Source organism: Dromiciops gliroides, chromosome 2 (assembly GCF_019393635.1).
Source record: "Dromiciops gliroides isolate mDroGli1 chromosome 2, mDroGli1.pri, whole genome shotgun sequence".
NCBI lineage: Eukaryota > Metazoa > Chordata > Mammalia > Microbiotheria > Microbiotheriidae > Dromiciops > Dromiciops gliroides.
Window position 1 is genome coordinate 95,115,764 of NC_057862.1, and position 72,089 is coordinate 95,187,852.

The 72,089-nt window shown below is 36.7% G+C and overlaps 1 protein-coding gene across 1 annotated transcript; it reads right to left on the minus strand.

The window, feature by feature from the left end:
- Positions 1 to 11,394: 11,394 nt before the first annotated feature.
- On the minus strand, positions 11,395 to 37,734 carry LOC122741993 (inactive pancreatic lipase-related protein 1-like). The gene is made up of 13 exons (XM_043985933.1): positions 37,715 to 37,734; positions 37,494 to 37,542; positions 36,884 to 37,038; positions 32,639 to 32,764; positions 30,092 to 30,226; positions 29,007 to 29,115; positions 22,939 to 23,058; positions 22,694 to 22,813; positions 21,217 to 21,335; positions 18,162 to 18,291; positions 16,435 to 16,543; positions 14,084 to 14,248; positions 11,395 to 11,515 (listed from the first exon to the last, which is right to left on the minus strand). Exons 1-13 carry the CDS (start codon positions 37,715 to 37,717, stop codon positions 11,452 to 11,454), a joined length of 1,404 nt encoding a protein of 467 aa, XP_043841868.1. The 5' UTR covers positions 37,718 to 37,734; the 3' UTR covers positions 11,395 to 11,451.
- Positions 37,735 to 72,089: the final 34,355 nt, after the last annotated feature.

Genomic DNA, 72,089 nt, shown 5'->3' on the forward strand with positions numbered 1-72,089 from the left:
TTATAATGTGGACAGTCCATATGGGTGTTCTAGGCCAATTGGAGACTTAGCATTGCTAGGAACCACCCCTCCCCTTCCTGTGGGGAAGTCTGTTAGAGATACAGTTGAGATTCAGTTAGGGGGGTTAGGGATTCAGTGAAAAGGCAGTTAGTGTTCTGAGGGAAATGGGGAAGGAAGGCAGACATTTTAGGGGAGCTTCTGGTGTTTGACCTTCAGACAGAAAGAGAAGAGACTGCACAGCTGATTCTCCTTAAAGTCGAAGATTTTGAGTATGGTGAGGTTTTGTTTTGTTTTGTTTTGTTTTGTTTTTAGGCAAAGCTCTTTAGAGCTAGTTGGGCTGGAGGCAGGTTCGGGTGTCTGGGTCCTTTTTAGCCCAGAGATTTATACATTGTTTCTAGTTCTATTAATCTCACTTGTATGATTCAGATAGTGTTTTAAACTTGTTCTCATTAATAAACCTATTTTGTTTTTGAAAGAGGCTGTTTCTTTTAATACCTCAATATTAAGGCGAGCCACCCAATTAACTCTTCAACTACTAAATTTGGCCCTTACACTATGGGACACTCAGCTAAGGCTGAGCATTAGCCAGCTCTGTCCCCACAGAAGTCATTTGAGGCAGAGACCCAAGCTGGTAAACTATAAATTAATTGCCCAGACTTAGAAAGAGACTGAGATGCTTTGAAATTCAGTCATGTGGGCAACTGCCATCAAAGCTGTGAGTCAGGTGACTAATAGTGGGAACATAAAGGGGGAAAAGACTAAAATTACATAAGACCTCAGTAGGAAGACAACTCTAAGACCTTGAGCATAAGCAGATAAACCAACAAGGAAGATATGAACAGCAGAAGGAATTTTGTCCTCCATATGTGGTAAAAGAATTAAAATACCTATGAATAAACACTACAAGACAAAGGAAAATTATTAAATCCCAGAGAAAGCAGAGGACCCTGTGGATTTTGAAGAGTATATGGAACCACAGAATACTGTTCCTGATTAAAAGATTAAAAAATGATTAAAGTTATTAAAAGAGAAAAAATAATTGTGAGGGAAGAATGTATGGCCTTCAGAAGATACAGTTGATAGAATAGAAAACTGTTAACCTCCTGGTGGCTGGTCTCACTAAAGAAACAAGAGATAATAACTAATTGAGAATGCAAATGCATGGAAATGGAGATAATCTAGAAGGGAAGTAGTGATAACATACAGAAAGGAAAGGAAGTTCTGCCCTTATTCCACAGGGATGTTGGTTTTACAGGTAGAATACAATCATTACCATAAACACTCCAATCTGCAATGTATCTAATCCAGTGCTAGCCTTGTATCTCTAGGCACTGACCAGCATTTTTTTGTGGCTAGATTTATCTAATTCTGAGAGGAGAAGATTCAGATCCCCCACTAGTATAGTATTACTGTCTATTTTCTCTTGTAACTCTTTTAACTTCTAAGAATTTGGATGCTATACCACTTGGCACATACATATTTAATATTGATATTACTTCATTATCTATAGTACCTTTTAGCGAGATGTAGTTTACTTCCTTATCTCCTTTTTTTTTTTTTTTTTTTGCGGGGCAATAGGGGTTAAGTGACTTGTCCAGGGTCACAAAGCTTGTAATTGTCAAGTGTCTGAGGCCAGATTTGAATGCAGGTCCTCCTGAATCCAGGGCCAGTGCATTATCCACTGTGCCACCTAACTTCCCCCTGAGGTCTTTGTTTTTAGGCTAAATGAAATCTTCCCAGGGAAGGTCAAAGGGTTAAAGCTGTCAGTCATTTTTCCTTTAAAGTATGACTGAATCTTGGCTTTTTTTGTGGGGCAATGAGGGTTAAGTGACTTTCCCAGGATCCTGCAGCTAGTAAGTGTCAAGTGTCTGAGGTCAGATTTGAACTCAGGTCTTTCTGAATCCAGGGCCGGGGCTTTATCCACTGTGTCACCTAGCTAACCTTGACTTCTTTCTTAACAGTAAGTTTTGAAAGATGGAAGATAGAAGTTTAAGAATGAATGACTATGTGCAGATCCATTCTACATGCTGGGAATACAAATATAAACACAAGGCAGTCCTAGATCTAAGGAGCTCACATTCTAATTAAGGAAAGTTGCAAGTCTGATGAAAAGACCCCCTGGATGCTGCAGCCGAGCAGATAATAAGGCATTTTCTTTAATGTGATTTCCATGAATAAAAACCTATCTGTTTCTGATTTTGGATGATTTGACAGTGCCAAGAACTTTAGCATCAAGGACCTTATGGATTTTTAATAGCAGTGGCTGGTGAGGAAGAGAGAGCTATAGTACCAGCAGAGGAAGTTGTCAGGTTACATCTTCACAATGTCCTCCTTGGACAATGGATTTAGAGGACAGGCTGATAGCAGGGCTGGTAGTCTGGGAGGTGCTGCTCATCTCAGGGTTTTTGGACTTTTATCTGCCTGTCAGTGGTACCTGATCAATAGGTTATGTTGTTTCTGGTGGGGATGCAGGGCATATTATATGCAAAGGTTGTTTTCCTTGAGAATGGTGGCAAGGGCTAAGCTAAAAGAAGAACTGGTAGTCTGGGGCAATGTGTTATTTCTTTGGCTCTTTGGGTCAGGATCTTGGACCATTTCCATGAGGGTCTGAGGGAAGTGGGTAGAGGTTGTTCAGAAAGGCATTGGGAGACTAAGGGTATTAGGAGTACCAGAAAGAAAGGACAAAAAGTCAAAGAACTAGAATGGTGGTGGTGATCTCAAATAATATGGAGGTACCACCTTATTCACAGTTAAAAGATATTCTTGTACTGGTTAGGAGATCTTCATTTCTTTAATGTTTTAGTTTTCCTTGAATGATTGCAAAAATGCAATAGTAATTCTTTGACATAGAAATGAACAGAATTATCATCACTTGCCAATGCCACACCTTAACTTAGGTAGTTTTTGTTTTCCTGTTTCCAGTTATGTCTGTCATCTCCTCCCATGGTGACCAGTTGAAAGGGCATACATGAGGTTGAATGGGGAAGCTGTGCCTCTCCCTTCACCTGGCTCCCCTATCCAGCTCTCTATGGTTGCTAGTGACACTGTAGTTCTCCTAATTCTAAAGCCTCAGGACCTCAAAGTCCATGCTGGCTCCTTCTTCCCCTTCTTCCCCCTACACTATTAGTCATCATGCTCTATTCATTCTTCTTATGTAACTGTTCTTAGATTCACCTTCTTCCTCTCTCTTTGTACTCCCATTGTCCTCCTTCAGGTCTGGATCATTACTACAGCTTCCTATTTAATCTTTTTGCTTCTTCTCATCTCTTCTTTGTCCTGTTCCTTCTCCCCACCAAGACCAGGTCAACACAGCTTTCATGATTTCCGTCCTGTCCTTAACAACCTGCAGTGTTTCCCTATTGACTGTCAGATCAAGCCTGAACTCCTGTAGGGAGTCTGAGTGATGTAATGAGAAGCAGGGTTGGTTTAGCATCAGAGGACCCGGGCTTAAATCTCTGATTGAAGTTTACTACTTATTTTACCTGGGGGAAGTCACTTAACAAAAATAATAACAATAATTTTGTTGTTATTGTTGAGTTGTTTCAGTCATATCTGACTCTTTATGACCTTATTTGGTGTTTTCTTGGCAAAGATACTGAAAAGGTTGACCATTTCCTCCTCCAGCTCACTTTACAGATGAGGAAACTGAAGCAAACAGGGGTAAGTGATTTGTCCAGGGTCACACAGCTGAACTGAGGAGCAGGACTCTTTCTGACTCTAGGTCCAGCTCTCTAGGCACTGTGCCACCTAATAACATTAATAATAGCTAACATCTAATATCTCTATAGATTTCAAAAGTACTTTACACATGTTAACTCATTTGATCCTCACAACCCTGGGAGCTACATGTCATTATGCTCCCCATTTTACAATTGAGGAACTGAGATACAGGAAGGTTATGTGGCTTGCCCCAAATCATATAGCTTAAGTGTCAGAGGCAAAATTTGAACTCAAGTCTTCCTGACTTCACATCCTGTGTTATCTCCACAAAACCTCCCTGGCCCTCAGTTGTCTCATCAGAATAAGATGGCTGGGGTATATGATATCTTAGGGACCTTCTAGCTCTGAATCTATGATACTATTATTCTCAGTCTCACATAACCTCAATTTCCTGGCCTCTCTTTATCTCCCTAACTCTATTTCCCACCACTCAACATATTGTGGCAGCTAGGTAGCACAGTAGATAGAACACTGGGACTAAAATAAGGGAAAACTCATCTTCCTGAGTTCAAACCCAACATCAGACACTTATTGGCTGTAATTTTGGGCAAATCACTTAACCCTTTTTTGCTTCAGTTTCCTCACCTGTCAAGTGAGCTGGAAAAGGAAATGGCAAACCACTTCAATATCTTGGTCAAGAAAATCCCAAAGAGTTGGACATGACTGAAGAACAACAAAACCAACTTAACAAAGACCCTCTGTTCAATTTTGTTGACCTTCTTTCTATTCCTGCTGTGTACAATACTCATTGTGCTCTTAATTCCTTTTCATAACTTCTAAATCAATGTATTCCCTTCACATCCTTCAAAGCAGGACACATTGCCCCTCTTCTATGAAGCCTTCCCTGATTACTCTGGTTTGTTATAATTTCCCTAACGTTCAGTAATGCAAAGTGTAGTACAAAATTGCATACTGTGTTGTATTCTCTGAGTATGTCATGGATTCTTAATTAGACTTGAAATGTCTTCAGGGTAGGGACACTGCCAGCACCTAGCATGTGGTAGAGCTCTCAATTGAACAGATGCATGTTTTAATTTTACTTTATGCAAAATGCTGAATATCACCCCAAGTTTTCTTGATGCTGATGTACCATTATTATCACATCCTTTGAGTCACTATTAAGTCTTTTGTATTTGTTTTATAGGTATATTGCTTTGATGATCATCTCATGTACATTGTGTAAAAATCACTTAAAAATTCACCCTTACTAATAATCAGAGATGTGCAAATTGAAACAACTTCGATGTACCCTACTTCATAGCTGTAAAATTGTCCAAAAATATCAGACAAAAATAAATTCTGTTGGTATTATTCACAATTTCAAATTGGGAGGATTGCTTTGGAGAATTGTCTGTCAGTCTATATCAAGCACGATAAAAGTAATCATGCTTTTTGACCCAATTAACTACATTATTGGTAATAAAACCTAAAAGTGCCACAGAGACAAAAAAGGAGACATCAATGTGAAGAATGTATAAACATATTATTTGTGATTGCAAGGAACTGAAACCTACCTAAATAAACAACAATTGGCAAATAGCTAAATGAACTATGATATAGTAAAATAATAAATAACATAAGGGCATTGAAAAAATAAATATGAGGAATATAAAGAAATTTGAGATTTACATGAAATAAAATGAAGTGAAGAAAGAACTGAAAAACAAGTTGTTTGCCCTTTCTTTGCCTCAGTTTCCTCATGTGTAAAATGGGATAATAATAGCACCTACCTCCCAGGGTGGTTGTGAGGCTCAAATGAGAGAATATTTGTAAAATCTTTAGGATAGTGCCTGGCACAAAGGAAGAGCTCTATAAATGTTAACTATTATTGCTACTACTACTATCACCCCTACTACTACTACTAGTCACACTGTGGCTAAAGGAAAGAAAAAGTATATATATAAATGCAGAGATGAAGATGATAGAAGGGAATACAAAGCAAGGAAATAATGTGATAATAGATATTGCCTTTTTGTGCACTAGACTTCTGATTTCATTAAAATGGGGAACTGTTAAAGGGGAATTTTTTTCTGCTAATATAACTTTGTGCCTCAGTTGAAACTTACAGTCTTAAAGCCATATTGTCTATAGGAAATACTTGAGTGTAAATTATTTAAAAGTATATTTATTTGAAATAGTTGTTTAAAGTTAAATATGTACAAAATTATACTTACATTTTATATAATGCTATACATTCTATATACATATAAATAAAATATAATAAATTATATTTATATTCTATGTTTCTTGAGTGTATGTTATATAAGTGATATGTATATTATTATATGTATTATATAAGTTATTTGTATCTTATATAAGTGATATGATATATTACATATGTAGTATATGTGTGATATGTATTAATATGTTTGTATGCACACATATACATATAATTTTTGGTATGGACTTGTTATTTCATTGGTATATGTAACTCCTTGTGAAGGGATGCCCTCTGACATTCGGTCAATAGGCATTTATTTATTTCTAGGGACACAAATGTAAAAAATAAACTGATTATTGCTTTTAAGAAGCTTATACACAATGCACATCTACAATTGCACTATAGCTTATAGTCTTAGCTAGTTGCCCCAGTCAAAAAGACTGGGTCACAGAGGCACCATATATTATAGACAGGACATAAGTCCAGTTCTTCCTTCTTTAGAGGCCATCTCTCTATCTTCTCTGCTCCCTGCTTTTACTAACATAAGTGGTATATAGTTATATACCACTTAAAATTAAAAATGGGGGCAGCAAGGTGGCACACTGGATAGAGCACTGACCCTGAATTCAGGAGGATCTGAGTTCAAATCTGGCCTCAGACACTTGACACTTACTAGCTGTGTGACCCTGGGCAAGTCACTTAACCCTCACTGCCCTGCCCCCAAAAATGTTATATACCACTTAGTCTTTCCCCTTCATTATATCATTTGAGGTGTTTTTTCAGTATTTTATTTCTGACAGGCATTTACAACATTCCATTCATAGACCTAAAAACATAAAAATAGACCTTCTTTCAGCTTATAAAAGAAATATATAAGAACCTTTGACATGGACACATTGTGGCAGTAGGTACAGAGACAACAACCCCCTCTCTAAGCACCAGATTTTGCAGAATTTTAAAACAGTCCATGTTTCACCAAGTACAGTATATAAGGGCTATTGATAGATCTCTATCTCTCTCATCAATTTAAACAACTGAACCAGAGATAATATGGAACAATGAAGTGATACAAAGGGTATAGAAACCATTCTAAATCTTTTTAAGAAAATAAGAGAGTATAGCAAAAGTTTAATAGAATATGACTTTCAAAATAAGCTCAAGCCCCCTGGAAACCCAAAAGGGAAAGGGGGGGGTGAGATATCATTTGAGTTTGACAATAGTCTGGTGAAGTTGCTAGGGCCAAGTCTACTATTTCCATTTGGAAGATGAAGAAACAGGTTCAGAATGATTAAGCCTAAGATAGCACGGCTGGAAGGGGGTTACTAAGTACTCAAACCAGGTTGTTCATTCACCTGCCTGTCTCGCTGTGACTACAGACATTCCAGTGTATTCCAGCACATGTTTCAGACATATTCTTATGCAACAGAAAATAATAACAGGTACCATTTACACAGCACTTTAAGATTTGCAAGGCACTTTATAAATAATATCTCATTTTATCTACATAACAACCCTGGGAAGTGGGTGCTGGATGTGCTCATTTTTTAATAACTGTAACTGTGTAAGATTATTGTACACAATAATAGCAATATTGTTTTAAGAACAACATTGAGCAAGTAATTTATTGTATCTATTGTAAATACCCAAATTAACTCTAAGGGAATATGAAGAAATATGCTATCTGCATCCAGAGAAAGAACTGATAAATATAAGTATGTGTATAGAACACATTTATATACATACATACACACATATGTATATATGTGTTCGTATATACACACACACCTATTTGTGTGTAATTGTAGTGATCTCTAGAGGGAGGGGTGGGGGAGAGAGAGGGAAGAAAAAAATAAATTTACATGATAATTCTGTTGTATATATGAAAGGAATATCAAGTTGTGCATAGCAGATTTTCAGCTTCATGTACAATCATCTTTTTATTATACCGTGTTATGGAAATGCTTGTTTTATTCCATAAATTGAAAATAAATTTTTTAAAAAGACCATCTGTGTAAATCCTCAAGAACCAGTGAATTTGGAAATGGGTACAGGGCACAAAGAATGTGCATATAAAATCAAGCTGACAGGTAGGGATTCTAAATTTGCTTCTTTGATGAAATGAAGTATATCAGTTCATCGAGGGACATAGAGACACTGCCTTAAAAATCTACACAAGCTTTCATAAGGCAGTCACAAAATTTCCTATCAAGAACACAAAAAGGCCCTGTTAAATGTTCGGTCCTCCTTCTGAAGGCAAGTAAGAAATCTGGTTATCTGAGGTCAAGGCTGAGAACTTTGTTTTATAACAAAGCATATGAGCATGAAAGTACAAAGTGGACATTTAAAAACATGGTAATCTTTTACCATCCAAGCTGACCTCTCTCTTTTTTTTCAGAGCAGTACTTCTGATAAATGAAATATGTATACACAAAGGGATGCAAGGACTTGGATTCTGACATCCTGGCCCAATTCCAACTCAGGTAATTGCAATCTGTCTCCATTCCTGCTCTTCAATTTCGGTAACATATGGCCACTCCATCATACTTCAAAACTCTGAAGATAATGGGTCTGTTCTATAATGCCTCATTTGAATGTTTATGGTGCTTGCTAATAGACTCTAGGTTTTTATGACTGACTTCCTTCCTTCCTTGCTACTAGCTCCTCTCTCCCCCTCTCTCCCCAACCTGGACCCCTACCTACTTTAAAGTATCTTTTAATTTCTTGTCATCCCAGATTTCTATTGGCCTTGGACATAAATGGCTTTGAACACCAGATGCATAAGTTAGAGTGCTGGCCCTGGGCACAGTTGGAATGCATGCAAATTTTCTGCCTTTATACATCCTTTCCCTTGTTCCTGCTACTCCTCTTCCTCAAGTATTCAATGTTCCCATACTCCCTTCCTAACAAAACCTGCTCTCAAGAAAGGAGATATGAATCTCATCTCTGATGCTTAGTATTCTTATAAGGTGAAATAAGGTGGTTGGACTATGTGACTTATAAATCTCCTTCCAGTTTAAAGTTTATAATCAGAAGCTCATTCATGATAAAGTGTAAATGACTACCAATGATGTATTATTGCTTGGGGGAGCTATTATATCTTTTTTTTTTTTTTTTTAGTGAGGCAATTGGGGTTAATTGACTTGCCCAGGGTCACACAGCTAGTAAGTGTTAAGTGTCTGAGGCCGGATTTGATCTCAGGTACTCCTGACTCCAGGGCCGGTGCTCTATCCACTGCGCCATCTAGCTGCCCCTGAGCTATTATATCTTAACAGACATTTAAGTCAAAAGTTAGAGTATCAAAACTTCAATGGTACAATTCCAGGTGTTAGCAAATGCTTGGGAGAGACATTTTCTTCTCTGGAGGATTCTTTCAATGAGAAATCATGCCACGCTGACCCATTCCAATAATCAGACATGACACATATGGGTTACTAGCATGACTCTGGGTTTTTGCTCTTGTGCTGTAGTGAATTCACTCTTCCTTCCACAATTTCCCATATACGATTTGCTCCTTTGGTCTGTATTTGGTTCAGGTTTGATTTGATGAGGTTTATAGACTGGTCCAGTTGAGTGATTGAGAGAAAAATTTTGATTAAGGCAGATTCTTAGCTAGGAATATTTTTTCTCTCCCATGAGCCCTTTCTATGGTATTCATGGGATTTTACAACAGGAAAGGAACTTAAATATCTAGTCTAGTATTCACATTTTAAAAGAAAGGAATTGATTCTGTACCAATAGATAAATCATATATCTTCTCTATGACATTGTGTCCTCATCTGTAAAAGGAGAGAGTTGGACCACCAGGCATTTGAGGTCCCTTTTGTATTTAAATCATCACTATGATCTCAGAGCATACAGGAATATAGTGGCAGGGCCAGGACAAGGTCCTATTGATTACTAGACCAATACCAATGAGTTTTCCTCTTTTTCCTAGTCTTTGCCTCACTCCTTATTCTCTGGAATATTTCCTGGAGATAGCAGCTAGGACATTTCCGTCCCATGCCCAATCAATCAGTGTAGTTACGGAGGTTAGAATAGGGAGTCATAGTACTCCATCTATGGCCACTGTTAGGGTGTAATGGGGCTTGGGGATGTGGAAGATGACTAAAGTGATGGGACCTGCTCAGAGACTTAGAGGACTGAGACTGAAAGAGACAGAGAAGAGGGGACCTCTGAAGACCTGAAGAGAAATATATGCATAAGAGTTAGGATGCCCAGAGAAAGGGAGGAGTAATAAGGAAAACCTTTTTTTAACTTATACATCTGTCTGGAACTTGCCCTATATGCTGTTCTAGAGGGACCACTGAGACCACCCCATTACCCCATGGCTATTGAAATACAATAGAACTACTGTATGGCACTAGAAGAGAATCAGACCTTTTATAGTATTCTATGCAGTACAGAAAAAGATGTACCAAACATCACTCTCTACATGGGAGGCACAGTTGGATTGTCAATACAATCAAGTCTATGGTAGACAGAAGTAATTGTATGGTGGGTTTTATTGTATTTATAATATTATTAGGAGCTGGGCTAGTCATGTAATGGGATTGATATCTATAAAATATTAAGAGAAAAACAGAGAGGCTTCTACTATACTGAACAGGTAGATTCTCTAGAGTAGATTTAAGGGAAGACACAGATAAGAATTGTCCAGGATGAGAGGATATGGAAGGATTGTAATCTGCATCAGTGAAGGGAGGATTCATACTGATGAGATTGTGGAGGCATTGAAATATTAAAATAAAACATTATTATTATGTGGTAGAAAGAACAGTGGCCTGGAGGTCAATAGAACTCATTTATGTTCCAGCTCTGCCATCAGCCAGTCAGTGTGTGTGGTCTTGGTAAAGTTAGTTGACCTTTCTGGGTCTCAGTTCTTCCATATGTAAAATGGTAGGATTGTACTAGATGATCTCTAAAGACCTTTACAATAATGATATCAAAGTACACTGAGAAATAGTATTTGATTTTAAAAGATCACTGATGAGAAACTTTACCACACATATAATAGTGGTGCTTGAAACCAGTTTGTGAGAGTTGACTGTTAAATTTTAAGTAAGAGGATTTATACCTCAGATATAAACTAATGCTACAAATCACGGCTTGGTGTATTGTTTTGATTGTCTAGATTTAATACAGTGATGAAGAAAATGGTAACACTGTAGATTAAATTAAAAATGTATTGTGTATATATTTTCCCCCAGAGAGCTGGTTGTTAAACAACTTACTGCCTGTACAAATAATTCACTTCAAGAAGACATCACTTCATTCATGTGAGTCTTCTCTATCATTGTAAATCAAAACTCCTCTATGTCTTTGTAGACTGATTTCATGCTTAGCTATGGCTTAAACAATCCTCACCATAGTTTCTATGAACTTAATTAGGCTGTTCCTTGGACCACACAATTTCATGAAATTCAAAAAAGCTCAGGTGTTGCTTATCCATATTTCAAGGTCTTAAGTATCCCCACGGGAAGGCCTTGACAGCAGTAACACATCCAGGAAATAAATTGATGCACTGTAAAATTTTATTAAGGTGAACATAGTGACAACATTTGGTTACATATTTAACAGGGAGTAAGTGTGAGGTAAGTATCTTCTTTCACAGTCTCCTCACTACAGAAATTAGACCTGTGAAGAAAAACATGGATGTTTGAGTGTATGCATGTCTACCTTAACAATAGCTTGTTAGGATTAAATAGAATTTCTGTTGTTCCTTTGTATTAGTGGAGGAAACAAAGGGAATGAATTGGAGATAACCTTTCTTAACCTCAGAACATTCCACTTAATAAATGGCCTTACATTGTACTTGCTTTTAGATGTATACATCTTCTTTTGCCCATAGGAATAAAAAGGCCCTTGGAGATAAGACCATAATTTATGCATCTCCTCTATCTTCTTTGGCACCTAGAGCAATGGTGACCATGTAGTAGGCTTAAACAAATGGAGGTGGTCCATTTTACTGAATGATATTATGCATAAAACTTCTCATTCCTGTTCTTTCTTCTCACCCCGTTGTAATCTTTCTCTTTCATTCCTCCTTTTCAATACACATTTTTTGCTTCTACTTCCATATTACTTATGTTCTCACCAACAGTTTGGCCAAGTCTGACAACCTTTTCTCACTCTTCACTTTCTTTAAAACATCTCTGTAGTTTTCCCTCCTACTTCTTAGAGGCCTCTTTTCCCTTTGCCTCCACCATTAAGCTATCCCAATTAAAATACCCTAATTGTGATATCCTAATTAGATCTTCTTCCCTTTCTGGCTATTTCTCTGTCTCTTTTACTCACTCCTCTCCTTCTTTTGTTTCTTGATGATAGAAAAATCCCAAGGTTCAGTCCTCACTTCTTCTGTTACCTTTTCTTTAGACTTTGCTCATTGAGGTCCCTATCTGGTATAGTGGATTAGAGTGATAGCCTTGGAGGCAGGACTGCAAGTATATGTACTGTTTAGCTTTGCAACTCTGGGCAAGTTCCTTAACATATCCTAGCTTTAGTTTTCTCATTTCTAAAATGATAGTAATGATATCACAGGGTTGTTTTGTAGCTCAAACATAAAGGGCTTTGCAAATGTAAAATGATTAATATTAGCTGCTATTATTATTATTATTATACACTCCAAAGTTTGCAAAATGCTTTAATTCTCATTTAAGACTCACAACAACCCCAGTAGGTAATTAATACTGTCCCTAATTTAGAAATAAGAAAACTGAGGGTTGGAGAGGTTAAATGACTTGATGATTATTACACAGCTAATTAGTAACAGTCTCTTTCTCCATTGCTCCATACTACTTGTCTATCATGTCTGTGTCAATAGCTCCTCTTTGATGGTTTTGTATTTCTTATATTTTAATATATCTTCCCCTTTCTTTGTTCTATATCACTCACTTCTCTTGTTCAATAATTCTATCATGTGAAGAAACCAAAGCTATCTATTCCCATATGAAAAAATGCTCTAAATCACTATTGCTTAGAGGGATGCAAACTAAAACAACTCTGAGGTACCACCTGACACCTATCAGATTGGCTAAAATGACAAAAAAGGTAAATAATAAATGTTGGAGAAGCTGTGGGAAAATTGGAACACTAATGCATTGTTGGTGGAGCTGTGAATTGATCCAACCATTCTGGAGATCAATTTGGAATTATGCCCAAAGGGCGATAAAGCTGTGCATACCCTTTGACCCAGCAATACCACTTTTGGGTCTTTTTCCCAAAGAAATCATGGAAAGGGGAAAGGGACCCACATGTACAAAAATATTTATAGCTGCTCTTTATGTGGTGGCAAGGAATTGGAAGTTGAGGGGATGCCCATCAATTGGGGAATGGCTGGACAAATTGTGGTATATGAATACAATGGAATACTATTGTGCTGTAAGAAATGATGAGCAGGAGGAGTTCAGAGAAACCTGGAGGGTCTTGCATGGGCTGATGATGAATGAGATGAGCAGAACCAGAAGAACATTGTACACAGTATCATCAACATTGAGTGTTGACCTACTGTGATGGACTATATTCTTCTCACCAATGCAATGGTACAGAAGAGTTCCAGGGAACTCATGATAGAAGAGGATCTCCAAATCCAAGGGGAAAAAAAAGAACTGTGGAGTATAGATGCTGAATGAACCATACTATTTCTTTTGGTTTTGGTGTTGTTGTTTTTTCTATTTTGAGGTTTTTCATCTTTGCTCTGATTTTTCTCTTATAACATGACTAATGCAGAGATAGGATTGATGTTATTATGTGTATATATATAACCCATATCAGATTACCTGCTGTCTGGGGAAGGGGGGAGGGAGGGGAGGGAGGGAGAAAAATCTGAAATTAGAAAGCTTGTATAAACAAAAGTTGAGAACTATCTTTACATGTAACGGGAAAATAAATTAATTAATTAAAAAAAAGAGTTCTATCATGGATATATGCCTCAACTTCCTAACTTGACCTTGAGGTCAAGAATCAGAATCCTCCCACCCCCCAAAAGAAAAAGAATCATAATTCCCTACAGAACCTAACACATTGTTGCTCCACATAGAGTGGGTACTCATTTTAAGGTTTCTATAAGCCACTCTTTGTTTGGGGACAGGATACAATAAGGACAAATATTGTCATAAGTTAGAATAGATTTTCTGTGGGCAAATTTTCATTGCAAATATTTCTCTTTCCCAATATTCTTAGGTTTATATTAATAAGCATACATACTCTGTGCCATCCTCTGTTTGCACAGTGATCTTTGAGGCTCCCACTTTGGGGAAGGTTGGATTGATTGCATTGTTATTCCACAGAAACTTAACTTTCTCCAGGGTTCCTACATTGACTGCTACATCGATTTCATTGGAATGAGTAGATTTTGTTTTGAGCACTCCCCTGGAAAAAGAAGAAGAAAGATATTCGTAGTCATATACAATTATTCCAAAGACCTTACAATGAAATTTTATTCTTTGCTACTTTGGGTAATTAGTCCATTTTTTTCAACTGAATTACCAAGCAAATATGGAAAATAAAAAGCCAGTTGTATTTTGATGATGTTAAGATATTTTAAAGACATTTGACTTCTTAAAATCTAAATTATGTCTAATCAGAAGCAGTCTGGTGAGAATAATAATAATAGCTAGTAATTATATAGCACCTACTATGTGCCAGGCACTGTGCTAAACATTTTATAAATATCATCTCATTAGATCCCGAAAACAACCCTGGGTAGTAGGTGGTATTATCCTAATTTTACAGGTGAGGAAATTGAGGCAAACAGAGGTTAAACAACTTGCTCAGGGTTGGTCACACAGCTAGTGTCTGAGGTTGGATTTGGACTCAGGGGTTCCTGCCTATGGGCACAATTCTATTCACTGTGCTACCTAGCTGCTTCTAAGCTAAAACTTTAAAATGTGCTTTAAAACTCATTTAAAACTTTAAAACTCAAATGTGCTTTAAAAATCAGTAGATATGATCTCCATTTTACATATGAAGAAACTGAGGCTCAGAGAGTTATGACTAACTCAAGGTCATACATTTCTTAAATAGGAGAGATGAGATCTGAACCTAAGTCTCCTGAGTATCTATGTTCAAAGTATTTGCCCCTAAACCACTCTGCCTTTCATTTATTATTTTAAATTCACATAAAAAATTCATACGTAATGACTTCATTAAAATTACCTCCTTTATGTCTGTCCTTTTTACTGGAAGAATAACTCCACATTTAACAATTTGGCCACCTCATTAGAAAAGAAAATCTGTTCTACTAAAACACATAACAGAAGCATTGGAAAGAGAAAATAATGAAAAATATCATATGGCCACAATTAATTTTAGTATATCATTCATTTTATAGAGGAATTTTAAAATCTATTTAAATATTAATAGTTCAAATTTCCACAGTTCATGTTTTGTGAAGGGCCTCCCTTAAAACAACTCTGTGATGATTATAGTATTTTTATTTTCTCCATTTAATAGAAAACAAAACTGAGTTTCAAAGTATGAATGACTTGTTTATGGTCACACAGCAAATGCTAGAACTGAGTCTCAAAACAAAATCTTCTACTTTGAAATCCAATGCTTTTTGTACTACCCCATCTTTGTCACCCTATTCTATTCACCTGGTAATAAAGAAATGCTCTAGAACTTTCAAGGAATGTTTTCCTTTGTGATGCAACTTATATAGATGATGGGCACAGAATTTCAGAGTTGGCTTTAGGGACCACCTTGTTCAGCCCTTCCACAACATACCTGACATGTAGTCAACCAGTTTTTCCTTGAATATGCAATTAGTTAAGCCAATTAATCCAAACCATACCTGATACTTCCTCTACATTCCCAACATCCTCCCCTCCAAGACCTCAACACAGTGCCCAACCTAGAATAGGTATTCATTAAATGCAAGTCTTGGTTGTTAGGTAATTTTCCCATATAGCACATGTTTATTTATTTATTTATTTATTTTTGTGGGGCAATGGGGGTTAAGTGACTTGCCCAGGGTCACACAGCTAGTAAGTGTCAAGTGTCTGAGACCGGATTTGAACTCAGGTACTCCTGAATCCAGGGCCTCTGCTTTATCCACTGTGCCACCTAGCCGCCCCCATATAGCACTTTTAAAGTTGTTTCATTGTATTGTGAGTAGTAATTGTTTTAATTTGTGTACTTATTTATATCTCCTGAACCTAGCACCTGGTGGTTGGCACACAGTGGTTATTTAAAAATACTTGTTGATTGATTCTACCCATTGCTTCTAGTTCTCACCATTGAGCTGGAGCATAATAAGTGTAATTCCTCTTCCATGTGGTAGCCTTTCAAATGCTTGAACAAAGCTGTATCCCCTCTACCTTTCTCACCCTAAATCTTCCCTTGGCCTTTCACCATCCTCATCTTCCTCCTGTGGATACTCTTTATGTAATCGATATCCTTATAATGTGATACCCAGAATTGAACTCCAGATATTCCTGATATTTTTTGTCTAGGGCAGAGTATCGCAGGACTATTACCTTATTCCTGGAATATTTAAGAATGTTTGTATTATTATGGTATTGAATAACAATATGTCGCCAATATGTGAAACTTACTTAAAGATGTCATGTTGCTTGGTGTTTCCATTACTTCCATACAAAGCAACTTTTACCTGACCAGTTACTGTTTTTCCAGACAGAGTGACAGACACCTTGTATCTCCATCCTAACGAGAAACAAAAAAACATCTGATAGAAACGGACACTAAATAGACTAAAGCTTTGTTTCTATGGCTTATATATACTCAGACTAAAATGCATAAGAATATAATAAAGAATACTTTTACTGAAATGAGATTGTTAAAAAAGACAAATGTATTGACTTCTATAAATAAATGAATTTTTAAAAATCAAGGAATTTCTAACACGGAAAAGGAATTAATTTTCTCATCTTGGGATAACTTTAGGTAAATAAACTTCATTTAAAATGGTCAAGGCTTTCATGTATCAATGCATAAATAAACCCTCAGAAAAGCTGAATAACCAGTGTCCTCTTGAAAAATAAATGAATTACAGGGAGTTCCCATATGTACAATGCAATGAATTGTGGAGATTCCACTGTTGGACTGTCCACTATGCCACCTAGCTGCCCCTGAACATGTGTTCTTATTCCTCTTTTTAAACCTACTCAATGTAAATGCATGCAGTAACCTTGGTTTTCCATTAGTTTACTCTCCTGCCTCCATAAAAGGAAATATCTACTAGATTATAGGAAATATATGTTTTGGAACCTTAACAAAAGTTCATTTGTTATGCATAAGAAATAATGAATGGGTGAAGTAGTCAAGAAATGAATAAGCCATTTAAAGGCAAGTACTGTGTCTCAATCATTTTTTTGTTTTGTTTTGTTTTTTTGTTTTGTGGGGCAATGAGGGTTAAGTGACTTGCCCAGGGTCACACAGCTAGTGTCAAGTGTCTGAGGCTAGATTTGAACTCAGGTCCTCCTGACTCCAAGACCAGTGCTTTATCCACTGTGCCACCTAGCTGCCCCCTCAATCATTTTTATACACCCCACATCTTAGCCTTCTACAACTACCATAGGCCCTTTTACATAAGTTATATTTATAAGCAGTTTTTTGAATAAATGAATGAATGAATAGATAGCCTGAAATAACTGCCAATAAAGGAAATCTCTGTGATTTCTGCTATGTAGAGAACTCCCAGTGTAGAAATTTTTTCTGCCAATGCAGATGGCAATTAGCCTATAACTTGGAGGAGGATAAGTCCTAGAGTGCTGCAAGAGTCACAATGAAGTTAGGTGACTTGTTCAGGATTGCATAGCCAGTTAAGTGTCCCAAGTTAGGATTTGAACCCAGGTCTTTCTGACTCCAAATCCAGCTGCCTACTGAACAGGGTATGCTACCTATGAAATAAGCTGGATGGTGAAATAAATTGTGGAAAATTAGGTCTGCCTATATGAGGTACCTGAATTCACATAGCTAGTGTTGCTATAATCTCAGAGGCAGGCAAGCTACCAGCGCTATTACCCATTGTTTAATACAAAACTAATAAACTAGAAGAAAGATTATCTTTCTGGAGTTCTTCAGCTATAAAGAATCAGTTAGTCAAATGGGGTCACATCATTCAATGACTTTAGTGGATTGGCTTTTCTCTAGAGGCATGTATCCAGGTGATAAAAATATATTATCTGAGGTGCAAACCAGGGTCACCCAAATGCTCACAAGCAGCTTTGACATCTCAGGGGATAGGTGAACTGTTTATATGCAATAGAATTTAGACTTCAGGTAGCTTTTAAAGATTGGGGGAAGCCAGATATCAACTTACGAGCAAAGTTACTTGAATCTCCAGTGTTCAAAAAGAATTTTTGTTCTCCTTGACTTGTTTTCCCAGCATATTTATCAGCATAGTGACCCATCTGTGGACAGCCTTCATCTGGACAGGGGAAGCATTTTTGCTAAAGAGAAGAAATGTTTGGTTTATCAGAAATGTTTGTCTCTTTGTGGTTCACACTTATGGCTGGGCATTCATAACTCTTAAACATCTCATTTTGATGAGGAAAATTCCTCTTTCAAATACAGCCTGACATGAAAATCTAACATATCAAAAACATTAAAATCTTTGAACTAAAAGTGAATATGTAAAATCAGCCAAGTTCCTCATACATATTTAACAATTATAGGACTGTATAACAATAATCCTCATGAGTTTTAATGGTCAATATCAAGTTTTTTAGTCATTTTAGAATATATTAGGGAAAGTTTCAGGCATCATTGTTTTTAGTACAAGAAAATAAAATAAAAGTAATAGGTAAGGCATTAAAATTAGCCTCAGGCTCCCTAAACTGAACTGCCCCTCTGCCTCCCATTCAGCCGCTGGCGCCTCTGAGCCCGGCTAAGCAGCAACAGACAAAAAGCCCCTTGCAAGGCACAGCACAGCCCACAGCCTGTGCGCACTGGGGAGAGGCACACGAGAAACTGGAGAGATACCGGGGTTTGCTTTGCCTGGGCCAGAGGAGCCCCGTGCTCCCTGTGCCAAGCTGGGGGCAGTGAACCCAGGTTTCACCTGAGAGAGAAAGTTAATAAAAAGGGACACCAGAGATGCTGAGGGAAGAGGACAGACAGAGAAAGAAAGGTATGGAGAAAGGGCTTTTTTCCCCCAGTGAGTTAGAAGGGAGGATGCCGGGGGAGGCCAGAGGACTAAGAGAATGCAAGGAGGTCTGTGAGAGAGAGAGACACAGGGGTTCCTCACAACAGTACAGAAAGGGGGTTCGCAAGAAAACGGAGTAAGGGGTTTTTCAGTTAGAAGGTAGAGAGAAGTTAAAGAGTGAAAGGGAGAAGACTGAGGAAGAGCTAGCAAGAAGGTAGAAACGCTGAGGGGGGAGGACTGACAGAGCAAGTAGAGAAGACGCAGGGGGTCGGAAAAGTGAAGGGGGCTTGGAGTTAGAAGAGAGGAGGGGAGCAGTGAAAGGGCAGGGGAGCTGGAGTAGAGGAGAAAAAGAGTGAAAGTTGGAGAGGACTGGAGGCGAACTGGTCCAAGCAGCATACCCTCAGGCAAGAAGCAGCAATGGCCCTTATTATATGACGAGCAGACAGGTCATATAATTTGCATTTCCTTACCCTTATCTTTTACATTGATTTTTATAAATAAACTCTGCTTTGATTATTTAATTAAGAGGCTTCTTAATCTTTTGCTTATCAATTTTGGAGGAGCAAGTGTGGGGGAAAATTTTAAAAGGCCCTAACAAATTGGTTTAGGAAATTAATAGCAGTCAGATAAACAGCCACTCAAAAGCCCCCAGATTATGCCCCCCCCCCAGTTAGATTAGCCCCAAATCAGTTAGTTTAAAATATTTTCACATTTGAATGGTGACCGTGGCAGGACTTACAGCCTAATTATAATTTTTCTAAACTTATAATTTCTCACAAAGTTTTAATTTTTCATATAGCCACGGTTATAAAATTTACATATTAGGATAAGTTAATTTTTTTTTTTTACAACATGATATAATGGATATAACTCATGAGACTTGACTCTAGTTCTGTCTCTTGTTACTAACTACTTGTGAAACCTTGGGGTAACCATGCCCACGCTCTGAACCATAGTTTGTTCATTTTTAAAATGAAGAACTTGGTATAGAGGTCCTTTTCCTAAAAGATCCATTCCACGGAATACTATTAAGTAGAATGTTAGGTGCTTGAGACCAGGGACTATTTCATTTTTGTCTTTGCATTTATAATACCTTGTGCATAGGAGATCCTTAGTTGATTATTGTTGAATTGAATTAAATTAAGAATGTCAAATATTTGACTCAGAACCAATCTTACTGTTGATTGACGCAGACACTTTGTTTTATTTTGTTCTTCCTTAGATAACCTGCCTCTTCACCATATGTTCAGTACCATTCCCACTTCCCCTGACTCCTACAGGTTCTCAATATTGGTGCTGGACTTTATCCCAAAATCTCTTTGGCTAAATCCACTGCAACTCAGAACTCCTGAGTTCAATTGATCCGTCAGCTTCAGCCTGCTTAATAGTAGATATTACAGATATATTGCCACTATGCTTGGCAATTTGGTTTAGACCCTTTAAACCGGTAATAATTTTACAATTCTCATATTTGCAAAAGCAATGCTTAGAATATTTTAGGCTAGATCAATAAAAACAAAATAAAGAGTGGAGCAATATCATGATTGAACCATTGAGACGATTCAAGGTCCCTTATTAACAGGCACTATGAATTTTCCTACCATATATGATTGCTAGAAATATATTTTTTATCATTAGTTTATGCTATCAAACATGAACTTTATTTCCATCATATCCCTCTCTGGCTCAAAAATTTCAAATGACCCCCTGTTGGAAGAAAGTTAAGGTACACAATTCTCTGCTGGGCATTCATGTTGCTATTTATTTACTCAACCTTTTCTACTTTTTTCTTGGCCTGGGCCATCTACTCCAGTTGGTTGAGTTCCTCATCATTTTCAAAATGTACCTTAGCATTTCAATTGAGAAACTTTTTTTTAATGTGATCCCCTACTTGGTGTATCTTGTCCTCTTCTTTCCTCTAATATACATCCTAACCATTCTTGAATTAATTATCCATTTTTCAAGTCCTACTTCCCCTATGAAGTTTCCTTTAGCTAGTATGGCCCCCATAAATTCCACCCCCTCCAAAATCCTATCAGCTGCACCATCAACTTTCATAATTTTATTACTGTTCCACATATGTATGTCTCTCTATCAAGGCTGTAAGCTTTCTGGGAGCCTTCTAAGCAGTTAGTAGATAATCTATTCGTGTATTTTGAAGAGAATCAAAATTAATAGATAATGATTATGTAATTCCATGACATCCATTGCTCTAGACAGAAGAATAACTTACAGCTGTAAAAGCCTTATAGGAAGTACAGGGGAATGCAGCAAAACCATCAGGGTTCAGGATACTATCAGAGTAGTATTTGTAGCTTCTCAAGTGATTACAAGCCACAAAATCCCGAGTTCCTAGGGAGAAAAATTCTGGTTATATTTACTAGAATCACATAGAAGTGATCACATTTGGACATTCTTCATGGAGGATAAAGCTAACAAAGACTATAAAATCATTCCCAGATGTTACAATCATCAATCTTGGACATCTTAAAACTATAAATTGCATTTTATGATCAAATATGTGCTTTGTGTTTAATATAACAAGTTCTACAGAGGACTGAAACTCAAGCATACAAGTAGTTAGGGGATTTGCTTTGACAATATCTATACTTGCAAATAATGTTAATTTTTGTGATTTAAAAAATTGTGTTAAAAACAATATAAAAATGAATAAAACCAACTGAACTTGTTTAACATCTAATTGAATTAATGTTAATACATAAAGTATCATAACAACTTCTCAGTCACTTCTTTTGAATCCCTCTCAGGATTCTGTTTATTCTTATTCACTTTTTCTTATATATAACCTTGGTAGTTCACTTGCCATTTTTTTGATCCTGCTTTTCTTTTTGAATAATTTAATAAAGATCTTTCCAGATTTCTTTGTATTATTCCTACCTATGTGTTAGTCATAATGGCATCACAGAATTCTATTCTGTACCTGAATGAACAATTCAGTTAACCATTCCCTTATTACTGAACATTTATATTGTTCCCAAATGTGAGTGTGTTGTTTTTTTTTTCAATTATATATCATGCTACTATAAAAATCTTTTGAAGATATAGTTTGGCACAGTGGGTAGAGAACAGGCTTTGAAGCCAGGAAGACAGGATCAAGTTCTATGTTTGATACATATTGGTTGTGTTACCCTGAGCAAGTCACTGTAATTCTCCACAACTATATATTGCAGAGGTGTACCTGCATCTGGTAGAGGAAGTTTGCTTACCCTGGAATTCTCTATACAAGTGAAATCAATATCCCTATCCCCTGTAGGGTATATTTGTAATAATTGATTGAGATTTTGCAAGCCATTTTCATTCAGGTTAGTAAAATTTTTAATTATTTATAATTTAGTCAAATGACTAGTTTTGTTTTGTTTTTATAGAACCATGAAATCTTAATTATGGCCACAATTTTTTTACATATGTTTCCTCATTAAGAAAATTACCAAATAATATTTCAAACCACAGAGAAGCAAATATAGTCATGCTTTTTTCCTCTGCCATTCTACACTAAACTGTAAGGGGAAAAAATGAGAGACTCTATTTTGGTAGAACGAAGAAACAACAAATGATGTTCTGTTGTGCAAATAGCAATAAAGAACCTAATGGGAAGTTCTGTATTCATAGATTTTAAAAGTATGTAAAGATATGGCCAAAGATATTGGATGTCTTTTATTCAGGTATTATCATTTCCCAGATGGTCTTACCAGACCAAATGCCATCTATGTCTATAATCTGTGAGAGGACATTCTTCTTACAGCCAGGCATTTCCTTTCCTCCATTGGGAAAGAAATCGAGATGACCAACTAGTTGAGTTGTTCCAAAACCTGAAACATTTCAGAGACGGACAAGCATGTCAGAACTTAATTGCTCTGGAGTTAACAATCACCCTAATGATATAATGTGCTGATACTGACTATATGGAAAGTACTGGAATACAGTGAAGTCTCACCCATATTAGGGATCAAAGGAGCTGAATCAGTATGAATCACATCAACAAACAGAGCATCACTGGGATCCAGTCTTACTTCCTCTGAGGCACCTTCAAAAGAAGACTCTGTAGGATCCAACCCTAAGAGAAATATTTATATGTGCAGGTTAATAGTTCATCCAACCCAACTCAACCAAACAAAGACTTTTGGTGCTACTGCATGTCAGATTCAAAGATTAAAACAAACATCTCTCTGCTTTCAAAGAGTTTTTTATTCTAGTTGCATAAATTTGTGCATTTGTGAGTCAGGGAGGTATAAGAAAGGGTCAATACCAATAATCACATTGCCACACTTGATGGAGGGGTGCAGTGCTATGGATGACCCCAAGGAAAATAAAATACATCTATTTTTGACTTGGTAATTCATTGCTAGATTTTGTCTTTTCATCAAATTTACCCTCAGGGATACATTTTGTGAATGTCTCAAGTAAAATATTTGAATGACTTTTATATATTTCATGTTATTGTCATCTCCCTGGTTTGGAAGAAAAGAGGGATGCTTTTTTGTCTTTCAGATTCATTTTGTCCTAACAAGTTGCAATCTGAAAGTTTTCTCAAGGTAGCTGAGGAGTCACAAATGATTCCTTTTAATGAAGATCCAATTCTTACTCAATGAAGATGTAATATGTAATGGGCCTTTATAGCAGAGAATATCATAATGTCAAGATGTTTCTTTAAGCTGCAGTTGATATGATTATTCTTCACATCTTAGAATGCTTGTTTCATAGGAGTTTATTAGCTGTCTTCACTTTAGATTTCATGTGTGACACAAATAATCTCCAATTTAATAAGCACATATTTAGCATCTACTGTGCTTAAAACACTTTTCTATGCACTATGGCTACAAAGATAAAATGAAAACTCATGAAAGGAAGTAAAAAGTGGATAGACCATACATTTCACCAAGCCTTCATAGCCTAGACTGAAACCCAGAGAATCAGAGTATTTCTAAACTAGAAATTCACCTGTCATTCACCTCTCTCCCTCATTTGACACCTTAAGAAACTGAGAACCAGAGATGTCAAGATTTGTGTGGTGTTATAGGAAGTGTGCTGGCCTGGAGCCAGAAAAATTAGGTTTGGACCTCTGGCATTGACTAGTTGTGTGACTATAGTCAAGAACTAATTAAGTTCGCCTAAGCCTCAGGTACCTCATTTACATAATATAGGTAATAATAATTATACTACCAACTTCATACAATTGTTGTGAGTAATGTGCTTTATAAACCTTAAAGTATCATAGAAGTTTGAGTTACTGTTATTGCCCACTAGTAACAAGCAAAGTTGAGATTTGGATCCAGGTCTTTTGACTCCTTGTCTCTTTTATGGTCACAATATCTTGGTTTTTGAGTTCATTCTGTTAGCAGTGCTAGCAGGACGTAAATTGTCTTGCTTTTTACCATTCTCCAGAGGTTACTAGCAATTTTGACACCTTGGACAAGAAGGCTGAAATCAACTTTTTAAGGCTAATTCAGTTAAGGGAGAGACAATGGGACAGTTTTCATTGCAGAAAAAGTCAATGACACTTTGATCATTGAAAAGACATTGTTCTTACTGCCCTGGGTGCAGGCAGAAGATCAGCTTGGGACAATTACTCAGATGGGAAAAGAGGGAGAGAAGTATTATTTGATAAAACTCCATGCCTGGGATGAGGAACTTTTGCTCTGCTCTTTTCCTATCCCACTTAAAAATTGTTTATTTTAAATATTTTTTTCTTAAGTTTTGAGTTCCAAATTCTCTCCCCCTTCTTCCCTTCTTCCCTACCCAATGAGAAGGCAAGAAATATGATATCAATGATACATGCAATAATAATGCAAAATAATTTTCCATATTAGCCATATTTTTTTAAAAAACAGGAAAAACAAGAGAAGCGAGAACATTATACTTCAATTTGGTCTCAGAGTTCATTTCTCTCTGCAGGTGGATAGTATTTTTTCATCATGAGCCCTTCCTTAATCTGCCCTTCTTTTTATCATCTCCAACCCCACTTTCTCTCATGTCCATCCCCTCCTATTCCCCTATTGTGTAACTATATTTCTATACACAATTGCATATGTATATAAATTCTTCTATCTTTGAACCAATTCTGATGAGATTGAGGTTCAAACATTACCTGCCACCACCCCACTCCATTTTCCCTCTACTGTAGAAGCTCTTCCTTATGTGCCTTTTTATGTGAGAAAAAATGTCCCCATGTTATCTCTCTCTTCCCTTTTTTTCTAAATGCTTCCTTCTTTCTCACTCCCCTGATTTTTTTGGAGATCATTCCACATAATCAACTCACATCTATGCCCTTTGTCCATGTAAACTCCTTTTAACTGCTTTAATAATGATAAAATTCTTAGGAGTATCATCTTCCCCTATAGGAATGTAAAAAGCTTAACTTTTTTGAGACCCTTATGATTACTCTTTTATGTTTACATTTTTATACTTCTCTTGAGTCTTGTATTTGAATGTCAAATTTTCTATTCAGTTCTGGCCTTTTCATCAGGACTGCTTGAAGGTCCTCCATTTTATTAAATATACATTTTTTCCCTTGAAGAATTACACTCAGTTTTGCTGGGTAGGTTATTCTTGATTCTAATCCTAGTTCCTTTGCCTTCAGGAATATCATATCCCAAGCCCTCTGATCCTTTAAAGTGGAAGCCACTAACTCTCATGTGATCCTGACTATAGCCTCACAATATCTGAATTATTTCTTTCTATCTGCTTGAAGTATTTTCTTTTTTACTTACGAGCTCTGAAATTGGTTATAATATTCCTGGGAGTTTTCATTTTAGGATCTCTATCAGGAGGTGATTGGTGTTTTTTTTTCAATTTCTATTTTACCCTTTGGTTCTAAGATATCAGGGTAGTTTTACTTGATAATTTCTTAAAATATGATATGTAGGTTTTTTTTTTACTGAGACATTTAATAAGTTCAGTAATTCTTAAATTATCTCTCCTCTGACCAAACAAGAGATAGAGAATATTATGAAATGCAAAATGGATGATTTAAATTACATTAAATTAAAAAGGTTTTTATACAAACAGAAGCAATGCATCCAACATTAGAAGGGAGTCAGAAAGCTGGGAAACAATTTTTATAGCCAGTATTTCTAATAAAGGCCTCATTTCTAAAATATATCAGGAACTAAATCAAATTTATAAGAATCCAAGTCATTCCTCAATTGAGAAATGGTCAAAGGATATGAACAGGTAGTTTTCTGATGAAGAAATCAAAGCTATCTATTGTCCTGTGAAAAAAATGCCCTAAATCACTATTGATTAAAGAAATGCAAATTAAAACAACTCTGAGGTACCACCTCATACCTATCAGATTGGCTAATATGACAAAAAAAATTAAAACAATAAATGTTGGAGAAGCTGTGGGAAAATCAGAACACTAATGCATTCTTGGTGGAGCTGTGAACTGATCCAACCATTCTGGAAAGCAATTTGGAACTATGCCCAAAGGGCTATAAAGCTGTGCATACCCTTTGACCCAGCAATACCACTATTAGGTCTTTTCCCCCAAAGAGATCATAAAAAAGGGAAAAGACCCACATGTACAAAAGTGTTTATAGCTACTCTTTTTGTGGTGGCAAGGAATTGGAAATTGAGGGGATGCCCATCAATTGGGGAATGGCTGAACAAGTTGTGGTGTATGAATGTAATGGAATACTATTGTGCTATAAGAAATGATGAGCAGGCAGATTTCAGAGAAACCTGGAAGGACTTACATGAACTGATGCTGAATGAGATGAGCAGAACCAGGAGAACATTGTACACAGTATCAACAACACTGTGTGATTATCAACTGTGATAGACTTGACTCTTCTCAGCAATATAATGTTCCAAGATAGTTCCAAAGGACTCCAAATCCAGAAAAAAAGAACTGTGGAATCTAGATGCAGATTGAACCATACTATTTCTATTTCTTTTGTTTTTCTTTTTTGAGGTTTTCCCTTTTTGCTTTGATTCTTCTTTCATAGCATGACTAATGCAGAAATATGTTTAATGTGATTGTACATATATAATATATATCACATTGCTTGCTGTCTTGGGGAAGAGGGAGAAAAATTTGAAACTACAAATCTTATAAAAACAAATGCTGAAAACTATCTCTACATGTAACTAGAAAATAATAAAATACTTTTATAATAAAAATCATCTCTCCTCAATCTATTTTTCCAGGTCAATTGTTTAATCAATGAAATATTTCACATTTTCTTTTCTTTTTTTTTGTTCTTTTGACTTTGTTTTATTATTTCTCAGTGTCTCATGGAATCATTAGCTTCCACTTACCCAATTCTAATTTTTAAAGAATTAATTTCATCAGTTAGCTTTTGTACCTCTTTTCCCATTTGTCTTATTCTACTTTTTCAGGAGTTCATTTCTTCAATTAATTTTTGTGTTCCTTTTACCATTAGGCCAATTTTATTCTTTAAGATATTTTTTCTCCTGTATTTTTTGTCTCTTTTACCAAGCTTTTAATTCTCTTTTCATAATTTTCTTTCATCATTCTCATTTCTTTTCCCAATTTTCCCTGTACCACTCTTTTCTCTTTCTTTAACTCTTCCAAGAATTCTTGTTGGACTCATTTCTTTTCTTTTTTTTTTTTTGTTTGTTTTAGTGAGGCAATTGGGGTTAAATGACTTGCCCAGGATCACACAGCTAGTAAGTGTGAAGTGTCTGAGACTGGATTTGAACTCAGGTACTCCTGACTCCAGGGCCAGTGCTCTATCCACTGCGCCACCTAGCTGCCCCGGACTCATTTCTAATAAGCATTTTTTTTCCTTTGAGGTTTTTGTTGTAGGAATTTGCACATTATTGTCTTATGTATTTATGCCTTGGTCTTCCCTGCCACGATAGTAGTTTTTTATGGTTAAATTCTTTTTTGTTGTTGCTGTTTGCTCATTTTTCCAGCCTATTTCTACACTTTTAATTTGATGTTCAAGTTGGGCTCTGCTTATTTGGGGATGGGGAGGCACTGCTTTTTTTTGTGCTTCTGTTTACAGAGTTAGTTCTTGGGCTCTGCAAGTTTTGGGTGCTTCCAATGTGGTGTTAGCCTGAAAGCGGTATGGTCAATGCTCTCTTGGTCTGCACTCTGGTCTTTACCAAGGAAGGGCACCTGGTGTCCTGCAGCCACAAGTACTGGCATTCTCTTTGCCTTGGAACTGTGACCAGGGCCTCTGTTCCCTTGTGACTGATCCCCAGTGCTCCTCTCTGTCCAGGGACTGAAATTCAGAAATTCATATGCACAGTAGTATTTCCAATCAGTGCCAAAACAGGGTCCCTTTCAACCACTATCTGACCCCCTTACTGTTTCTGGGCTAAGATTTCCCAAAGCTGCTGCTGTGGCTACAGTAGCTTTTGCCACTGCCTTGTGGATCTATATTCACCCTTATGTCACAAATGTCATTTGCCAACATTTTAAGTTTTCTCAGACTGGAAAAATGTCTCCCCTTGACCTTTTGTTGTCTCTGTTGCTCCAAAATTTGATTTGAGGTCCAATTTGACAGTTGTTTGAAGGGGAATGTTGAAACAGTTCAGCAGGGTTACCTCTAATTTTACATCTTTGCTCTATCTCCCTTTCCCATCTTGTTTTTCTAAAACATCTCCTAAAAGGATGAGAACTTTATCCATCTCAATAAAATGGTATCAACTTAAGAACATTTTGCTTATTCTTTTAGAAAAAATCAGTTCCTAAAAGCATAACAACACATTGTGGGGAAAGGACATGTAGCAATATAATAAGAAACCTAAGACTTTTATGGGCTCAGAGGGGACAATACAAAACTTACGTGGAGATGAGAAAAGAGACAGAGAGTAAAGAAGAATGGTTAACAAACGATATGAATGCCACACATATTTATCAGTATCCAATAATTACAAATTTATAGTTCCCTAAAATATTTATTCTTGACATCATCTACTTTGCCACAAGTAAATGTGAATCTCCTTGAAAAATAGAGTGGTGTTTAAATTGTCCAGTGACCTTTGGAATGCTTTGTGATGAACCCAGGCAATATTATGACTTCCACCTACCTGTAATTCTGCTTAGTCCAGGTGTCCTTCGCCCAGCCTCTCCAGCTGCATGAGCTCCTATGCTGTGACCAATGATGTGGATTTTAGAAGGTGGATAGTTATAGTTGGTCTAATGGAAAGAGGTTTTCAAAAAATGAACTCATTAGGTTCTTTCCCATGTTGATTACAGAAATATTCCCCACCCTTGGCAATGGGAACTATTTGCCAGGCATGCAATGACTTCATGGCTGTATGCCCTTGGACTTCTGCAAGGTCCCCCTGACAGAAACGAGAAAAATTTGACTTGCTCTGGGGCTGTTTGGCGATTGGCCAGAGCTAGTTAGAACCAGTGATTCCTCCTTATGGCCTCATTTCTCTTGATGAAGCCTGTTCATTTTTGTAATAAAACATAATGAATCTTGAGCCTTTGTGTGCCCTTTTGCTATGAAAGAGAACATTTGGTATCTATAGAAATTGTGGGAGATTGTGGTCAATTAAACCACATAAATAAAAGCCTGGGGTAGAAAGAAGTCACTGAAGTGCTTCTGAACTGATGTGGTAGGGGAAAAAGAAATTCTCAACCCCACTAAGTAAAGGGCACAACACAATTCTACTCTATTTGGTTTATTCCTTTATAGAATTCCTTGGCATGATCTGTTTGGAGTGGTAACAATACAGTTTTTATTGTTTAGTTGTTTTCAGTTGTGTCCAACTCTTCATGATCCCTTTTGGGGTTTTCTTGGCAGAGATACTGGAGTTTTCTCCAGCTCATTTTACAAATGAGGAAACAGGTTAAGTGACTTGCCCAGAATCACACAAATAGAAAGTGTCTGAGGCCATATTTGAACTCGTCTTCCTGACTCCAGGCTCTCCAGTCTCAGCACTCTTTCCATTGGTCCCTTTAGGTGCCCCAATACAGTACAACAGTAAATGTTCATTAAAAACCTCCTATCTGCAAGGCATGGTTCTGGCAACCAGGAATACAAAAAATATTAACAAAACAAGCCCTGCTCTCAAGGAGCTTATATTCACAACAATGAAGACCTGGATTACACAAAACGCCCCAGAAATATGAGTATGGCACACTGGGTACCTTTTCTACTTACAGAAAGAACTTTAATCAAATTAGCAACTTCAGCCCCGACAACACGGACGTTGTTTGCAGCCTGGCTATAAGTAGTTTGTGAGCCCCCTTTCCAGTCTACACAGATGCAGTTCACCTGCTCCACTTGAAACATATTCTAAGGTTGAGATATAAAGTGAAAAGTCCTTAAGGAGAAGCATTAGTACAAAGGTCCCTCAGTTTCCTTACTGAAAACCCAAACCCAGATCAGAGCCACCAAATGCTTGATTGACAGCATCCCAGTGCAACTTCTCATGTACAGGAGGCAGGAATTTTCCACCTAGCTTGAAGTGCATTTTCTTTGTAAATTTATAAAAGAACAGGCTTTTATCATTATAGTTATAGTAACTAGTAACTGGCAGTACTTCACGTGGAAACATTTGTAGACATATTTTGTGAAAGACTTTCTATCCAGTAGAACTGAATAGATCTGGTAGAAAATAAATTATTTCACAAGAAGTCCTGCTCCAGATATGGTCAAGGAATTAATGGGTCCTCAGTAGCGCTATCTGATGGCATATCTAACCTCCTGAGTTTAAACTGGCATTACATATTTTTTCCAAAATCAATTTAGCATCATTATTTGCAAATATATGTGATGCTTATATATGCTATTATATCATACCAGGGGAAATGTGTTAGCCGGAGCTGGAGAATTTAATCTATAATACCATATAAACAGGACACTTGTTTCTCTAGGGTGAAAGCATGCATGAAAAGATGAATCACTTGAAAAACTATGTCCTGAGGTTTAAGAGCTTTGATTTTCTACATGTCCGACTTTCTTGCTTCCACTAACCATTTCAGGGATAGATTGAGTTATTAATGGATTTGAGGGAGGTAGCATTATTGAATTGGCAGAAAAATGTTCCAAATCAAGGTATTTCATTTTAAAGAAAGAAAGTTGTATACATCTTAGGGATACTATCTCCTCTTGCAACAAACATATATTATGCTTGTACCATTGGGTGTCACATATAGTTTCACCCAACTGTATAGTATAGTCTTCCTTTTACCTTTCATCCTCCATAAAATCAATATATCTCTTGTTTTTTTCCTCATTCAGATAGCAATTTAAAATACTCCCCTTATTGTGGAAAGAACTGAACCAAATGGGGAAAAATAGTAATTATGAATTCTTATAAATAGAGCTCATAAGACAAAATGAAAATTGTTTATAAAGAAAATGACTTCCTTGAATAAATATCATCACTGAAGATGAAAACAGAAAACAGAGAGATTATGCTACTTTGCATTTCAAACTTCTGAGGGAAGATCAATAAAATGAGAAAATAATCACCATAATAATTATTCATATTTATGTAACACTTTAGGGTAGGAAAGCTTTCATGGGCAAAAAAGCTACTTCTTGATTGCTTTTTTTTTTTTAAATAAAGATATAGTGCTAAAAATCTGTGAGCAAATTTATTCTGGGTAAAGGAAATAATTTTAATTGAAAGTAAGAAACTTAATATTTAAAGAAGTCTTGGGTTACATTGTCTTGCTAAGTGAATAATCACACACCCTCTTCCAAAGCATTTTTTTTGTTATAATTTTCTATTTGCCTACATTTACATGGTCAACATGTGTCAGAGGCATCATTTGAACCTGTAAGAAATAATGGGTTTTTTACCAACACCCAAAGGCCCCAAACAGAGGAGATTGATTTGGATTGATTGAATTAAGTGAGACTGACTGACTCTGCTCATTAACTCACTTAAAGTTGACTTGATTAAAACCACACCTACCTGACTCCCAAGAGGGAGTGTTCTCAGAGGCTGTGGACTATGACATCAACACAGAACTACCCTCAAGTCCAGTGAACCACTGGATTTGGATGACACTAGCCAATCAGCTTGAAGCAGTGTGTACGGCCTGCCTCTCCTCCAGAAGCGGAGGGAGTTTGGACAGACAGTTTGGCTCCTGGACAGGCTCATAGTGGAGGACTTGGAGGAAGAACCAGGCAAGGCTAGAACTCTAGGCTAGATAGGCCTTTTCTTAACTCTCTGAGCCAAGTGTTCTCTTTTTACTAATGCTTGGTATGCTTTAATAAATGCTTAATGCCCCCAAACTAGTGCTAAAGCTTCTAATTTATAAGTATATACTAGAAACCCTAGCTAATTTTTCCTGCACTTGGAACAGTAAATAGGTGACCACTCATTTAATTTTACTTGTCACAAACCCAAGTCTTTCTGACTCTGAGGGCAGCCCTCTGTTTATTCCTTGAGGTGCCTCTAATATTTCTTTTTACAAATATTGTACACAATATAGTAAGTACTTTTGAATATTTATTCATTTTGGTATGCATGCAATACAAATCCTTAACATTTAAAAATTCCCAACCTCCTCCCCCCTCTAAAATTTTTTTACTCTGTGGTAAATTTGAATTGTCATTTAATCGAGTCATTTAAAAGGAAGATTGCCTACTTGAAGATGAGCTTTTTTAAAAATATTACTAATTTGGAAACCAACAGCTATACTGACCATAAGATGTAGGATAAGGGAGTGAAGAAAAGAATCTATATTATACCTTGCACATGTCTGACAGCCAACTGTCTTCTCCTTTGTCTATGTAGCCATGGATAATGAAACGAGTCTTCCTGTCTGTTTTGAAATTTGTATACTCAATGGTGGATGGTTCTGATGGTTTGAGTATCTGTGATAAAAAGAAAAGCACCAGATGATATTTTTGGTCTTAAACAATTTATAGTCACTTACCTCATTCCCCTTTAATATGGATGACTATTTTTTAAAAATCTTAATAGTATTTTATTTTTTTCCAGTTACATGTAAAGATAGTTTTTCAACATTTGTTTTTATAAGATTTTGAGTTCCAAATTTTTCTTGTTCCCTCCTTTCCCTTCCCCCTTCCTAAGACAGAAAGCAATCTGATATAGGTTATATATGTACAATCACATTTAATATATTTCTGCATTAGTCATGTGAAAAAACATAACAAAAGGGAAAAAACATAAAAAACAACAAAAAAAGTAGAAATGGTAAGGTTTAATTTGCAATCAAATCCCACAATTCTTTTTTTCTGGATGTGGAAAGCATTTTCCATCATGAGTCCTTTGGAATTGGTTTTGGTCATTGTATTACTGAGAGGAGCTAAGTCTATCAACATTGCACAATGTTGCTGTTACTGTGTACAATGTTGTCCTGATTCTGCTCAGTACACTCAGCATCATTTCACTTAAATCTTTTCAGGTTTTTCTGAAGTCTGTCTGGTCATCATTTCTTATAGTACAATAGCATTCCATTCCATTCTATTCTATATGCCACAACTTGTTCAGACATTCCCCAATTGATGGGCATCCCCTTGATTTCCAATTCTTTGCCACCAAAAAGAGAGCTGATATAAATATTTTTCTACATGTGGGTCTTTCCCCTTTTTTGTGATCTCTTTGGGATACAGACCTAGTAGTGGTATTACTGGGTCAAAGGGTATGCACAACCCCATATCCCTTTGGGCATAGTTCTGAATTGCTCTCCAGAATGGCTGGATCAGTTCACAATTCCATTAACAATACATTGGTGTTACAATTTTTCCACAGCTTCTCCAACATTTACTATTTTCCTTTTTTTTGTCATGTTAGCAATCTAATAGGTGTGAGATGGTACCTCAGAGTTGTTTTAATTTGCTTTTCTCTAATCAATAGTGATTTAGAGCATTTTTTTTCATATGGCAGTATATAGTTTTGATTTCTTCATCTGAAAACTGCCTATTCATATCTTTTGACCATTTCTCAATTGGGGAATGACTTGTATTCTTACAAATTTGATTCAGAGAACTATTTCATAGGTAGAAAGAAACATTGACTATTAGAAGTTGAAAGGACCTTGTAAATAATTTGATCCTCAATGCAAGTCAATTTAGTTCAATTCAACAAGTACTTATGAGGAAGAAAATAAACATTTATGAAATACCTACTATGTTCCAGACACTGTGATAAGTTCTTTTTTACACATGTTATTCCATTTGATCCTCACAACAATATGTTTGACAGTTAAGGTGCTATTATCCCCATTTTAGAGTTGAAGAAACTGAGGCAAAAAGAGGTTAAGTGACTTGCCCAGGTTCCCATAGCTAGTAAGTGTCTGAGGCTGGATTTGAATTCAGGTCTCTCAGACCTTAGACCCATCACTCTATCCACTGTGCCATCTATCTGCCTATATTATACAAAACACTATGCTATACTGTAGATGGGGGAATATAAAATAGAATTCCTTTTATCAAAGAGCTAATTGTCTGGAGGATGACATGCATATAGAAAACTATGATACACAATGATAGTGCTTAATAATTTTTTTATTGATTGATTCACAATTGATGCTTGGGCAAATGTTAAGACAGAGAAATTGATGGTAGGGGGATAAATCCTAATGTCATCACTACCTCTCAGTATTACTTTGAATAACATTGTATACTTTGTATCACTTTCTATTTACTTGTGTAAATGTTGCATCTTCCTATAGACCATAGGCTCCTCGTGGGCAGGGACTATTTCATTTTTGGTTTTATATCCACAGTGTCCAGCACAATACTTTGCATATTGCACATGCTTGATAAATGTTAGTTGAATTATGTTGATTCCTTGTCTACCCTGTGCTCCCCTCCTCTGTCCCTCATAGTCTGATGAGAAGAATATAGATGCTAAGGGATAAACATGCTGATAAAGATGCTGCATAAAATTAGTGGTTTGTCAATGAGTTCATATCTGAGCCTGAAGTCAGGAAAACCTGAGTTCAAATCTGCTGTCACATACTTACCAGCTGTGTGACCCTGGAGAAGTTTCTTAACCTCTATTTGCCTCAGTTTCCTCATTTGTAAAATGGGGGGTAATAATAGCAGATACCTTCTAAGGTTGTTATAAGGAACAAGAGAGGTAATATTTGTGAAATGCCTGGCACAAAGTAGGTGCTATATAAATGTTAGCTATTGTTTAGTTTCTCAGTTTAGTTGTTTTTCGGTCATGTCTGACTCTTCATGACCCCATTTGGGGTTTTCTTGGCAGAGATACTGAAGTGGTTTGCCATTTCCTTCTCCATCTCATTTTATAGATGAGGAAACCGAGGCAAACAGGGTTAAGTGACTTGTCCAGGGTCAAACAGCTAATAAGATTTGAACTCAGAAAAATGAGTCTTCCTGATTCCAGGCCTATCACTTTATGCACTATGGCACCACCTAGCGGCCCTAGCTATTATACTCCAACTTGGGAAAGTAAAAATCACATAGAAGAAACCCTACTAGCCTGTATTTGTTCTACAGCAAAAGAACTCAGTATTTGCCTCCTTTTTCTTCATGGTCCCTTCTAGTTCTAAATCCTTTGATGCTATATATCCTTCGACTTCGACATATTATAGGCAGAATGAAATAGTTGTTTGAATGCTGGGCTTGGTGTCAGCAAGATCCAAGTTTGACTTGTGACCTCAGAAACTTACTAGGTAGCTGATTGAGAAAGTTAATTATCCTTGCTGGGCCTCAGTTTTTGTTGCTGTTGTTTTTAATTTGCAAAATGAGGAGATTGGCCTTACAAGCTTTTCCATTCCTAAATCTATGATTTTGATCATATATAGGACTCAAAAATATTCTTATATAGGAGTCATATGTAGGACTCAAAAATATTCTAAAATACCTACAATGGAAAGAGCAGCATTCTACATAGGGGGAACAGGAGGGGGAGGGAAGAAGGTATCAAGATGAACTAGAGCTGGTGCCTGCCTTCACTCAACTCAGTGTGGTTGAGGCACACATGTTTATCTAGTTCATATCAGAAACTCATTGAAGATTGTGACCATGAGCATTGCATGATAAATATTAACTCAGGATAATAAGATACCTAGTCCTACTGGGAGCTTTTGTGGCACACCAAGGTACTATTGAGAGCAAGCTAGGTAGTAGTTTGTACTTATTATACTGCAAGATCCTTAAAGGCAGGGACCATGTCTTCATATTTTTCTTCAGAGCCTAACCCCATACTTCGTAATAATAGGCATTGAATCAACATTTGTCAACTTTATTGACCAACTGAATTCGGTTGAATTTTAAAACCTGCACAACCTTAGAGACTGTCAGACTAGTTCTCCCAGGTCAGCTCACTAGAAAACTTCTTGAAACAGCTTGAAAGAGAGAATCTGCTATTATCAGTGCTTTGCCTAAAGAGCAGGCATCTCCTATAACTGGGAAAATGAGAGACTCTAGCTCAAACATTCAGACTTCTTATCTGTGGGTCAGAGAATCTACTTTGATATTATTCATGATAAGAATGAAATTGTTATAATATTTCATCATTTTGAGGATCAATGATTTCATCAGGGTGGGTATTCCTACCACTGACATAGATCGGAGAATCTCTTCAACCCATACATTTAATCATAGTGCTTAAGAGTGAATGAGGCTGAAATTTTAGTCGCCTTGTAGTCAACATGGCAATGAGATTTTTCAGACTCAGATTTTAAGCGATTTATCAGACAAACAGTTCATCTCTGACTCTCTATTCAAAGCCTTTATGCCTTTGGAGGATCTGCCAGAGTTTGTGGTGTGCTGACATACCCTGTGAAGACCCAATTTATTCTATACCACCTGGGGGCACGAAAGAAGCCCTTTGATCATTTAAGAACAGTGATAATCACAATGTGAAAATTTTGCTTATTTTTCAGAAGTATCCTATCTTCATGATTGACCCAAAGGACAGCTCCTATGAAATTCAAACCAAATTATTAGTTCTATTGAATGAAGTATATTTTAAATTAAAATAACCCTTGCTCTTACTTGAAAGTTGTTTGGATTTTCATTTGTATAGAGCAGAAAGCGGGTGTTGATCTTTTCTGGATTCCAAGGTAAAAGCTTAAGAGGCCTTATTAATGTTCCACCCCAAGGCTCATCATCCAGAAAGCATCCGAGATCACCATAACAGACTTCCTTTCCTATATAATAAATGAATTCAAAATTCTATTTTAGTAATTTAAAGAGAGAACTTGTTTTGTGTGTGTGTGACTGATGGATTGTATTACACCATACAATGGCCAAGGTCGTTTCCTGGCAAAATGATGAAAAAGGCTCCTCTCTTTCCTTTTGTCTTCAAAACAGCAGCCCAAGAGATTGTCTAATTATGGAAATATGAAGCATTGAGGAAGGTAGGGGAAGGAGGTGATTAAGAACAAAATAGTCTCTCAGCTCTCCTCAAATCAGATCTTACAGAGCTATCGACCCTACAGAGCATAGGGCCAGTCATTATACTAGTTCTCTGGAAGTAGATATCCTCCACTCTGATGTCAGTAAAACATACGGTGTTGAAGCTGAGGCTGTTCTGGTCAAAACATGCTTGGGTAAAAGGGGGGTAGTGCTGAATAACTTCTAAAAATCATCAATTGTTTCTTACCTCTGACTGTGCCCAGCAGGAGAAGAGTGATGGTCCAAAATCCCAGCATCTAAACCGATCAAGAAATACTCAACTGAGCCTCACTAGAGAGGTTACCATAAAATATACAGGAATTCAGAACAATTTCAACTTCTCTTTAATAACAACAATAATAATCTGCACATGACAGAGCAAAGAGCCTCAGAATTTTTTTTCAACAGCTATATTAAAAAAACACTTACCATGATTGATTATTCAAGGTCTCTCTACCAATGGAATCAAACGCCAAAGCCCTTTTATACTTGTATTTTATCATTTGGACGCAGTTTCAAGGAAAATACCTTGGGAAAATAGATCATACTGTTTAATCTCCACAAATACACAAAACAAGGTTAATAATAGTTCAACTGTGGGAAAGCAAAGGATGTTTTATTAAGATGGGAAAAATGGAACTTTCAATAAATGTGTTGTTGATCAAATGTGCCTTGCTAAGTCTGAGCATGACAGTAATCTTAATTGTTCAGTGCTTGTTGTGTGTGTGTGTGTCATTTGTGCAAATTCCCTTAAAACTCTGATAGTAAAGAACAATTGTCAGTGAAATAGCCCATTTGAATAGCTGTGCTAAGTGGGAATTCTAAATTTCAGGTGACTAAATAACATTTCCCTTTTGTAGGCTATGCTCTGGTGCTTTCCAATTCATAGTCATGTTATGAAAAACTAATAATCCTTGCATTTCAGAATTGAACAGAATCTTGATGGTATCTTGTCCAAATTATACCTGAAACTGAACTCCTTTTATAACATCCTTGACAAGTGGTTGTTCAGCCTTGGTTTGAAAACCTGCAACAAGGAGTAGCTTATGCCCTCTTGAGGCAGCCCATTCTGTTCTTGGGTGATTCTAATTTCTACACTAGTTCCCCCCCCCCCCCCAATTAAGTCTCTACATCAGTCTCTATACAATTTATTCCCATTGATTTTAGTTTTGTCTTCTGGGGCCGTGTAGAAGTACTCCAATTCTTCTTTTACTCAGATACTTGAAAACAAGTATCACAACCCCCCTTGGTCTTCTCCAAGTTAAACATCCCCAGTTCCATCAACCATTTAGTCAGTCAATAAACATGTATTAAGTATCTTCTGTGTCCCAGGCACTACGCTAAGTATCGGGATACAATGAAAAGCAAAATTGATTTCAATTCGATAAACATTTATGAAGTACCTACTATGTGTCCAGCACTGTATTGAGTGCCAGGGATACAAAGAAAGAAAAAAGACAGTACCTTAGAGGTCCTGTCTCTCCTAAGGTCCTCTCAAGTTTGCAGGTTCATTTGCAATCATCTTTTTTGTTAAAAAAATTATATTTTATTATGGAAATGCTTGTTTTATTCCATAAATTAAAAACTTTTAAAAGACAGTCCATGATATCAGAAAGCTCATAATTTAGTGGGTAAGACAACATGTAAACAACTATGCATGAAAAAGATATTTACAGGACAAATTAGAAATAATCAGGAGAGAAACCATGACTAGATGTGCCAAATTCACATAATTCAAATTTGCTTTCAATTTTTGAAAAAAATTTTTATACATCGACAGCAATTGGTGTTTTATAGCTTCAAACTCTTTCCAATAATCAAAACGCTCCAGTAACTTCCTGAAGCATATTTAAGTTTCAAGAAAAATGAAGGGGTTGTCAGAAGTCTATTTTTAAGTCCAGACATGGTAATTAGTGATGCTAAACAATCAATGTTCATTTAGCATGGAAACCTTCACCAAAGGGGAGAAAGACTGGCCTGGACCCACATTAACCACTAGGATTTGGAATTTTTCATTCATCTATTGATGCAAGGAAATATTGTTTGGTTTGGTACTGGGGTAGGTGTACTAAAAAGGGAAATCATAAGAAAGGAGAGAGAACTTACCTAGGAGATAGAAGGGACCAGCATATACCTCAGTGGCCCAGGAAAGAGAAGAGGCTTGTAAGGGTTATGGAATGTGGCCTACAGGAGCAGGAACTGGTGCAGTAGGTTTAACAGGAACTAAAGATGTAGGGTTTTTTCCCCCTTCCTAGGAAAGAAAGAAAGATGAGTGGGTATGGCTAAATAGGTATAGATTGCTCAGGTGGAGGGAGGCTAATCGACAACAGAATTGCTTCTAATTACCCGCTCTTCAGGTGTTTACAAGAAGAGAATGGTCCTAAGAATATTCCATTATTCTATTATGAACTGTGTAAAATGTCTGTGGTTCACCCAGGCATGGGCGTGTTTCCTTATGTCCCTTGGTTCCCAATACATAGTCCAATTCTAGGGACCACACAGGATATAATGACCTTTCCTAGCTTAGAACTGGGATCCCAACTCTAGCCTATTGTTAAAATTTCTCCCTCTCTAAATTAGGGCATAGTGATGAGTCATTCATATGCTGCATATCTCCACTCATGGGTTTTGATTCACTAAGAGCAGTGGGGCTTTCATATTCAACAATGACACCTAGTGTTACATGTGCCAAGTTAACATATACATCAAACTATATAATGATGTCTACCCAGACACACTTTGATGTCTGAATGCTCACATTTGTCTATTGACAGTTGTAGGTACATTATATTAAAACACTGGCCTGAAAAATTCCCTATTTGCTCTCCACAATATCTGGGATGCCCAATAAATGGTTTGTATACATTTCCACCAAACTATTGTGGCTTTGTTTATCTCATGTGGATTAGAAGGTGAAATCACCAAAACTATACTTCATGCCATAGAGAAGCAGTACAAGAATCCTTCAGAAAGTTGACAGTTCCACCCTCTCTGCCCAGTTTTAAAATTTTTCTTTTAGTGTCTTTAGTATAGTTACATAAGACTGTCACTGGAATCTGGATATTTTTTTAAATGGTGGTATTTGATGGTATTTTTGCATAATGATAATCTAGAAGGTAGAACTAAGATCCCCTATTTTTGTAATATAATCAACAACTTCATTAGTATATTGGATTATAGACACTAATCTTGAGTATATCAAATGGTATGGTGAGATGTGTCCTAGTTTAGAAGTAAGAATAGACCTAGGTTTATATCTCAGCTCTAAATAAGAGTGACCTTGTAAAAGTCACTTTATTTGTGAGTCTGAGTTTACTGATAAACAAAATGGGTATAAACATATTTTCATTACCTACCTCATAGAGTTGTGAATCAAGTGCTTTATGAACCTTGTAATTGTATGGAGGTATTTTTTGTTTGTTTTTGTTTACAGTTAATAAGAAAGGAAATATAGGGTCATACAAGGAGACCTGGAATTTGAGCCAGAGAAACTAGATGTGAATCCTGACTCTACAAATTATTATCTGTGTGACTTTTGGTAAGTCACTTAGCTCTGTTTGCATCAATTTCCACATCTGTAAAATGAGCTAGAGGAGAAAATGGCAAACCACTTCAGTATCTTTGCCAAGAGAACCCCAAATGGGGTCACAAAGAGTCAGACACGACTGAAATGACTCAACAACAAAATCTGTCAAAAGTGATGCCCATAGGAGCAGCTAGGTGGCTCAGTGGATAGAACACTGATGCTGGAGGACCTGAGTTCAAATCCATTCTCAGACACATGACACTTAATAGCTGTGTGACCCTGGGCAAGTAATTTAATTCTCATTGCTCCCCCCCCCCCAAGTGATGTCCATTTCTATCTCCCAGTAGAAGATCTTAACTCCCTCCTTAATGTCTGCTCTCTCTGATTTAGGGAGCCTTCAGGACTTAGGTCCTGAAACAGAGAAGATTTCTTCAGGAAAACTAGGTATGCAACCAAAAAAGCACAGGAATCCTTCAGAAATTGGAGACTTTTACCACCCTGAAAGCTTTCAAATTTCTTTGTATATATTTAGTATGATTATGTGAGATAGTTATTGAAATATGAATAATTTTTAATAAACATTTTATTTAAAGTGTTGAGTTTCAAATTCTATCCCTTTCTCCCTCTGGCAGTAAGCAATCAGATATAGGTTATACATGTACAATTATGTAAAATGTTGCCATATTAGTCATTTTGAACAAGAAAGTTTGAATAAAAGAAGAAAAAGAAAAAGTAAAAATAGCATGCTTCAGTTGTGTTCGATCAATATCAGTTCTCTTTTCAGGGGTGGATAGTATACTTCATCATTAGTCCTTTGGGATTATCTTGGATCATTGTATTCCTGAGTATAGTTAAGTCATTCACAGTTCTTCATTAAACAACATTGCTGTCACTGTGCATAACAGTCTTCTGGTTTTGCTCACTTCACTATACATCAGTTCATATAAGTCTTTCCAGATGTTTTGAAATCATCTTGCTTCTCATTTCTTATAGCAAAATAATATCCCATTACAATCATATGCCACAGCTTGTTTAGCCATTCCCCAATTGATGGGCATCCCTTTCATTTTTAATTCTTAGCCACCACAAAAAGCATTGATATAAATAATTTTGCACGAATAGATACTTTTCTATTTTGGGGATGTCTTTGGGATATAAACTTAGCAGTGGTATTGCTGGATCAAAGGGTCTGCACAATTTTAAAGCTTTTTGGGCATAGTTCCAAATTGCCCTCCCAAATGGTTGGATCCATTTGCAATTCTACCAACAGTAGATTAGTGTCCCAGTTTTTCTACATCCCCTCCAACATCCAACATTTTCCTTTTTTTATATATATGACACTCTGATAGATGTGAGGTGATACCTCAGATTTGTTTTAATTTGCATTTTTTCTGATCAGTAGTTATTTAGACCATTTTTTTTCACATGACTATACATAGCTTTGATTTCCTTGTCTGAAAACTGCCTATTCATATCCTTTGACCATTTCTGAATTATGGAATGACTTGTATTCTTATAAATCTCTAGATTTGAGAAATATATTCTTTATCAGAGATATTGGTTTCAAAAATTCTTTCCCAGTTTTCTGCTTCCCTTGTAATCTTGGTTATATTAGTTTTGTTTGTGCAAAATCTTTTTAATTTTTTTCTCTCAACATTTATTTTATTTTCCATTTACATGTAAGGGTAGTTTTCAACATTCATTTTCATAAGATTTAGAGTTCCAAATTTTTCTCCCTCCCTCCCTTTCCTCCCCCCTCCACAAGATCACAATCAGGTTATATATGTATAATCCACAAGTGTTCTTTTTATCAGTTCTTTCTATAGCAGTGCATAGTATGTTTCCTCATTATTTCCTTGGGATTGTCCTGGATCATTGTACTGCTGAGAGTAACTAAGTCATTCGCAATTACTCATTGAACAATACTGCTGTCACTACCCACAATGTCCTCTCAGCTCTGCTTACTTCACCATACATCGATGTTCATTAGTCTTTCCAGGTTTTTCGGGGATCATCCTGTTTGTCATTTCCTGTAGCACAAGTCCATTCCACTACAATCATATAACACAGCTTTTTCCATCATTCCTCAATTGATGGACATTCCCTTGATTCTCAATTCTTAGCCTCTACCAAGAGTTGCTATAAATATTTTTTGTACAATTTTCCCCCCTTTTCTCTTTTTCATGATTACTATTGTTAACTGTTTCCCTTCCATACTATTCCCTTCCCCATGATACTTATTCTATTATCCATCTTCTTTCATCCTATCACTCTTCAAAAGGGATTTGCTTCTGTCTGTCCCCTCCCCCACTCTGCCCTTTCTTCTTTTGCCCCTCTCTCTTTATCCCCTTCCCCTCCTATTTTCCTGCAGGGTTATAGAGATTGCTCTACCCAATTGAGTGTGTCTATTAGTCCCTCCTTGAGCCAATTCTAATGAGATTGAGGTCTTTGAGCCAATTTTAATGAGTGTTAGGCTCATTTACTGCCCAGATTAAATAGATTACTCCACCCATTTGGGTGTGTCTATTAGTCCCTCCTTGAGGCAGCTCTGATGAGTTTAAGATCTTTGAGCCTTTTCTGACGAGTGTAAAATTCATTTACTGCCCTGCTCCTCTCCCATCTCTTCCCCAACTCCATAAGCCTTTTCCTGTTACTTTCATGTAGGATTTTGCTTCTGCCCTTCCCCCTCCCCCAATGAATTCCCTTCACCCCTCAGTTTAACTCTAAAGATGTTATCATCTAGCTAAGTGACACAGTGGACAAATCATCACCCCTGGACCCAGGGAGATCCCAGCCAAAACCTGGCCTCAGACACAAGACAGTCGCCCACTGTACAACTCCATTTTTTTTTTTTTATGGTTCTCTAGGATCTTGTATTTGAAAGTCAGATTTGCCATTCAGTTCAGGTCTTTTCATCACAAATATCTGAAAGTCTTCTTTTTCATTAAAGTCCCATTTTTTCCGCTGAAAGATCATGCTGAGTTTTGCTGGGTAGGTGATTCTTGGTTGTAATCCTATTTCCTTTGCCCTTTGGAATATCATATTCCATGCCCTCTGGTCCTTTAATGTAGAAGCTGCTAGATCTTGTACTATCCTGACTGGGGCTCCACAGTACTTGAATTCTTTCTTTTTGGCAGCTTGCAATATTTTCTCCTTGACCTGAGAGCTCTGGAATTTGGCTATAATATCCCTAGGAGTTTTCTTTTTGGGATCTCTTTCTGGAGGTGATCGGTGGATTCTTTTAATTTCTATTTTACCTTCTGCTTCTAGAATTTCAGGGAAATTTTCCCTGAGAATATCTTGGAAGATGGTGTCTAAGCTCTTTCCTTGATCATGGTTTTCAGGTAGACCAATAATTTTCAAATTATCTCTCTTGGACCTATTTTCCAGGTTGGTAGTTTTTCCCAGAAGATATTTTACATTGTCCTCTATTTTTTTATTCATTTGGATTTGTTTTATTGTGTCTTGGTTTCTCATAAAGTCACTGGCTTCCATTTGTTCAATCCTAATTCTTAGGCAATTATTTTCATCAGAGAGCTTTTGTACCTCCTTTTCCATTTGGCCAATTTGACTTTTCAAGCTGTTGACTTTTTTCTCATGTCTTTCCTGCATCACCCTCATTTCTCTTCCATTTTTCCCTCTACCTCTCTAACTTTATCTTCAAAGTCCTTTTTGAGCACCTCTATGGCCTGAGACCAATTCATATTTTTCTTGGAAGCTTTAGATATAGGGGCCCTGATGCTGACATCTTCCTCTGAGGGTGCTCCTTGGTCTTCCTTGTTACTGAAGAAAATTTCTATGTTCCTCACCTTTCTCTGTTGGCTCATCTTGCTTTTCTTTTACTTGACTTTTAGCTCCTTAAAGTGGGGCACTGTTTCCAGGCTGCAGTATCCCAAGCTTAAGAAGTCCCAGGTGGTATGATTTAAGGAGAATCAGGTTCTTCACTCACTCGGCCTGTTTCCTGGTCCTAGATGACCCCAGACCAACTTGCCAATCAACCAGCTTTGTGTGTTGTGGTTGTTAGTTTCACCGAGCCTGTGCCCCAACCCGATCTGGGCCACTTCTACTCGAGCCTACCACCTGGTTCTCAGTAGGGGTGTAAAATCCAAGTTCTGCCTTAGCACCAGCATAGACCCCTGTAGTCTCTCCCCTGCCCAGGGCTCAGCCCACTCACCAGACTATGAGCTTAGTTCCAGACGACACTGGTGCTTCAGCTGATTCAGAGCCTCTGGGGGGTCTCCTTCTCTGTTGAGGACTTCCTGAGACTGGATCTATGTGAGGGTGACTGGGGTTGGGCCCGACTCCTGTATCAGCACAGCAGCTCCCTCCTTCTGACCTTCCAAGCTGTTCTTGGTTAGAAGATGATTTCAGCACATTCTTCTGTGAGTTTTGCTGCTCTGGGCATTTTCCTATGACCTTATTTGGATGTTTTTTGGAGCGATCGTGTCATGAGTTGGGGAGCTCACTGCCTTCCCTCCGCCATAGATCTTTTTAATTTTATAAAATCAAAATTATCTATTTTACAATTTGTAATGCTCTCTACATCTTCTTTGGTGCTAAATTCTTCCCCTGTCCATGAATCTGACAGATAAACTATTCCATGCTCTATTAACTTGCTTGTGATATCCTTTATGTGTAAACCATGTTCCCATTTTGACCTTATTTTAGTATATGATGTGAGATGTTAGTTTATACCTAGCTTCAACCATGCTGTTTTCGTTTTCTCATAAGTTTTTGTCAAATAATGAGTTTTTGTTCCAAAAGCTTGGATCTTTGAGTTTATCATATAACAGATTACAATAGTCATTTACTATAGTGTAATTCATATGTATTCTATTCTACCAATATAACACTCTTTCTTAGCTAGTAACAAATTGTTTTGATAGTTATCACTTTATAATATAGTTTGAGATCTGGTATGGCTAAACCATCTTCTTTTGCATTTTGTTCCATTGATTCCCTTGATATTCTTTAGCTTTTGTTCTTCCACATGGATTTTTTAATTATTTTTTCTAGATCTGTAAAATACTTTTTAATAGTTTGATTGGTAACACACTAAATAAATAGATTAATTTATGTAGGATTGTCATTTTTATTATATTGGCTTTGCCTACCCATGAGCAATTAATATTTTCCCAATTGTTAAGATCTGACTTAATTTGTGTGAGAAGTGTTTTATATTGTGTTCATATGGTTTCTGGGTTTGTCTTGGCAGGTAGACTCCTAAGTATTTTATATTGTCTACAATTATTTTAAATGGAATTTCTCTTTCTATCTGTTGTTGTTCAACTTTGTTGGTAATATATAGAAATGCTGATAGTTGTCTGCGTTTATTTTGTGTACTGCAACTTTGATAAAATTGTTAATGATTTCAAGTATTTTTTTAGTTGATTCTCTGGGATTTTCCAAATATAACATAAGATCATCTGCAAAGAGTGATAGTTTTGTTTCTTCCTTTCCTATTCTAATTCCTTTTTCTTCTCTTATTGGTATAGCAAACATTTTTAGTACAATATTAAATAATAGAGGTGATAATGGGCACACCTGCTTCACACCTGATTGTATTGGGAAAGCATCCAGCTTATCCCCATCACAGATAATGCTTGCTGATGGTTTCTGATAAAAGTTACTTATCATTTTAAGGTAAACTCCATTTATTCCTATGCTTCCTATTGTTTTTAATAGGAATGAGTGCTGTGTTTTGTCAAAGGCTTTTTCTGCATCTATTGAGATAACCATATGATTTCTGTTAGTTTTGTTATTGATATGGTCAATTATGCTGATAGTTTTCCTAAAATTGAACCAGCTCTGCATTTCTGGTATAAATCCCACCTGGTCATAGTGTATGATCCTTGTGATATATTGCTGTGATCTCTTTGCTAGTATTTTATTTAAAATTTTTGCATCAATGTTCATTAGGGAAATCGGTCTATAATTTTCTTTCTCTGTTTTAACTCTTCCTGATTTGGGTATCAGCACCATATTTGTGCCATAAAGGGAATTTAGTAGGAGTCCCAATTCACCTATTTTTCCAAATGGCTTATATAGTTTGGGGATTAATTATTTTAAAATTTAGTAGAATTTGCTTGTGAATCCATCTGGTCACAGGGGTTTTTTCTTGGGAGGTTTCTTGAAAGCTTGTTCGATTTATTTTTCTAAAAGTGAGTTATTTAAATATGGTATTTTTTTCTATTAATTTGGGTATTTTATATTTTTGTAGATATTCATCCATTTAATTGTCAAATTTATTGTCATGTAATTGGGCAAAATAGCTCCTAACAATTGTCTTAATTTTCTCTTCAATGGTGGTGAGTTCACCCCTTTCATTTTTTATACTAGCAACTTGGTTTTCTTCTTTCCTTTTGTTTTAATCAAATTAACCAATGGTTTATCTATTTTATTGTTTTTTCATAAAACCACCTTCTAGTTTTATTTATTAATTCAATGCTTTTCTTAATTTCAATTTTATTAAACTTTCCTTTGATTTTCAGGATTTCCAATCTGGTGTTTAATTGGGTATTTTTAAATTATTCATTTTCTAGTTTCTTTAGTAGTATGCCCAATTCATTGATCTGCTTTTTACTATTTTATTGATGTAAGCAGTTAGAGATATGAATTTCCCCTAAGCTTTGGCTACATCCCATAAATTTTGGGATGTTAATTAAATTTGGGGTGTATAAATTAAATTCTTTAATGGAATTATTAATTCTCTGAATAATTTTTAAGTGGTGGTGTGTTTGACATATTCTTGGATGTTTTCTCAGAAAAAGAAGACTAGCATCTATTTCTGTATTATCATAATCACTACCATTATTAGTGTCTTATAGACCCTAATCTTACTTGGATAGACTAAAAGAACTTGTTAGGGTATGTAGTATGGTGAAAAGTGATATGAAACATAAATAAGAAGAAACCTAGGCTTTTACTTCAGCTCTGACTCACCGTGAAACCTTGTACACATCACTTTACATTTCTGAGGCTCACTTCCTTCTTCCATAAAATGAATATAAACATATTTTCATTACCTACTGTGAATCAAGTACTTTGTGAATGTTACAATTGTTGTGATTTTTTTGTATTATAGTAAATAAGGAAAGAAACATAGTGTCATGCAAAGACATCTGAATGTTGAGTCAAGAGAACGGAATGTGAATTCTATTCTACTATTTAATATTTATGTAATTTTGAGCAAATCCCTTCAGAGGAATTTAGATCTGGACATACCTGAATAAGAATCCCATTTGTTGTTTTATGTCAGGATGTCCAAATTTATTCATTCTGGAAAAGATTGGACCAAAAAAAAATTTTATTCCTTCTTAGTCGGAATTCTTCCTCTTCCTATTTGCCAAATATAATACACACAATACATATATATATATATACATATATATGTATATACATATGTGTATATACATATATATATGAGGATATATGTATATGTATGCATATGCATATATATACACATTTGTACATACATACATATATATGTGTGTGTGTGCAGACATATCTATATAGGTGTGTGATTAGTAAGCTACCAGCTAAAGAAGCTACCAGCTAAAGAAATGTGTCTTTTCTCCAATTGGCTAGCTGTTTTGATAAAAGCTTTGACAATTTTCCTGTCAACCAGAGAAGTCCATAACAAGTTTTAAAGGTTCCACTGAGATCCCTAAGGCTCATTTACTCAGTGCTCTTAATGATAAAAGATCTGCTTTCCTAAGAAACTATCAGTAGATTTTCTTTGGAAGCTTTTTTTAAAGTTCCCTAGTGGGAGCTCAATAACAGTAACAGATTTAAATAGCAAGGGCTAGTTGGCCAAGTTGTTGACCCAGTGAATAGGGCCTCCTTTTTTTCTTTCTCTTATAGTTGGCAACCATAATAGTGAATATTGAGACAGGGTCTAAGCAAGCTAGAATTGGGCTACTGTATAGTAGTACCCCAGTGCGGAATCCCATATACTTAGACCTAGACAAATTCCTCACAGACAAAAATGTAGCTAAACCCCAACTGACCAAGAAAAACCTGGTAAAGTTTTGGACTGGGAGAAGCCCTGATGATTAGTACAGGATCTAAATTTGGGACTTGAGTATGTATAATAAGTAAAATCCTGGTGATTAGAAATTTAGGGATTCCGGGGTACAAATGAATTCAGATTTTAGGCATAAAAGAAAAAAATTGAAAAAAGAAGATAAAATATCAAGAGTACAAGATCATCTCTTTTCCTCTTAAAGGGACAGTGGCTCATTTAATATATGTCAAATAGAATTCAAAGAATTGGGAATATGAGCCCTATAGTAATTCAGAGTACTTTTGATAATGCCCACTGACTCCTCCCTAACATGCAAAAGCATTTGAAAGACATGGTTCTAGACTAGGCAGAAGGAGAGGGACGGAGAGAGAGAGAGAGAGGAGAATAGGTTAGTAAGAAGGCTTTTCACTTTTCAAATCTAATATCTCATTAGAAATCCAATAGAGAACCCGCAGGGCCCCTGTGAAGTTAAAAAAAAACACTCAACAAACATGATGGTATATGCGAGTTGCCACAATAGATACGCTCAAATTAATGTGTCTCCTAAATGAACCACTTCTTATGGATTTGATACTCTTGCCATTAGCCTGGTGCCAGAATTAAGTCTCACCAGTTTAGGCCCCTACAGCAAATAGTAAACAAGAAACCTGGATATGTAGCTAAGGCGGTATAGTTGATAGAGTTTTGGACTAGGAGTCAAGAAGACCTAAGTTCAAATCCTGCCTCAGAAACTTACTTGCTATGTGTCCTGAACAATTCAATTAACCTCTGTCTACCTCAGTTCAATCCTTACTAAGCCTTTTCCAAATTGGCTGCTTCCTTGAGTTACACACACCATCTTCAAACTGATTCTGAGAATAGAGTTTAATGCCTTATTTTCTCACTACTGAAACAAGACATTTTTGCCTTATACATAAGCCAGTGGACCACCCAATAGTCTTTATAAATAAACATGAAAAGGACACATTGTTGTCATCCAAGATATCTGAGGGATCAACTGGGAAATCATTCCATCCTTCCATGTTATCTTTAAACCTTCCACCATCTTGTTTTGCATGACATATTAAACCGCACACTTCATAGTGGTTGACCCTTAGAGTGCTTTTTAAAACATCTGGGTTTACTCAATAGAGAGTTCTTATACTTAAAATGGACTCCTTTTACCAATGAAGGCCTCTCTGCAAGTTATTATTTCATAGAGTTGTCAGTAGGCACTGGAGGCTAAGTGATTTGCTCAGGATCACAAAGTCAGTATTTGTCAGGAGTAGGACTTGAACCCAAGACATCCAGGTTGTGAGACCAATTTTCTATACACTACACCATAGGGTATAAAAGATATGTTCTTTCATATCACTTATTACCTGTTCCCCCAGACGATATGAGACTGATATAAAATATCCTTCTTTCCCTTATCATCTTGTCTGTTATATTATAGTAAGCCTATGAACTTGGAAAGAAATTATCTTATCAAAATCTTTTGACTTATAGCAAGGATGGGACGGTATTTTGAGTACTAGATATGCTCCCAGATACTGAAAAGAGAAGGAAACATTCCGTTCCTTGGTATCTCAATTTCTATTTGTTATGTTGGAAAAACATGATAACCCAAACAACATTTTACCTGCTATATGATTTCTCATATCCCAATAATATTTCAGATCGAAGCCACAATATGCATTTTTTTCCACCACCACCTCTTGGATGCTCCTATTGGCACTTGAGTGAATTGCAAAGAATGTTCTCAAATTCCCCCAGAAGACTAAAAGTTATTATCTTGTCCCCAGTGTGCCTAGGGTCTTAAGGATCATTCCCTTAGGTTCTACCATTTTCTTTTATTATAATCTTGTCATTTATGGTACCTCCCTTTTGTGAAGCAGGGATAGATAGGGTTGTCCTCAACTCCATTCAATGGTTGTCAGCCTCTCTGCCTTTGTTTCCAGGGCCCAAAAATTCTAGTACAAAGTTATGTGGAATTATATTAGCCTTTGGCCCATTATAAATTTGAATACCACTTTTTCCTTCTGACTCCACCTTATCCTCTGGTTACAATATTCTCTCAGAACACACTCAAAATTCAAAGGGTCTTACATTTTTTTTCTCAACAAAAGGTTTGTTCTGGCTTGGGTATACAACATCCTATCATTTTCCTGGACCAAGGCTTGAACCATCAGATATTCAGGCCTTAAAGTTCTCAAGGATATAAACTGTTTGGTGATCTCATGACACTTCCCTCTGCCATAAAATGTTCTGTTCCTGAACTTCAGGGAATCTTCTAAGTTCTAATACCTTTCCATAGGCCTGAGGGAAACTTACCTATGACTTGACCCTTGAGTCCTTTATGAGCTCATTTATCTTTGAACATCTAACAGAGAGTGATGGCTTGACAGGTATGTTCTTCTAATAACACATAGCCTTGAACCACCTCCAAGTCAATGAATGTGTCTGTAAAGCCATAAATTTGTTCTACTATTATATTTGCATAAAATTTTCAGGAGATATAAAGTTTGAAAATCACAAGATCCACCATCTGATTAAGGTCACTAACAACATGGACCCCTTCAAGGCTTCTGGTCCCATAACACAGCTCCTTCCTCCTAATTAAAGAAACATCATTCAGGGAATTCTCTTGCTTCTTGTCTTCCTGGCTGGAGGGTACACAGTTTACACTCTTCCTGTGTTATGTTTAGTCAAGTTCAAGAAGAGGAAACAAAAATCCTTACAAATGCTCTCAATCCAATATTCTCCTAAAGAGACCCATTTTGTGCTATAAATACAATTGATGTAGCACATTGTCCTTTATCTGACAAAATAAAGGAGATTGTTGAATCTAGCTTAACCTAAGTATTTCCGCTTTTATGGGGCTTGAAGCTAGGACAAATATATACCCATTCTCCCTATATTAGTACCAGTCCAATTTAAAACATGATGTTATGACAGTTCTGAAAAACTCTGCACCTAGCTAATATTCTATCCCCTCTCACATATAATTATTTGTCTGTTGTCTTATGTACATGGGATACTTATATTCTTTTTTGAGTATGAGAACCACCTCCTAATGAGAAATGGTTTTCTACAGTGTTTTATAATAAAAGCTTTCAACAATTCTGTATGCCAACCACAGAGGTGACTTTTATTTCATGACAGAAGCATCTTTGACAAAACGCATCCAGTCTCTGCCTGGAAGCTTCTTTTGAGAAGAAATCCTTCCTCTTCCAAGGTAATTCCTTCCATTTGGGAGTCATTTAGTCAATGACAATGAAATAGGCAATTTTTTTTTCTCTGAAGATTTTTAATTTTATAAAGAGGTGAAAAACAAACTCCAAAATCCAAACACGTTTCCAAGTTAACTCCGTCTCCAGAGTTATTGTGCGGGCACTGGTCGGCGCTGAGGTCACCCCACAATCACAGACCTGTGGCCCTTCTGAACAGAGTGGCCTGGCTGAGGCACCGTGGGGGCGGAAAAACAGCGAGGGCACCAGGGCTCAGTTCTCCTCGGTCTTCTAGGCCGGGGACTCGCTGGGCTGCAGCATTTTCTCCATCAGGTTGAAGCACACGTGCTCTTTGCTCTCGTTCTCGGCGATGGCGGAAGTAGTTGAGGAGGTCGAAGTGGCCCATGTAGGTGCAGTACAAGTCGAGAGGTGGTGCTGGTTCACCAGCCGCTCCCATTTGGTGGTGTCAGCGTGGCCTGTGCCTATGTAGATGTACTTGGACTACAGGTGCTCCAGCTGTCTGTGGACAGTCTAGTCGTCCGTCATGGTGCCCAGCACGCGCCCTCGCTGCTTTTTTAGTTCAGGCGGCAACCTTCACGCCTGTAGTGTTCCTCGGACAGCAAGACAGGCAATTTTGAATGTTAAATTGGTCCTCAGAAAAGAACCAGACAAAGAACCCTAGGGAACCAAGGAATAAAACCACTTTTGTGGATTTAAGGAAAAAACTTACAGAAAAAAAATGCACAGGATAAGAGGATATGGCAGGATTGTACTTCGAGGAAGGAGAGCCCACATTGATGAGATTATAAAGTCATTGAAATAATAGATAGCATTTTGTATCTGATCCTGGAGGTAACAGAGAGCCTCTGGAGTTTATTGAGCAAGGAGGTGACATGGTCAGACCTGTGCTTTAGAAAATCACTTCAGTAGCTGACGGGAGGATGGAATGGAGAGGAGAGAGACTCCAGACAGGCAGAACCATCATCAGATTATTACAATAATCAAGGCATGAGGTGATGAGGGCCTATACTAGAGTGGTGGAAGTATTAGAAGGGAGAAGGAAGCATATTCAAGAGACATTGCAAAGTTGAAATCAATAGGCCATGGCAACAGATTGGATATTGGGGATAAGAGATATTGAGTCTGGCCCTACTGTTCGATTGAAAGCCTGAAGGACTGAGAGGATGGTGTTGCTCTCTGTAGTAATAGGTGAGGTAGAACTGGGAAACGGCTTAGGGAGAAAGGTAATGACTTCTCTTTTGGATGTATTGAGTTTAAGTTGTCTACTGGACATCCAATTTGAGGTGTTCGAAAGGCAATTATAGATGTGAAAATGAAAGTCAGAACACAACAGGATAGGAGGAACTGAAAATTGTCAGCAAAAAGATGGTAATTAAATCCATGGGAGCTAATGAGACTATGAAGTAAAGTAGAAAGGAGGGTGCAGGACAGAACCCTGAGAGACACCCACAGTTAGAGGGCATGATCTAGATAAAGACTGCAAAGGAGATTGAGAAGGAGTGATCATATAAGTAGGAGGAGAATCAGGAGAGAATGGTGTCCCAAAAACCTAGAGAAAAGAGAGTATAAAGCAGAACAGTATAATCAATACTGTCAAAGGTTGTAGCACGGTTAGGAAGGATGAATATTGAGAAAAGGCCGTTAGATTTGGCAACTAAGAGATCATCAGTAAATTTGGAGAGACCAGTGATATGGTTGGAAGTCATAATTTAAGGGATAAAGAAGAGAGTGAGAAAATGGAGGCATCTGTTATAGACAGCCTTTTTGAGGAGGTTAGCTACAAAGTACAGATGTGATATAGGATAGTGGAGATGCAGGGATCAAGTGAGATGTGGTGGTGGTTTGTTGTGTTTTTCAGGTCAGGTAAGACATAAGCATTCTTGTAGACAGCAGGGAGGGAGAGATTGAAAATAAGTGATAGAGTAGGAATAACATAGAGGGCAATCTGTTGGAGGAGATGGGATGGAATGGGATCACTTGAGTAGAGGATTATTAGCCTTGGTAAGGGCTAAGGACACTTCATGTGAGATAGGGTTGAAGGAGGAAATAGTGGCAGAAGGAATATGTGTGATAGGAGATGATGAAGAGGGGAGAAGTGAGAACTCACAATAAATGACTTCAACATTTTCTGTAAAATATGAGACAAAGATCTCAGCTGAGAGAGTGGGGAGAGGAGGGAACCATGGGTTGTTTGAGGAGGAATGAAAAGGTTTGGAAGAACCACTGTGAAGAATGAGATAGTGAGTTGACATTGTAATTATAGAAGGATTGCCTAGCAGCAATTAGAAACCCTGTTGAGGTTGGATAACATAAATTTGTAGTGGACCCAAGTCAAAATGACTGTGTGATTTTCTCCACTTTCATTCAGAAACATATATATATAAGGAGTAAAGACAGTGAATGGTGGGAGTGATCCAAGGATGAAGCTTGGCAGGGTATAATTGGTAAAATAATAAGGGAGATAGAGATTCAAAAGAGGAGGACAATGTGGAGTTGAATTGTTTTACCAAGTGGTTCAAATGGGAGAAAGAGGAGAGAGTGGCTAATGAAGGGGAAATGGCCTGGGGTTAATTGAGGGGTTAAGGGATTGGAAATCACAATTCAAAGAGTTAGGATTTTGTAAGAGAAGGTGTAAGAGAAAGGTGAAAAGTCAATAGGTTATGGTGAGATATGTGGATTTTGGAATTCTTGAACACAAAGGTGGCATTTTTGTGGGTAAATTTAAGGGTATGACCTTTTTTTGTATGTGGCTGAAGGTGGGTGGAGAAGTAGCTCATGGGAAGTAAGTAGGTTGAGAAATTGCATGGTTAGGATGTTTGAAAATCAATATGGATATTGAAATCCCTTAGAATGAGGGCAGGAATTGGGGAGGAGAGAAAAAAATATAAATCACATATAGAACTCATTGAAGAAGAAAGGGGAGTAACCTTGGAGGTCTATAAAGAACAGCTACCAGGATTTTGATTAGCTGGTAGATATGAATAGTATGAACCTCAAAGGAAGAGAGGTGGTGAAGTCAGGAGGAGATCATAAAAGTGGCAATGGGGAGCAAGGAATATTCCAATTTCTCTGTCTTGACCAGTGAGCCAAGAGATATGAGTGAAGATTCAATCAGTAATAGAAAGGATGGCCAGGGAAGCTGTGTCATTTAGGGGAAACAAGGTTCCAGTTATGGAAAGGAGTGGTAGAAGAAAGAATTTAGGATGAAGGGACATTTATTGCCTTTGCAATAATCAACCCAGAGGGCCCATTAGAAGGGCTGGGCAATGCTTGGTTGAAACTTTGTAGGGACAGGATTGAGGGGAATGGAAATAAGGAATTAGATTATGGGGGTATGGAACGGGATTTGAATGAAGACTTCCAAGAGTTCAGTATCACTGGAATGTGAAGGGTAAGAACAGGTGTGAGAATGTTCATCATTGCTTGAAGTGCCACTCTTCTTCCCAAAGGAGGTTGTGAATCTGGCTGGAAGCAAGTATGATATGGAGACACAACCTGTTATATGGTCAGATAGGAAGCCCTGCTTCTCTGCTCCTCTTCCCACCAAAGGGTGAAGATCAGGCAGGAAAAGGGTGCAGAGGGGAAAGAAGCCTTAGTCCCCACAAACTTTCCTCTTCCTCTTCCTTCAAGGGACAGATATAGCAGGAGATGGAAAGCATGAGATCAAAAGTAAGGTCACTCCTCTTTGGGCTGAAGGTTCTTCACATCTCGTTTGGGAGACTACCAGCCCCTACCTTCTGCCCTGCCACTACATCCCAAAGTCCATTTTACTTTACTATCTGCTCTGCTTCTCTGTCCTTTAGACCTCTAGGATTATCAGTTGACATATGGACAATTTAAGGACCTCTGGACCTTCCTGTCTTCCCCTCTGTTGTACCTTTACTCCATCTGGGTCTTTTTATCTGCCTTATAGTTGAACTTCAGTTTATGTATTGTCTCTCCCAATTATAGAACAGGGACTGTCCTACTTTATCTGTTAGTATTCCCAGTGCTTAGAACAATGACTGGCATATAGTAAAAGCTTAATAAATTATTTTTCTTTCACTCATTCATTTTTTAGTTTATCCAAAATTAAGAGTCTTTGGCTATCTTTATGGGAAGGCCCTTACATCAGTGACACATATAGAAAATAGATAAATGTATGGTGAGATTTTTATTAAGGTAAATGTATGATAATATTTTGAGTCATATTTAACAGGAGGTAAGAGAGAAGGAAATATTTTCTCTTACAGGCTCCATGCTAAAGAAATTACACCTGTGGGGGAAAAGGAATGTTTCAGTGTATATTCCTGTAGGCTAACAAGAGATTATTATTATATTACATTATTATATTAGCATATTATTACATGGGGGGATAAAGCTCAATTTATATAACTCCACTTTAAACTATTTTCTCTCTTCCTCTAAACTATAATATCCTGGAGAGCAAGGCAATATCTTATTTATCTCTGGATTTTTTTCTCTTTTTCTCTTTCTTTCTTTTTTTTGATGAGGCAATTAGAGCTAAGTGACTTGCCCAGGGTCACACAGCTAGTAAGTATTAAGTGTCTGAGGCCAGATTTGAACTCAGGTCCTCCTGACTCCAGGGCCTAGCTGCCCCCTCCCCCATAATAGTTTTTATTACATTTTGTTGACTGTTGGGGGATGGCCTATTTGCTGAACAATGATAGTAAGCACAAACCTCTCTTTGGTCCTGTTCTCCCTTAGAGCTGCCTTGTAATTGTTCTTTCTCGCTCTCCAATTTTTTGATATACAATTTTAGATTAGTTTAGGTTAGATTAGATAAAGCAGTAAAATGCTTGCTATGTGCCAGGCAGGGATACAATTACATGAAAGCAAGATAGTTTCTGCTCTCAAGGAGCTTACATTCAAGTGGGAGAAGACAACATTTAAAGGAGAACTAGAAAGGGAATTGAGTTGGGGTCAGGGAGGGAATTAGGCAGGAGAGGAAGGGCTCATCCACAAGGATACCTGGAGAGGGAAGTCTAGAGATTCTTTAATGAATTAAGGTTTGGTGCCCTCCTTAAATGGTATCTATACAGGCAGATAACAATCAGGAAAGTAGGACTTCATCAAAATTTCTGTACAGTCAGAAGGCAGTTGGTAAGGAAGAGAAATTATATTATATGTCTATGTCTCATATTCTCAGACAATCTGTCTTCTTGAGGTTTGCAACTATACCTTATATTTCTTCCATAATCCTCCATGGAACCTATCACAGTACTGCACCTAAAATGGACACTCACTCAATGCTTGGGGATCAACACACTTTAAGGTTTCTGTAAGCCACCCTTTTCTTGGGGATGTCATACAAATAACATAATTTTTATAAGTTCCACTGTCTTAGTTTTAGTAGATTTTCCTGGGGCAAATTTTCATTACAAATATGCATACACACACACACACACACAATTCCTCTTCCACCTCCCAGCCCCTAATCTCCTGCCATTTGTAAAGTAATCTTTGAAACTCCCACTTTGAGGAAGATTGGAGGGACCTCATTGATATTCTATAGCAGTTTAACTTTTTCAGGTATTGCAACATTGAACTCTACATTAATGTCATTGGTATGAGTAATGTCTGCTTTAAGCAATCCTCTAAGATGTAAGGAGATAATCATATCCATAGATAAATGCCCCAAAACTTTATAATGAAACATTGTTATTTTCTGCTTATGACACTATTTACTTTTTCCAACTGAATTATCAAGTGAAGAAAATGGAAAGTTAGATGAATTTTGATCATGTCAAGACATTTTAGAAACAATCAATTTCTTGAAATCCAAACTGTCTAATCAAAAGTTGTCTCATAGAATTAAAATTTAATTTTGTTATGGATGTAAGTTAAAACAATGCACATATCTATAGTATTTGATGTCTTATGTAGTCCTTTCTTCATAATACCTATAGTGAGGTAGGTAAATATTATCCCCATTTTATAGATAAGGAAACTGAGGTTCAGAGAGGCTAAGTGATTTGTCCAAGGAAGTATTAGAAATGCTATTTCATTGATTCTCTTGAGTCACTTAACACTTTCATCATTATTTTATATTTACCTTAAAGTTTACTAAATAAAGATATTTCTATTTGGAGCATGTTTCCCCTTTTACTTGACAGCTAGCTTCACCAACAAGTTGACCCCATGCTTAGGAAAATACATTTCATCAAATACGTTCCATAGTTCCACAAATAAATGAACAACAGGATTAGAAAAGTAATTTCAGTATATTTATTACACTGAGGAATTTGAAATCTGCTTAAATAGTAATAGTCCACATATAGCACATACCACTGTATGCACTCTTTAAAAAATTCAGAAAGGTAGGTAGGGTAAGTTCTTTATCTCCACTTTACAGATAAAGAAATTGAATTTTAAACAGCTTGAGTGACTTGTTTACAGTCACACTGTAAGTAAAGGTAAAAACTGGGTCTCAAATTTATGTCTTCTGATTCCAAATCCAGTGTTCTTTCCACTATCCCAGTTTCCTCATGCTATTCCAATGTCCCAGTGATACTTTCTATAAGATGTGCAGTGAATTCTTCTTCATGTAATTGGTATATCTCACAATCACAGGAAGTGACTTCAGTGGTCATCTAGTCCAATCACTTTTTAACACACATTACAAATATACATCTAATCTCTCTCTTCACTGTATGCCCTCCAGTTTATCAAATGATCTTTCTGTAATATGATACTTAGCATTGAACAAAACCTTCCAGTTTTCTGACTAGAGTATAATGCAGGACTATTATGACCTTATTCCTTGAAGCAATGCCTTTGTACTCATTACTAGGATAGTAATCAATAACATATCACTGAAATGTGGAGCTTCCTTCAGACATGATGAAGCCCAGTGTTTTCATTACTTTAAAACAAACCAACTTTTACCAGAACAAATACCATTCTTCCAGACAGTGGGATAGACACCCCGCATCTCCAACCTGTAGAGAAAAATGGAAAAAACACCTAACACATGGCAATCAATTACACCAAAACTTTAATCGCTTGTGCTCAGAAAAAAAAAAAAACTGGGTGAAATTTGACTTGATACTAGTTGAAGACTGATTCTAAAATACTATTATCTTCTAGAAATAGAGAAATTGTATTAAGCAAAAGAAGGAAGTCCTAGAAAGGAAAAGATGATCATTTTCTCACTTTGAGAATACAACTACAAATTTTGGGAATTAATATACATGGTTAATTGTTTTACTTATGAGTAAATTAAGCCACAAAAAAGCTGGATAATCTGTGTGCTCTCTAAAATTTATTCTGTTACAAGGATTTCCAGTGTAATAATAAATGAAACCTAATTATTCTGACTAATAATTATAAAACAGACTAAGTATTCTTGTTTTTCTGTTCAAACATACTTAATATAAATGCATGGATACTATTTCCCAATGAGATGACTTTTTGTCTTCATAAAGTAAAATGGTGACTTGAAAATATACATGGTTAACTTGTTTTGTTGTCATGAGTAAGAAACAGTGAGTAGAGAAAAGTGTCAAGAAATAAAGTAGCTATACAGAGGTAGGGGTCTTAGTCATTTTTGTGCCAACCTCTTCCCCCATCATGAACTCATACATAACTTTGCCATAGGTCCCTGCCCATAATAGCTATCCTAGAAATGTTTTCTTAGTGAATGAATGAGTAATTAGGTAGCTTAGAATAACTGACAATAATAACAACAAAAAAAGATCTATGATTTCTGTAATGTAGGGAACTTTCAGGGTCGGAGCTCTTTCTGAGTCAATTTTTGTCCTTCTTTTCCCAAGCTATTAACTCTCTCTTGCATAACTCTCATTTCTTTTCTCAATTTTCTTCTACATCTCTTATTTGGTTTATAAAATCCTTTTTGAGCTCTTCCAAGAGGGCTTTTTGGTCTTGAGACCAATTTTTCTTCCCCTTTGAGGCTTCACAAGTAGGCATTTTATCATTGTTGTCCTCTGAGTTTATATTTTGATACTCCCTGTCACCATAGTAATTGTCAATGGTGAGGGTTCTTTTTTATTTATTTTTTATCTTTTATTTCTTATTCATATTTTAGCCTCTTTTGTGCCTTTTAAAGTTGAATTCTCTTCCTGGTGTACAGCATGCACTGTTCCAAGCTTCTTTTGCTGGGGGCCAGGGACCAGGGGCCAGGTCACCAACTTTCTGCTCTGAGGCATCAGCAGCTTGCAACTTGCTCACTGTACTGGAGTGGCCCAGCCCATTGGGCCTGTTTGGTAGCAGTACCCCAGCTGGAAGACTGCCTTCTGCATTGGGACTGGAGGCCTCACAACTGGTCATTCAAACAGCATCTTCCTTGTCCAATTTCCTGAATTCTTTCATTCCCTGGCTAGATGGAATCAATATCTTTTTTTCAGGGTTGAAGGGTACAGAGGCTCCTGCAATAATCTATAGATCCTAAAGCTTCCTTTATTTAGGAGCTATTGCAGATAGAAGTTGGATTGTCATCTTCTCAAGGTCCCATTTTTCTTCATTTTGAGGCTGGACAGATTCAATGTTTATTTCCTTTTTTTTATTTCTTTTTCTTTTTTTTTTTTTTAGTGAGGCAATTGGGGTTAAGTGACTTGCCCAGGATCACACAGCTGGTAAGTGTTAAGTGTCTGAGGTCGGATTTGAACTCAGGTCCTCCTGACTCCAAGGCCGGTGCTCTATCCACTGTGCCACCAAGCTGCCCCTTCAATGTCTATTTCTTTTTACAGTAGGTTGGGTTCAGTGACTGGGTTCAAGATACACTTGCAGAGTCTCTGTAGAAGGAGGAAAATTCCTAAACCTATACCAAAGCATCAACCTCTGATTGTGATTTGATTTATGTACTTTTCCAGGGCATATAACCTGGTGACAGAAGCATGCTGAGGGAGGGTGATAGGAACGAGTGTTTTCTAATGTTAATTGATAAGTCTATTTCCTTCTTGGTCCATGTACTCTTGTACTAGCCTAAGTACTCTTTCCAGTGTATTCAGCAATAATTACTTTGTCTCTCATGCATAATTATACTTTTGTAGGACTTTTTGAGAGTTAATGAGAAATAGAGATTGTATCAGGTACTCCATCTTATTTAACACCTCATTGTGATTAACTTTAGCATCTCCCATATAGAAGTTATCACATTCATATAACTTTCAGTAAAGCATTCAAAGCTGGATAATGCTACTTGAGGGTGTAGGATCATACCTGGACTTCATATTCATTCTTGAACATTAAAATTTTTACTTTGTGATCAGTATAGATCAGATGAGTATAGCAGGGTTGCATAGTGGGGTGGCGAGGTGGCACAGTGGATAAAACACTGACCCTGGATTCAGGAGGACCTGAGTTCAAATCTGGGTTCAGACACTTGACACTTACTAGCTGTGTAACCCTGGACAAGTCACTTAATCTTCATTGCCTCACAAACAAAACAAAACAAACAAAGAAACAAAAAAAACTAGCTTTGAATCCAGGAACCCTGGATACAAGCCTGGGAGACCTTGGGCAAGTTATTTAATTTCTCAGTGATCTAGACAATTTTCTAAGACCATAAGTTACAGAGAAAGTACCAATTTGTGATGATATAGAGAGATTCTTTGCCCAGGAATTCTCTTTAGTCACTGAAATCACAAATCCAGTCCCTCTTCCTATCCTCTTGCAAATTTATAAATATATGACACATAGTCACACTGAGAATTGCTTTGATCATACCTATACTTTCAAGACATTTTATTTTTTAAAACTAAATGATTTCTCAAAAACAATACTGAACATCATTACTACCAAGTAACTGAATCTGAAAAGTATTGGAACATGAGGAGACTTTATCCATGTTAGAAATAACAGCTGCTGAATCAGTTTAATCTGCATTCATTTATATTTTCCTAACACATTAATTTAATCTCTTTTTGTGTTACAAAAAGCTTTTGCAAGATTGAATTTATTTCTTATTTTTTAGTTGGTTGACTACAATATTGTACCAAAAAAGGTGGGGGATATATCCTTGGCAGTTGCATTAACTTTCATTTCTTATCCCAGATTACCACTAACAAAAGAATTTATTTCTCAGGCTTAAGCATACTTTGGAAGCTCTGTGTTAAGATACATTGATTACACTTAGTTTTGAATAAAGGCCATTAAATCATTTTAAGGGAAAAAAAGTTTAATCTGTATTAACACTTTCTCCATCACTTTATTGAATCTAGACAATAAAAAAACCCTTAAAATCAAACACTGATTTGCTGATTGCCTCTTTTTGTGGTGTAAATGCCTACTCTGGAAATTTAACAATTGTCTCTTAAGAGCTAGTATGACCTGGGTCCAGCACATCTGTGCTCCTAAAGATGTATCCTAGGCCCTATATTTGTATCTCCTAGACTTAAACTTAACATGTTAAAAAATGAACACATTATCCGCCCCATTCCCAAACTCTTCCCTCTTCCTTATTTCCTTATTTCAGACAAGGACACAACCACCTATCAAGGTTCATAAGCTACCAGGCTCAAAGTATGTCATCCTTTACTCCTCATTCTCTCTTACCTCAACCCTATCCCATATCCATTCAGTTGCCAAGTCTAATTTTACAGTAGCACAGTGCCAGGCACATAGTGTTATATAAATGTTTCATGATGGTGATGAGGTTGAAGAAGAAATATGCCTTCTCATCTGACACTTCCACTAACCTGGTATAGTCCTACATCAACTCATTCCTGGACTATGGAAATAGCCTTCTGCTTGGTCTCCTTGCCTTTAGTCTTTCCCTACCCTAGTCAATCCTCCACTCATCCATCAATTTGATTTTCCTAAAGTGCAAGCCTGACTGTGTTGCCTTACTATTCATCAAACTCTATTTTCCCCTATTGCCTCCAACATCAAATATAAAATCCTCTATTTTAAAAACCCTTTATAACCTGGTCTCTTCCTGCCTTTTTAGTTTTCTTACACCTCACTCCCAAAACCATATACTTTGTGATCAAGTGATTTTCCTTTTTGACATTCTACATACAAGCCACTCCTTCCCTGAATCTGGGCATTTTTGCTGGCTCTCCCCTATGTCTGGAATGCTCTAACTCCTTTTGACTTCTCTGATTTCCTTTAAGTGTCAGATAAAGTTAAGCCTCTATAAGAAACAGTTTCCCAGTTCTTAATCATAGTGCCTTCCCTCAAACATTATCTCCAATTTAATCTGCTTAGATATCGTTCTTATACAGTTGCTTGCATGTCGTTTCTCTAATTGGATGGTGAGCTCTTTGAGAACAGGGACTGTCTTACTTTTCTTTGTATTCCTACCATGTGGCACAGTGCCTGGAACATAGTATAAATGCATGCTGACAATTTGTTGGTTTGAAACAACTGGTCTTACTAAGTAACTATTGTAATGATTGGAATTACGCCACCTGCTGGAGATTTACTGTAGGAAAGCTCCGCCATGAGGAGAAGGCACCTGAGGGCAAGACATGTGGCTTTTCTTTGGCGTCAGGAAGTGATGTTTGTATGTGGGAGGAAGAGGGGGTGAGGATCGCACTCTCACTCTCGTGAGGACTCTCCCTTTGATAGATAGATGAATCTAGGCCTTTCTCTCTCTCCTCACCAAATTCTTATTCTCCTTAATAAATGCTTAAAAGTCTAACTCTTGCTAAAGCTTATAATTTATTGGTGACCACTCATTAGATATTTTAGACAGACTAGATAGAATTTTAGCCCCTTACAGATGGCTGACAACAAAGAGGAAAGCTGAATCTCCATTTCCTGATCTTCTGGTTGGGTAAGATTTCCCCTACCCTGTTTTTGCTTTAAATTTTCAAATGGATCTTTTAAACTCCCTAAGTACCCTGTTCCTGATTTGAGTCTGTTTAACCAGACAAATGGGGGATAAGATCATGTTAGTGCTTTGTTTTTGTGGATTTTCTATTTTTATTTTTGTTAGAAGAGCCAGCAAGGTGCTCACACAAAGGAATATAAATATCCCCTCCTCCCCCAACCATGCCTTTTCAGAGAAAGCTCTGACTCCTGCAGCCTTTCCAAATTCTAACAATAATTGTTGTTCTAATTTTATATGCCTGGAGGCAACGACCCAGCCTCTAGAAGCCTTTAATCCCCTAGAAGTGGGGGAAGGGGAACCCAGGCTTGAGTTCAAAACCAAGACTGATTGAAATTGCCCTTCCCCTCCTCAGGACCCCACCTCCTCCCCCTCCTCTGTCCCACCTCCTACTACTCCCTAGGCCAATTCCCTTAATCCTCCTGCCAGGGAAATCCAAAGATCTAAGCATACACAGCTTTCTCTTCCTGCATTTGCAACTTCTACTCAGTTGCCAGAGTAGTCAGGCTTAGCCCTTCCCCAGCCTGGCTGTGATTCTGACTTGACCTGCTGTGGTTCTAACAAACCAACCTTGGAAAACCCTTTCAATCCCAGATATGCTTGTTTTGTTCATAATTTTGTTAATCTGCTTTTGTCTTTAATTAGTAACCTTATAAAGCATTTGTATTATGAAAGGACTGACAGACAATATAGAGGGGTTAAAGAAGACAACCTTAAGCTGAATAAAAATGACAATCTTCATCATATTTCAAGAAGACATATTTTGCAGAAATGTAGAAGTAAGCAGCAAGGTATTAATATGAGTATTGGGGATTTTAGATATTGGAATCAAAAGTATTCTAAATTCACTCAGAGAAATAATGTCAGTTCAGAGGTTACATAGGATTTCTATGCTATTACATCTACATTTTGAAATTAATAGTATGGGTTTATTTTCATAGAGATTTTCATGCTTTTGAGATTGTGTTTTATACTTAGCTTTTTAAAAAAGAGAATGTTTGTAAAAGCTTTTTATAGTCATGTGATCAAGTTTATATTTTGTAACACTCTTATTAATGTTAAGTTCATATTCATTTAATAATGTTTACTATTATCAGTCATTTACATTCATTTGATTTCCCTAGTTTGAATTTCATTATCTTTTATTCTTTCATGTGTATTTTCTTCTATTCATTCATCTATCTAATTTCAAAACAATGCAAGATGGTTTTGATTTCATAATACAATGTTAATTCTGGGAGTATTGTGCTCCCATATTCTGAGTTGTTTGTTTTTGTTATTTTTTTCTCTCAACTAATTATTTGATCAAACTCTATAAAGCATTTCCCTGGCAAATTAGTTGCCATGGCAAGTGTAAATTGATCCTAGAAGTATTATTTTTGATAAGCATATTTTTAAAAAGGAGGAACATTTGTAAAAGTTTTCATTTTTTCAAAAAAAAAGTTTTCAGGGGCAGCTAGATAGTACAGTGGATAAAGCACCAGCCCTGGATTCACGAGTACCTGAGTTCAGATCCGGCCTTGGACACTCGACACTTACTAGCTGTGTGACCCTGGGCAAGTCACTTAACCCCAATTGCCTCACCAAAAAAACAAAAAAAAAAAACAAAACAAAAAAAACAACCAAACAGAATCTTAAAGAAAACTTTTTTTTTTGTGGGGCAATGAGGGTTAAGTGACTTGCCCAGGGTCTCACAACTAGTAAGTGTCAAGTGTCCGAGGCCAGATCTGAACTCAGGTCCTCCTGACTCCAGGGCTGGTGCTCCATCCACTGCACCACCTAGCTGCCCCAGTGTTGTGTTTTAACTTGTATTTAAATATGTTCTGATTTTTCACAAAAGTAATTGTATACTTAGTAAAAAAAGGTATTATTTGAAATTGTTGCATAATTGTATATTATATTCTGGGTCAAGGTACATTCACATTTTTTGCAATCGTTTATTATCCTCAATTTTTAAATCCGTATGAGACTTGGATTATGGGAACTTATCATTTAAGACATTAATTTCCTTCATTCCGAGGTATCAGATGACAGTTGGCCAAGATGCCATCCAATGTAAAGAGGAATACATGCAAGAGTAGACATTGAACTGTCACATGAGGGGAAACATGCATGAAGTCAAGGTATGGCCAAGGGACCAGCTTTTGATAAACGTTGAGGTTGGTTTCTCTTGGTTTAATTTTTTCCCCACAATATTGTACAGATGGCTGGAAGTTTTCATCCCACCCATCTCATTCTACACCTGGCTTCTATGCCCCTTCCTATATGCCTGATGCCATGGATGCCTCAATCCCATGTATTTGATAAAGTCTCCAATAAATAAATAAAGTTTCCTCCAATATGTCAGTGGCATGGACGTATATCCCATTCACCTATTTTAATCCTGGCATATTGCATGGGCAGAAGATATTGCTCAAGTGTGGGAATGCTCATATCCCATCATTTCTCTGTTCTTTTATGGTAACCCCCATAATTATCTTAGGTGTCATGATAAATACAGTGTTGGATTTGGCCTTGACATTTGTTACCAGTTATATTAGATTCTTTAATTTCTCATAATGGCATGAGGATAATTAGGCAGATGATGGGAAAAGTGATGAAACAAAGATAAAAATTATTTTTTTTAATTAATATCACAGCAATTGTCTTCTCAATTTACCCTCCACAAGGGTGGGGTGCTATAGTAATATTAAGTTTTAGAGAATGTTTCAATTTTTTGTTTTATTATATGTCTCATGTATAACAACTAAGATTCTGAATTTCCTTAGACATGTTTTTGAGAACTCTCATTGTTTGATTTGATTATTGAAAAAGCTATTTTAAAGTTATGTTAAGCTCAATTTTGTAGGAAATTTTCCTGTCTGATTACCAGCATCCACACATCAACCCCTGAAAAGACTTCCATTCCATGACTACACCCAGAGGACATCTGAGAAAAGATTTTCAAAGACTTTAAATGAACAGTTTTGTTTTGTTGATTTTTATTCCCTTCTGTTGTTATGTACACCATTTGTAACATGTACTCTCTGCAGAGGCCCTCTGCAGGCCAGTGTCAAAGTGCTGGTTCATGAGGGACCACTCCTCTGGATAAAACTTTCCTCTCTCCCTTTTCTATATTGGTATTAACATATTGTTTGCTAGCATAGGGTATTATATTCTGTTATTTTTTACTGTTTCATCAAGGAAACACCCTGCATTTCTTGAAGAAACAAAGGGGGAACTATAATGATAGGAACGACGCTACCTGCTGGACACTTACTGTAGAAAAGCTCCACCATGAGGAGAAGGCACCTGAGGGCAAGACATGTGGCTTTTCTTTGGTGTCAGGAAGTGAAATTTATGTGTGGGAGAAAGAGGGATCGAGGCTTGTGCTCTCATTCTCTTTCATGAGGACTCTGGTGGAGAGTGGAGCAAAAGATGCACTCTCCCTTTGATTGATAGATGAATCTAGGCCTACCTCTCTTCACCAAATTCTTATTCTTCTTAATAAATGCTTAAAAGTCTAACTCTTGCTAAAGCTTATAATTTATTGGCAACTACTCATTAGATATTTTAGACAGATTAGCTGGAATTTTAGCCCCTTACACTGTAATCACATGAATTAATTCAGGAAACCCTGGCATTTAGTTTAATATTTCATTGTCAATATTCTCAAAACTGTGCAGACAAATTTGAGAATTAGCCACTTATATAGATTGTGTCTGTGACACAAGTTATTTGCTGGTGGGGAGGGAGAGGTATTTGGTATCCTAAAGAAACACAAATTCCCAATCCCACAAAAAAACAGTAGGAATGTCAAAGCCATAAAAACCTAAGCCTTCTGACTGATGATGGTTCGTGTTTCAGCAGTGAAATATTCTCCTTTTACTTGTTATAACCCTTCTTCAATTAGATGAACTTTCACATAATTATTTTCATGAAACGTTCTTGGAAAAGCTTATCTTTGGACCACATGTTTAGAATTTAGTTTTTCAAAACTCAGTGGTTGACCTAGTTCAAAGTCTTTAGAAAGTTCAGGGTGTCGGATGTTTTATATAACTACATAGATAAAGAAAGCAATCAAAACCACATTAATATTTTACTGGCTAAAACATTAGAAGTTTGCCACAATGATAACGTATTCTGGAGTTCAGGGGCAAAGTTCATTATCTATCCATGTATATACTCTATCAGCAATACTTGGGTAAAATTATGTTAATATCAAAGCTTTTCAATAGGAATGATAAGTGATGCTGGCAGCCAATGTTTAGAAGCATCAGAATAGCACAGATGAATTCCACAGACCTGTATGTTCGAAGTTAAAAGTAAGAAGATATATTGTCATAAAAGTCTCCAAGAATGCAATAAATATTAAGTGCCTATTATATGACAATGACTGTGCTAAATGCTAGGGATACAATTAATAAAAAGAAAGGCAGCACTTCCCCCAAGGAGCTTACAATCTAATGGAGGAAGAAAACACACCAAAGAGAGGAAGGAGATAGTTGTGGGGACCCTAGGGGTACTGTCATCTTTTTTTATGGAGTTGAAACCAGGAAGAGCAGTACATTCAAAGTGGAGTGAGGCCAAAGTCCAGTTTCTTCCTTCTATAAAGGAAGGAATTGGGAAAAGGTTGGTATTCCTTCCTCCATCCCTCTAATCATAGGAGAGAGAGAGAATTTGAACCAAATTCTCTGTCTCTGTCTCTGTCTCTTTCTCTCTCTGTCTCTGTCTGTCTGTCTGTCTGTCTGTCTCTCCCTCTCCTCTCTTCTTCTCTCTCTATCCCCTCTCTCTGCTCTCTCTCTGCCTCTGTCTGTCTCTGTCTCTGTCTCTCTGCCTCTCTGTCATACTTGCTTCAACCCTGATCTTATTGGGAAGGCTTCCAGCTTATCTCTATTACAGATAATGCTTGCTGATGGCTTTAGATAGATACTACTTATCATTTTAAGGAAGGTTCCATTTATTCCTATGTTCTCTAGTGTTTTTTTTTAAAGCAAAAACATTTAATGAAATAGAGTAATACAAATAACAATAGGATATTATCCTATATATCTTTTTTTATTTAAATAAAAGTATCTTATTATTTTCCAGTTTCATGTAGAAATAGTTTTCAAGATTTGTTTATATAAGATTTCAAATTTTTCTCCCTCCCTCCCCCCTCCCCTAGACAGTAGGCACTCTGATATAGGTTAAATATACATAACTAACATTACACATATTTCTGCATTATTCATGTTATATGAGAAGGATCATAGCACAAAGGAAAAACCTGAAATCAGAAAACCAACAGCATCAAAAACAAAAGAAATAGTATGGTCCAATTAGCATCCATATCCCACAGTTCCTTTTTTTCCCCCTGGATTTGGAGAGCCTTTTCCATCACGAGTCCTTTGGAACATTTTTGTTCCATTGGATTGGTGAGAAGAATCTAATCTATCACAGTTGGTCCACACATAGTGTTGATGATACTGTGTATAATGTTCTTCTGGTTCTGCTCATCTCACTCATCATCAGTTCATGCAAGTCCTTCCAGGTTTCTCTGAACTCCTCCTGCTCATCGTTTCTTACAGCACAATAGAATTCCATTACATTCATATACCACAACTTGTTCAACCATTCCCCAATTGGTGGGCATCCCCTCAATTTCCAATTCCTTGCCACCACATAAAGAGAAGCTATAAATATTTTTGTACATGTGGGTCCTTTTCCCGTTTTTTATGATCTCTTTGGGGAAAAGAACCAAGAGTGGCATTCCTGGATCAAAGGATATGCACAGCTTTATAGCTCTTTCAGCATAATACCAAATTGCTCTCCAGAATGGTTGGAGCAGTTCACAGCTCCACCAACAATGCATTAGTGTTTCAATTTTCCCACAGTTTCTCCAACATTTATTATTTTCTTTTTTTGTCATTTTAGCCAATCTGATTGGTGTCAGGTGGTACCTTAGAGTTTTTTTAATTTGCATCTCTCTAATCAATAGTGATTTAGAACATTTTTTCATATGGGAATAGATAGCTTTGATTTCTTCATCAGAAAACTGCCTGTTCATGTCCTTTGACCATTTCTCAATTGGGGAATGACTTGGATTCATATAAATTTGATTTAGTTCCCTATATATTTTAGAAATGAGGCCTTTATCAGAGGTACTGGCCATAAAGATTGTTTCCCAGCTTTCTGTATCCCTTCTAATTTTGGATGTATTGCTTCTGTTTGTACAAAACCTTTTTAATTTAATGTAATCAAAGTAATCTATTTTGCATTTCATAATATTCTCTATCTCTTGTATGGTTATAAACTGCTCTCCTTTCCAAAGATCTGAAAGGTAGACTATTCCTTTTTCTCCTAATTTACCTATGGTATCACCTCTTATGTCTAAATCATGTATCCATTTTGACCTTATTTTAGTATAAGGTGTCAAATGTTGGTCTATGCCTAATTTCTGCCATACTATCTTCCAGTTTTCCCAGCAATTTTTGTCAAATACTGAATTCCTATCCCAGAAGGTGGGGTCTTTGTGTTTATCAAACAGTACATTGCTAATGTCATTTACTACTGTGTCTCCTGTGCCTAGCCTATTCCATTACTCCTCCACTCTATTTCTTAGCCAGTACCAAATAGTTTCGATGACTGCCACTTTATAGTAGAGCTCCAAATTTGGTACAGCTAACCCACCTTCCTGTGCATTTTTTTCATTATTTCCCTTGATATTCTTGACTTTTTGTTTTACCAGATGAATTTTGTTATTATTTTTTCTAGCTCTATAAAATAATTTTTAGGTAGTCTGATTGGTGTGGCACTGAATAAGTACATTAATTTAGGTAGAATTGTCATTTTTATTATATTAGCTTGGCCTATCCATGAGCAATTGATATCTTTCCAATTTTTTAGATCTGATTTGATTTGTTTGAAAAGTGTTTGGTAATTGTGTTCATAGATTTCCTGGGTTTGTCTTGGCAAGTAGACTCCCAAGTATTTTATATTATCTACCATTACTTTAAATGGAATTTCTCTTTCTCTTTCTTGCTGGTGGACTTTGTTGGTCATGTATAGAAATGCTGATGATTTATTTGGATTTATTTTATATCCTGCTACTTTGCTAAAGTTGTTAATTGTTTCCAGTAATTTTTGAGTTGATTCTCTAGGATTCTTTAAGTATATCATCATATCATATGCAAAGAGTGATAGTTTTGTTTCCTCCTTGCCTATTCTAATTCCTTTAATTCCTTTTTCTTCTCTGATTGCTAAGGCTAACATTTCTAGTACATTATTAAATAATAGAGGTGATAATGGACACCCCTGTTTCACCCCTGATCTTATTGGGAAGGCCTCTAACTTATCTCCATTACATATAATGCTTGCTAATGGTTTTAGGTAGATACTGCTTATTATTCTAAGGAAAGCTCCACCTATTCCTAAACTCTCTAGTGTTTTTATTAGGAATGGATGTTGCACTTTGTCAAAAGCTTTCTCTGCATCTATTGAGATAATCATATGATTTTGGTTAGTTTTCTTATTGATATGGTTGATTGTGTTGATAGTTTTCCTAATATTGAACTGGCCCTGCATTCCTGGTATAAATCCCACCTGGTCATAGTGTATTATCCTGGTGATCACTTGCTGTAATCTCCTTGCTAATATCTTATTTAAGATTTTAGCATCAATATTCATTAGGGAAATTGGTCTATAATTTTCTTTCCCTGTTTTGGCTCTGCCTGGTTTTGATATGACCACCATATTTGTGTCATAAAATGAATTTGGTAGAACTCCTTCTTTGCCTATTTTTCCAAATAATTTTTATAATATTGGAATTGATTGTTCTTTAAATGTTTGGTAGAATTCACCTCTAAACCCATCTGGCCCTGGGGATTTTTTCTTAAGGAGTTCATTAATGGCTTGTTCAATTTCTTTTTCTAATATGGGCTTATTTAAGTAGTATATTTCCTCTTCAGTTAACCTGGGTAGTTTGTATTTTTGTAAATATTTATCCATTTCATTTAGATTGTTAAATTTATTGGCATATAGTTGGTCAAAATAGTTCCTAATTATTGCTTTAATTTCTACTTCCTTGGTGGTAACATCACTCTTTTCATTTTTGATACTGGTAATTTGGTTTTCTTCTTTCTTTTTTTTAAATCAAATTAACCAGTGGTTTATCTATTTTATTGGTTTTTTCATAGAACCAGCTCTTTGTTTTATTGATTAATTCTATAGTTTTCTTGCTTTCAATTTTATTAATTTCTCCTTTAATT

Bases quoted from the DNA above. Each gene is read 5' to 3' on its own strand.
- LOC122741993 (XM_043985933.1), bottom strand. The intron at 30,227-32,638 runs GTATAATATAGA...TCTCAACCTTAG, and splicing joins GGCTGTCAGACATGTGCAAG to AATATGTTTCAAGTGGAGCA. The intron at 22,814-22,938 runs GTGAGACTTCAC...GAAATGTTTCAG, and splicing joins TCCTTTGATCCCTAATATGG to GTTTTGGAACAACTCAACTA.